General features: G+C 31.3%; 5 protein-coding genes and 1 non-coding gene across 6 annotated transcripts; 5 read left to right on the top strand and 1 right to left on the bottom strand.

Moving 5' to 3' along the window:
- Positions 1–13,780: 13,780 nt before the first annotated feature.
- Positions 13,781–16,011, top strand: LOC131610230 (probable xyloglucan endotransglucosylase/hydrolase protein 32). Its single transcript, XM_058882123.1, has 3 exons — positions 13,781–14,180; positions 14,348–14,565; positions 15,288–16,011. The coding sequence occupies exons 1-3, from the start codon at positions 13,884–13,886 to the stop codon at positions 15,652–15,654; spliced, it is 882 nt and encodes a 293-aa protein (XP_058738106.1). The 5' UTR covers positions 13,781–13,883; the 3' UTR covers positions 15,655–16,011.
- Positions 16,012–16,359: 348 nt separating this feature from the next.
- Positions 16,360–22,091, bottom strand: LOC131610229 (uncharacterized). Its single transcript, XM_058882122.1, has 13 exons — positions 21,460–22,091; positions 21,262–21,337; positions 21,059–21,148; positions 20,935–20,979; positions 20,703–20,783; positions 20,227–20,323; positions 20,039–20,097; positions 19,261–19,371; positions 19,018–19,157; positions 18,900–18,939; positions 17,677–17,739; positions 17,412–17,602; positions 16,360–17,039 (listed from the first exon to the last, which is right to left on the bottom strand). The coding sequence occupies exons 1-13, from the start codon at positions 21,936–21,938 to the stop codon at positions 16,547–16,549; spliced, it is 1,965 nt and encodes a 654-aa protein (XP_058738105.1). The 5' UTR covers positions 21,939–22,091; the 3' UTR covers positions 16,360–16,546.
- Positions 22,092–28,411: 6,320 nt separating this feature from the next.
- On the top strand, positions 28,412–30,250 carry LOC131610227 (dual specificity phosphatase Cdc25). The gene is made up of 2 exons (XM_058882121.1): positions 28,412–28,696; positions 29,834–30,250. The coding sequence occupies exons 1-2, from the start codon at positions 28,475–28,477 to the stop codon at positions 30,005–30,007; spliced, it is 396 nt and encodes a 131-aa protein (XP_058738104.1). The 5' UTR covers positions 28,412–28,474; the 3' UTR covers positions 30,008–30,250.
- A 6,410-nt stretch (positions 30,251–36,660) lies between these two features.
- TRNAI-AAU (transfer RNA isoleucine (anticodon AAU)) lies at positions 36,661–36,734 on the top strand. Its single transcript has one exon. It is a non-coding gene; the product is annotated as a tRNA-Ile (tRNA).
- Positions 36,735–36,740: 6 nt separating this feature from the next.
- LOC131612560 (uncharacterized) lies at positions 36,741–39,568 on the top strand. The gene is made up of 4 exons (XM_058884330.1): positions 36,741–36,875; positions 36,960–37,037; positions 37,273–37,368; positions 39,283–39,568. Exons 1-4 carry the CDS (start codon positions 36,873–36,875, stop codon positions 39,349–39,351), a joined length of 246 nt encoding a protein of 81 aa, XP_058740313.1. The 5' UTR covers positions 36,741–36,872; the 3' UTR covers positions 39,352–39,568.
- Positions 39,569–42,599: 3,031 nt separating this feature from the next.
- LOC131612559 (ACT domain-containing protein ACR10-like) lies at positions 42,600–45,023 on the top strand. Its single transcript, XM_058884329.1, has 6 exons — positions 42,600–42,847; positions 42,945–43,163; positions 43,316–43,421; positions 43,521–43,887; positions 44,156–44,440; positions 44,526–45,023. The coding sequence occupies exons 1-6, from the start codon at positions 42,691–42,693 to the stop codon at positions 44,661–44,663; spliced, it is 1,272 nt and encodes a 423-aa protein (XP_058740312.1). The 5' UTR covers positions 42,600–42,690; the 3' UTR covers positions 44,664–45,023.
- The last annotated feature ends 27,066 nt before the right edge of the window (positions 45,024–72,089 follow it).

Genomic DNA, 72,089 nt, shown 5'->3' with positions numbered 1-72,089 from the left:
CTTCCCCGCAGTTGAAACAAGTTACAGTGTTCCCTTTGCACTCAATAGCAATGTGACCTGCCTTTCCACATCTATAGCACTTCTTTTCCTCACTTTTGCACTCGTGAATGCGATGTCCAGGTTCTCCACACTTGAAGCACTTAATAGGGGCACTAGAGTCTCCCCCACTAGGTTTCTTCCAGCCTCCAGCTTTCTGGTTACCCTTACCATATGGCTTACCACGATCCATATGCTTTTTCCCTTTCCTGTCGACTAACTCGCGAGAGTGTGACGACTTCAGCTTAATATTGTCCTCTTCAAAGATTCGGCTGCAGTCAACCAAATCGACAAACCTGCGAATCCTCTGGTATCTGATACCCTGTTTAATCTCATCGCGGAGACCATTTTCAAACTTAACACACTTTGAGAACTCGCTAGCCTCATCATTATTGTAGTGGACATAATACTTTGCCAGTTCAACAAACTTGGACGCATACTCTGGCACGGTCATGTTACCTTGTGTCAGCTCCAAAAATTCAATCTCTTTCCTGCCTCTAACATCCTCAGGAAAGTACCTCCGCAAGAATTCTCTCTTGAACACAGCCCAAGTGATTGCAACACCTGCAGCTTGCAGTTCGTCCCTACTAGCCATCCACCAATCATCAGCTTCTTCAGACAGCATATGAGTACCATATCTCACCTTCAGATTTTCGTCACAATCAATCACCCGGAAGATCCTTTCAATTTCCTTTAGCCACTTCTGGGCGCCTTCGGGATCGTGAGTGCCTTTGAACAACGGAGGGTTGTTCCTCTGAAAACTGTTCAGCTGCCTGTCAGCACCAATACCAGCTCCATTGGCATTCCCCCCCAACACACCAGCAATCATACCGAGAGCCTCAGCAATCGCGTCGTCGTTTCTTCCTCCTCTTCCGGCCATTGCTCTGCTAAGTATAAAACAATATTTATTAGAACAAGAAGTATCGACAGTGTCAATCTTACACTAATCGCATACGAGGGATCAACCGACACTAAGACTCTGACTCAAACGACCGACTATGCTCTGATACCACTATTGTAACACCCTTCTAATACCCCGCATAAATATTAAACAATAATCAGAGTAAAACATGAAAAGGGCATTACAACTTCCATATAATTAAAATAATACTCATGTCATGCCATAAAAGGAACGTTAAACCCAAATATCATTCAGATCGTCATGTCAACACAGCGGAATTATATTTAACATCTGAACAATGCAACATCCAAAGTCATAGACTTATAACACCACCATAAATAAAATACTGAATAAAAGCGTTCCACAAATAACTCTAAACAACGTCCCCAGTGTTACACGACCAGAGCATGACACAGACCCAACTGACTCTAACGAACTACTTGACGAGCTAATCCTCACCAAGTACAGGAGCTACTCCTCAATCTGAAAAATAACAACAGTAAGGGTGAGTCTCATTCACATTTAACTAATGTTATAAGATATAGATAATAAAATATCATTTCACATGCCATTCACCCAATCACAGTTACGATCAGATTCAAATCATACAATCAGTAAGCAAACAACCAATCAATACATATTATAACATTGGACAATCTTCCATTCATGTTATAATAGCACAAACAGCCTAATGCAATGCAACTACATGCATGTGGTACCAAAATCTGGGATAACCCAACTCACCGACCCACCATCGTCAAGGATACGGTAACACCCACTCACTAATTCCACACAATGGGAATTAGCTACCACTGACCCACCATCGTCAAGGACCAGCCACAAAATGATTATGAATGCATGCATCAACCATAACATGCTCATCACCCACATAAATCGACCAAATGTCATAATCATCAATAAAACACATATTTCACGCCAACAATACATGTATAATAAACACCGGTTACAACCACGACATCATACAGGTAAAACATTCATTAGTGTACCTATAAGCATAAACCACCACAACCAATAAAATCGAGTAATTTTAAATAATTTCGAGTCACAACTCAAAACATCATTTTATTACGTAAATTATATGATTAGCTTCACCATGCTCGAAACGGCACAAAAATCCGGTTTACGGTTTAAAAGTTACACATTTTTAAACTCTCAAAATGGTCTGTCACCAACAGCACGCGGCGCCAACCTTGGTTCGCGGCGCGAACTGAGCGAGTCAAAAATTCCCAACATTCTGCCAAGCACTTCGCGGCGCAAACATGTGTTTGCGGCGTAAAATGAGCAAAGAAGTACGCCTTCGCGGCGCGGCCATATGCTCGCGGCGCGTACTGAGCACAACAAAACTTCCTGGCTTTCTGCCAAGCAGTTCGCGGCGCCAACTCCTGGACGCGGCGCGAACTGGCGATTTTCAGAACTCCGAATCTCAGAAAACAGCCTGCGATTTTGCCCTTCCTTCACCGAATCACTACCAAACCGATTCCATTCCAACCAGATTTTACGTACAGCAAACAAGCACATATTATAACACATTTATAATACATTCAACCACCCAATTAACACCATACATGATCAATACAATCAATATAAATCAATTCTCCCCAAAAACCTAACAATTCTACAACCTAAGCATAACCCAATTGATACGAATAACACGATCAAATTCTATCATACTACCTATAATCCCATAATAGATGATAAACGGAAGAGTCCCCCCTTACCTGAAGGTTGATTCTTCGTTCTTCCTCGCGTCGCACTTCTCCGCTCCTCTTCTCTTTTCACGTTCAGACTTCTTTTCCCAAAATGCTGTAACCCTCTCTATTCCACAACTCCTTCTATTTTATTAAAATTGAAATAAAATTATTTTAATTAGTAATAGGGCCTACCAATGCACCCCCTCTTTACTAACCATAACTCAAGCCCAATTGCTTAATTCCTCATAATCTTCCCTAATTCCAAATAATTCCCCATAATTCAATTAAATTAATTAAATTAAATTATGAAAATAAATGGAGTGTTACAATTCTCAAGTCCAAAACACACCTCAATACACCACAATTCTCTCTCACATCTCCATAACCTCAAAAAATTCCATTTTTCACTTCATAAATTCAATTTTTCAAAACTCTCAATTTCTTTAAGTTCTCTTCAATCTTTCCATTCGTACACCATCCACACATTATATATAAGTTTTGTATGCATTAGTTATGATCTGAAACACTTCATTCTCTCTATCCAAGTGTCACTTTTTTCCACTTACTAGTGGATTTTGTTGGAACAATCCACAAGGTTTCAAGATAATATGAATTCACCATCTCCACTTACATAGTGAGTTTTCTCGATTTCAAATACATCATTTAAGCATCATTTTTTATAATTCTTGATTCTATTATGTTTGTCATGATGTAAAGAATAATAACCCTCACTCAGTTACCATTTGCATTATGAACATCAAGAAGCAGTATTGTAGTAGTTGGATGTGAGGACTTAAGGCTTTGGTTTGGTTCAAGGGGCATAGGTTCAATACCCATGGCACCCTTTTTTTCATTAAATTTGTTTTACTTCCCATTTTTATTTCTTATTTGATCTTATTATATTTCTTTTATATTTATTTTTGTTGGATAATTTCTTTCCTCTCCTAATATAAAATGTCAAAAATATATTATTTTATTATTTATTTATTTATTTTAAAAAAATGTTTCTTTTATTTAAAAAACTATAAAAAAATATGTTTTTACTTAATCTAATTTACATAGTTTTGAGTACTTATTTTTGTTGCTATCTTGTGTATTTACTTTGATACTAATAATATAATATTTTGATCTTTTCTTCATGCCATGAATGATTTGAGATTTTTTTTTATTTGAATTTATAATGTTTAATTCATATAAGAACCATTTTTATCAAAAACCTAACTTTCACCAAAACCCTAATGCCTTTGTGAATGAGGACTTTATGCTTCTTTCTCTATGTTGAGATGATTGTTGTGATATCATGATGCTTATTCATGCTTGCTTGTGTCACCAGTTCAAATGAATGGGGTAGTATTGACTAAAAATTGTCAAGGTACTCACCTCTTTCTTATCTTTACCTCAGCTTTGTATTTTTGAACTTAACACCCAAAAATATTTTGCCACTTTGACCTTTTTTTTTCTTTTAAGAGAAACTACAAATGCTCTGAATTCCTTATTGCATTAAAGGGGTATGTAGGCATAAGATGCGATGTCTTCTCGAGCACACATTTTTTTAAAAAAAAAATCTCACCATCCCACTCTATTTTCACAAACAACAATTATAACAATAAAACAATAATATATATTTTCAAATAGATTCCTATAGAGTACTACAGATGTGAGGGGTGCTAATACCTTCTTTTTGCATAACCAACTCCCGAACCTAAGATCTCTGTCTTGTTTTATTAGTTTTTATTTAAAAACTTCTTTGGGTTTTATTTCTCTATTCTTTCCATTTTCTTTGAAAACAATAAAGCGCGGTGGCAACTTTCACTGAAGTACGAGTTGGGTCAATCCAGTGGCCTCAGTCTCAATTTTTCACCGCTACACTCTCATATAGGATAGAGTTTCTAAGGTCCATATTTGTCTAGAACTACTATAAGTATAAGGCTTTTGTCTTGTGTTTTATACCAAAACACATTACACCCGAATGAACATCAATTGACACTTCACAAATGTCTACTTTAACCACGCAAAACACACAATTGAATTTAAGATCAATGAGTACACCCCTCTTACAAATCTAAAATACATACTGCGACAATCAAAAAATTATGAAGCTCGAGTACCATTCACCGTCGATTGACAATGAAGGGAGGATTGAGTTCAACAACTTTGAGCTGAAGACAAGCGCAAATTTAAGGGCTATGTGGAATACTTTTTTCCGTTTCGAAACAAAAGTTCCAATCGAGGTGGATGAGACGATTTCGAGATCAATCAAAGATATTATGAAGATGTTGGAAAGTCCACCTGAATATTGAAAAGTAATATTCGATTTATGTTAACGACTATCTATGTAATGTTTCATTTTTTATGTTATTAATGCTAATTTTATTTTTTATTCTGCATTGCGTCTTTCTGACTCTGTGTTTATTTTTATTTCTACATGATTCAGAAATACATCTCTGTAATATTTACGAAGATACATTTCCATAATTAAAATAGACATAAATTTGGGGTATGACTCAAAATTAACATAAATTATATGTGTTTGGGGTGGGTCTCCGAATTCTAGAAGTATTTTGAATTTTCTACGAAGAAGTGTGGCCCAACTTATTTTGAACTTCTCTACTCTTTTGAATGATATATTGGGCCAAACAAAAAGTGGTTTTTGTAACTAAAGAGGAACTTCTCAATAAAGACTCATCTGCAAAACCTACAAAAGATAAATATTATATTCGGCGTAAGCAAGAAATTATACATGTTCATACATGTTTTCTTTTTCTTTTTCACAAATATTTTCTGAACTATTGGTATATCTATTGGAGTACAAGATTATGTACAGTGTCATTAACTTCCTTTGCTTGTGACCCTAACGTTCATCTCTGTATATATCAGAAAACTAACCAATTCAAAACTTGTGAATTTTTTTTATCTGTCGGCCAAGGTGACCCTACTAGCTTCCCTCAGTGTGACCGACAAAATAGTATGTAGTTTGTCTATACGTATCTAGGTCAAGAAAAGAAGCTCTTGCAAGCTGTAAATATATAACTTGTAAACAAATTTTCAAACCTCTATCAACAATACTACAATTATATTATAATGTAGGATATTAATATTATCAACAAAAAAAGACATTAAATGCTTCTTGTTTCATGTGATTTTGTGAGTGCATGTACTTTCACACCTTAGAGAATTCTTAATCTATGAATTAATTGTTACATTTATTCGTCACCGATACATAAAATTCATATTGCATGGCAAAGTTAATTCCAACCTTTTATTTGCATAAACAGACAAAAGTGATGCTCGCAAAAAATAAATATTTGTGGGGATATTATAAATAAAATGATTGTGATAATGATTTGATCAATGAACCAAAAATAAATAAAAGGTGACGTTGATCGAACAACTTATATATTTGTATCTTTATTTTATCATCTCTAATTTATTTATTTTTGGCTTTTTCCTCTCTATTGCCATTATGATCTATCAAAGAGAAAAAGAAAAAAAAGAAAAAAGAGAGAGGAAAAAACAAAATGAGATCAATAAATGCAAATTCCACTATTTGGTTTCCATACCGTTACCAAAATACTCCCTCCGTTTTTTATTATAAGTCGTTTTGAAAAAAAAATTGTATTTTAATATAAGTCGCTTTACAATTCCAATGAATAATTAATGCTATTTTTTCTATTATATCCTTAAATATTTATTATTCTCTCTTCTTTTAATTATTTAAATTTATCTTCCACATGTCATTAATGAAGGATAATTTTGTAAAAACTTTCATAATTTTTCATTTTCATACAACCATTATTATTTTTCTTTAATCTATGTGAAAAGTTTAAAACGACTTATAATTAAAAAACGGAAGTAGTACGACTTATAATTAAAAAATGGAAGTAGTATAACCATACATTTTGTTTTCACATTGGATAGTGTGAGAGTTAACTTTACATCCTGTCTAGGGATGGCAACGGGTGCCCGCGGGTGCAGGTTTTATACTACCCAAACCCGAACCCGAAATTACCACCCGAACCCGAACCCAAACCCAAAAGCTATTCGGGTGAAAAAATAACACCCACGCCCACACTCGTTGGGTTCGGGTTTTTTCACCCAACCCAAACCCGCAATAAAATACATAAAATATATTTTTCCTACAATTTTCTTACAACTTTCCACAAAAATATATATATATATATATATATATATATATATATATATATATATATATATATATATATATATATATAATATTATATAATATATATATATATATATATATATATATAATATATTATATAATATATAATATATATATATATATATAATATATTATATAATATATAATATATATATATATATATATATATATATATATATATATATATATATATATATATATATATATATTATATAATATAATATATATTATATAATATATATATATATATATATATATATATATATATATATATATATATATATATATATATATATATATATATATTATATAATATAATATATATTATATAATATATATATATATATATATATATATATATATATATATATATATATATATATATATATATATATATTCGAGTGTGATTTCGGGTTTCGGGCGCGGGTTTCATACTACCCGAACCCGAACCCAGTCAACTCGGGTTTTCACCCGTTGACTCGGGTTCGGATGCGGGCGGGGCCCGCGGGTTTGGGTCTGTTTGCCATCCCTAATCCTGTCAAACTCATTTTAGTAAAATACTGTTAAGAAGACAAATTCGATTTTTTCTTCAAACGTTAAACTAACCCTAAATGCTTAATTTTTATTCTAAAGGATTTTTACCAAAAACGTGGCATGGTGAAGGAATCTATTTGAGAAAAAAAGAAAAGTTGGAGTAGTAAAATCTAGCACCTTCCCCATGTCAGTTATCATCATCACATTCACAATGCCGACAAAGGATTGTGATTATTTGATGTTTTTTGTTTACTAAAATTAAATGATTCAAATTAAAATATTATTATTATTATTATTATTATTATTATTATTATTATTGTTATTATTATTATATAAATTACATATATTTTTTATTTAAAAAATTGAATTATCCCATCTTATAATAAAAGAAGAAAAAAGATGAATGAATCTAATAGAATACAACCGCTTAAATAGTACAAGAAATATAAAAAACAACACTAAAAAATTAAATTAAAAAGAAAAGTAAACAAATAAATAAATATAAATAAATATCACAAAAAACAACAAAAGCCACCCCGAGTCTCTTACTTCAAATAGATCCCATAGAAAGAGTATTTTTCACTCTCATTTTTTTATGTTATGTATAAATACGCTACTCATTTAAAAATTAAATATTTTATTATTTATAGAACTAAATATTAAATATGTATTATACTTTCATCTATTTTTATATAATAAATCTTTTGCAGTTATCAATTAATTTCAAATCATGTTTATGTCCTAAAAATTAAAATAATTATTATTTATAGAATTAAATGTGCACTATACTTTCATCTATTTTTATATAATAAATATTTTGAAGTTATCAATTAATTTTAAACCACAATCTTCTATAATAAGTTTAGAATATGCGGTTCAATATGTACTACCTCCGTCTCATAATAAGTGTTTTATTTAGGTTTTACGCGGTTCTTAAGAAAATGATTAGGTGTGTTGGTTTTGATGATAAAATTAGTATCATTTTCTAAAATATCCTTATTTTTATAGATAGTGGAATAGTTGAAAAACGTGAAAGTTAGTCATAAATAGGGATATAGTAGTGAAAAAAATAATAAATGTTGTATTGGAATTCTAAAGAGACATTTATTTTGAGACAAAGAAAAAGTACAAATGAGACACTTATTATGAGACGGAGGGAGTATTAGTTAGATTATACTAGTCTAAGTATTTGATGTTAATTTTTTTTATATTTTCTTCCAATATTTAATGTGATTGATAATACTATTAAAATGATCTCATCATAAAAGTAAGTCCAATATTATTCATAGCAATTTTTATAAATTTATTAATCTGAGCCATTGGTTCAATACTTCAATAATTATACTATTGAGTTATAGAAGAAATTGTATTATAATAATAATAATAATAATAATAATAATAACAATAATAATAATAATAATAATAATAATAATAATAATAATAATAATAATAATAATAATAATAATAATAATAATAATAATAATAATAATAATAATAATAATAATAATAATAATAATAATAATAATAATAATAATAATAATAATAATAATAATAATAATAATAATAATAATAATAATAATAATAATAATAATAATAATAATAATAATAATAATAATAATAATAATAATAATAATAATAATAATAATAATAATAATAATAATAATAATAATAATAATAATAATAATAATAATAATAATAATAATAATAATAATAATAATAATAATAATAATAATAATAATAATAATAATAATAATAATAATAATAATAATAATAATAATAATAATAATAATAATAATAATAATAATAATAATAATAATAATAATAATAATAATAATAATAATAATAATAATAATAATAATAATAATAATAATAATAATAATAATAATAATAATAATAATAATAATAATAATAATAATAATAATAATAATAATAATAATAATAATAATAATAATAATAATAATAATAATAATAATAATAATAATAATAATAATAATAATAATAATAATAATAATAATAATAATAATAATAATAATAATAATAATAATAATAATAATAATAATAATAATAATAATAATAATAATAATAATAATAATAATAATAATAATAATAATAATAATAATAATAATAATAATAATAATAATAATAATAATAATAATAATAATAATAATAATAATAATAATAATAATAATAATAATAATAATAATAATAATAATAATAATAATAATAATAATAATAATAATAATAATAATAATAATAATAATAATAATAATAATAATAATAATAATAATAATAATAATAATAATAATAATAATAATAATAATAATAATAATAATAATAATAATAATAATAATAATAATAATAATAATAATAATAATAATAATAATAATAATAATAATAATAATAATAATAATAATAATAATAATAATAATAATAATAATAATAATAATAATAATAATAATAATAATAATAATAATAATAATAATAATAATAATAATAATAATAATAATAATAATAATAATAATAATAATAATAATAATAATAATAATAATAATAATAATAATAATAATAATAATAATAATAATAATAATAATATGTGGATTGATTTCATTGATAGATGAATGTATTAATTGATTTCAAATAATTCGTACCATCATCACGAAGGATTATTCTACTTGTCAAATCAATCATACATATGCCCTACTGAATTTCAAATCAAGCTTTGAGGGTCCATTAATGGATAGATAGTTTCTGACCAACCCCACGTCCCCACCCCACCCTTCATTGATGAACTTCACAAGTTTAAACACACCGTTGCTCTTGTTTCATTCATCACAATTGACTATATTAGAATCTATCTGTCCTATTTTATTAACTTTATTTTTGTTTTATTATTCATTCTATTTTTCTGTTCATATATTGTTTTCATCATTTTGGCCTTTACTTTCATTTCTATCCTCTTCTTTTTTAAAAAAAAATCATACTATTATTCTTCCACTAAATGGGGTTAATCTATTGCTTTCATTGATGAGACAAAAATACATGTAGCCTTAAATTTAAGATAGAAATTTAACAAGGACATGGCTATGATCTAGTTGGACTTAGAAAGATATGAAACACAAATTAAGATCCACATTTAAGGCATTTTCATCTACCTCTTCTGCCCATATTTTTTTTACCTTTACAACCAAGCCAACAGGTATTTTGGTCATAAAGAGATGGGAAAGAATTAAAAGTTGTTGGAATGGGAAAAGAAAAATGACAATAGCTTAAAGGTTTTAATTTAATACACCTTAGGTGATTACAAAAAAAAAAAAAATCAAGACAAAGATGTGGTTCAAGAATGAAGGTGTGTCGTGCAAACATTTAGTGAGATCATATGAGTAAGAGATAAATGCAACTCTTAGAATAAGAGCACTAGAAACTAGGCATGTTCCTATTGATGCAATTCAGGGACAAGCAAAACTCTCATAAGAATTTAATTTAACTGCCCTTTCACCTTTTTGCACCCATCTAAAAAATAATAATAATTTCTCTATCTATCACAAAAAGTTAAATAATATATCTTCAATCAATCACATGATATTATTTAATTTTAATATATTTAATTATTTATTAAATGGTAGAATTGTTTATTTTTTTAATGAATTTTAAATGAAGATAATCTTACCTAACTTTTAAGTTAAATAGATAAGAATTCACCTTAAACAAAGACTCTGACATCCACCAAAAAGACTATGCTACAACGGTTGTTTAGGTAAAGATATAAATAACAAAGAGTGTATCATAACTCACAATTATGATGAATAAAAGGTTCATTCTAGACATGAAACAAAACACAAATTCGTCCAATTAATAATTTAAAATATTTGATTTTGATAATTTAAAATATTAATTATTTGATTTGTACTTTATTATTTAAAATATATATTTAAAAAATTAGTATTATTTTAAATTATTATTTCTAATGTTTGTTAGAGTTCAGATTATATTATTAGTTAAGGGAAATGAACTATTTCAATTTTTAAAAAAACTATTATGACGGGGATGAGACGCAATAAGGATATCCAAAGTCGTTTGGGGGAATGGTTAGGTTCAATTATTTATTGTTGTTTGGGTTCAGGGAGAAAAACGGATATTTAATTGAGATATAAATTTGGGTACGAGGAAGATAAAACTTGTCATCATCCCACCCTGTTGTCATGCTTATTAACTTATTCACAAGTTAGTTAGAAGTAGTTTGACGTAGTTACATTTCTGTTTTTAGTTTGTTAGTACTTAGCTTTCTTGTATCATAAGTAACTAATGTAGTACTCGTCCTTTTGTATATAAAAAAATTCAACTCTTGATCAATGTAAGAAGAATTCACTCATTTCCATCTTTTTCTTCATGCTCAAGATTATGAGTTTGCATGAACTTCTATATCATAATGGTATCATTCGTATTCGGTCATTGATTCTTCTTCTTCCTCCTTTTTTGCATCTATAAATTCTCTTTCGATCCAATACTATCATGCCACCATGTATTGCTCCTGTTGCAAATTGGATCACCAACGGTGATATTGATTTCGTCTATTTGGTTCATCCAAGTGAAAGTCTTAATTTTGTTAGCATCACACCTCCACTAAATGGTACCAACTATATTTCATGGTCATGATCGATGCAACGTGCTCTTGGAGCTAAAAACAAAATAGATTTCATTGATAGTTCCATTTTGGTCCTTGATCTTGTTGATCTCACTCGATGTGCATTAATGGAAATGTTGTAATTGCTTAGTTCACTCTTAGATTTTGAATTCAGTTAATACTCAAATAGCTCAAACAATAGTGTTCTTGGAGAATGTTATTGAAGTTTGGAATAATTTCAAAGAAAGTTTTGCCAAAGTTGGTCGTATATGTGTCTCTAATCTTCGTGTTGAAATCAACAATCTCAAACAAGGATCTAAATTTTTTCTTGATTATTTTACTAAAATGTATGGACTCTTAAGAAGAGCTCAACTCTTACAGGCCGATTCCGACAATATACATGCATTCATCGATGCAGATGTGAGACAAAAGGGTCTGCACGTGATTTTCGTCTTAAGATTAGATAATTCAATTTCAGACAAATTTGAATAATAAGTTTTTAATTGTTAAGACTCAAGTTTTGTTATTGAATTTTTCACCTTCTATAAAAAAATTCTACTATATGGTTATTCAAGCAAAAAGTAACAACGTGGCTTTACTTTTTAAACTTGAAAATAATATTGTTCTTAAAGAAGAAAATGCATCGATTAATGCTTATGATTCAAGAAAACCACCCAATTGTGGTAGATCCTCTACTCCATTCATTGGCTTCAACAATTATAAGAAAGACTATAGGTTGTGTACTTATTATAATACGGTGTTGATACTTCTCAATATAATATGTATTTTCGATATAATTATTAAGAGTGTATCATTTTCCTACTCGATTTTTTTTATCGAGAAGAGAACCAAGAGTGTATCATTTGCCTACTCTCTCTTTTTAGTTTAGACAAAATCTTAGACTTTTTTATTCAACAATGGCACGTCTCTGATATGTCACATACAAAATCTCTCTATTTTTTGATAAAAAAAGTTATTGTTATATAAATATCAATAAATTATTTACATTAATACATGAATATAAATAAATATTACTACTAAAAATTAAACCTCAAAATCATGGATTCAACTAACAAATATAAGTTGAGATATCCACCGAAAAGTTTTCCATATTTAATTACTTATTTTCTTTTGATTCACTCATTTCATATTCTCTTAGTCAATGTAATTATTTGAATTATTTCCCCTAATCCATTTACCAATTATCAATTATTGCAAATGATTTTAAGCAAAGTATGGTTTTTGTTAGATATTATCTTCATTATTTAAGATATTTTAAAATAAATAACAAAAATTAAGAAAGTTGGTTGAATTATTAAATTTGTTAATTATTTATATAATTTTATAAATTTATTTTAAAAAGAAATAATTATTAATATTTGTGTAATAGTAGTGCAGAATACGAACAAAAAAATATGCACCACAATTGTAGATATATAGATAAATAATTTATTTATTTAATTTAAAATATAAAATTTATAAAATAAATCAAAAAAACTAAAAAAAAAAGTCTTATATTTTGAAATATAACAAAATTTAACTAATTTCTAATTTCAATTTTTACATACATATTCTAAATAAATCATATCCTATATTTTTGATTTATTTCAATATTCAATATATACATATAGAATAATAGAATACATATTATTCCATACCTAAGTCCATGTCTACACAAAATTATTGATACGGTACTTTGTTTAATTCACATCCCTCCAAAACTTCATTTCACCACTAATTCTCAAATGGGGACCCATTATAACATTTTTCTTATATTTATATCATACTCACTGCCATACACTTCTTCCATATGCCCCATACTTTGATCATCACTTTCCCTCCACAGCAAAAATCATTCTCCTTTCTGCTCAAACTTTATCACACACCTTTTTCCTCATGGCTCTCTTTCTCTTTGCTATTTTAATCTTAATGCCATCTTATACCAATGCTTATTGGCCACCTTCACCTGGTTACTGGCCAAGTTCAAAGTTCCAGTCTATGAGCTTTTATAAAGGTTTTAGAAATCTTTGGGGACCTCAGCACCAAAGACTAGAACAAAATGGATTGACAATTTGGCTTGATAGAAACTCGGGAAGTGGATTCAAATCGGTTCGGCCGTTCCGATCCGGGTATTTCGGTGCTTCCATTAAGCTTCAACCTGGTTATACTGCAGGAGTCATAACTGCTTTCTATGTAAGACATGACAATTTTTATCTATATGTTTGGATTGACAACGAAATCGGTGAAATCACAGTGTATGTGATTCTGTCGAAGTCGTTATTCATTCAAACATGCAATAATGGTTTAGATTGTTGATTATAATTAGTACTAATGATGATTAATTGTTGGATTATTGGCAGCTATCAAACAATGAAGCACATCCGGGTTACCATGATGAAGTGGACATTGAGTTTCTAGGGACAACATTTGGAAAGCCTTATACTTTGCAAACGAATGTTTATATAAGAGGGAGTGGTGATGGGAAAATTATAGGTAGAGAAGTCAAGTTTCATCTTTGGTTTGATCCTACCAAAGGTTTTCATCACTATGCTATACTTTGGAGTCCTAAGGAAATAATGTAAGTCACTCTATAATTCAACTATATTTCTAAGCTTATCAGAATGTGAAATTAAATACATAGACTATGAGTCCGGTAATATTGATTGTGATTACTACGGTGTGAATTAACTAAAATTTGCTCTTTATCACAAAAACGGTGAATAACGGTATCACTATCAGCACATTTTAATGGTGTGAATTAACTAAAATTTGATCTTTATCATAAAACGGTGAATAACGGTATCACCATCGGCACATTTTGATACTGTTTTGTTGCGGCTGTTTTTGTGTTAAAGTACTATTTTTTAATATTAAATACATAGATTATAGATTATGAGTGATAGTCTAAACAAAGAATTCACAATTAAGCTAGGCTTATTTGTAGGTGACATTGCATGATTGGTCTTAATCAATTTTGCATCAAAGTTTAGGCAAAACTGATTAGTCTTTTGGAAAATGAAAGTTTTTTTGTTGTTTAAGGGAGTGGAAAATGAAAGGCTAACAATATAAATTTCTCTGAAATAAAAGAAAAAGGCAAATAGGAATGTGACAGAATTAATAAAAAACCATATAGAAAAACAAAACCAAGGTCACATGAATGGCACAAAAATCATAACATTGACACTAACACCCAGCTAATAGAAAGTGAAAAAGTAACATTAATTTATTCAAGATTGGTTAAACTATAGGTAACATAACATTGGTAGAAATGATTTATACTGACAATGAGTAACGTGTCAGATTCCTAGTGGATGATGTGCCTATAAGGAGGTACCCTCGGAAGAGTGACACAACATTTCCAATAAGACCAATGTGGCTTTATGGTTCAATTTGGGATGCTTCATCATGGGCAACAGAAGATGGAAAATACAAAGCTGATTACAAGTATCAACCATTTGTGGCACACTATACAAACTTCAAAGCTAGTGGTTGCACAGCTTATGCACCTCGGTGGTGTCGGCCGGTTTCGGCTTCGCCGTATGGTTCTGGTGGATTGAACTCACAGCAGAATAATGCAATGAGATGGGTGCAAAGGTATCATATGGTTTATAATTATTGTCAAGACTCAAAAAGAGATCATAGATTAACACCTGAATGTTGGGGTTGAAGATTATATTTTTTGCAATTTTTGGGGGTGTCCCAAAAAAACAAAAATACTGTTGTCTTGTGATCTTTTTTGTTTGCTTGTTTGGGAAAAGTTTTCTTTTTTACTTTGTGGGGGTGATTTGAGGTGGGGGCCCTCTCTATTGTGTGGTTTTTTTTGGCTCTGTTACATTTATTTTATTTGGTGTATACTGCATCAAATGGGAAAAAAATAGAAGGGAGGAGAGAGAAAGGAATAATGTTAGTGAATGTCCAAGAAAAGCAAAGTGGACAATTATGTATGGGTTGGTAAATGTGGCACTGTTGAGTGCAAATATTATAAGCATACTCTAAATTTTATAACGTTATTGTCCTTTTACAACGTTATTGTCGTTTCAATTCAACGATGAAAATGAGAGCACCATCATAAATAAGCAAGGTTCTGACATGAAACTTGATTATCAATGTCGTCTCTTGAAAAATGTCTGTTGCAAAGTGGACAATTATGTCTTTTCAAATTGAAGTGGAGTGGTTAGAATGTAACATACAAATCAATTTGAGTTGTCGATTTTGAAAAATATGACCCAAAGACTCGGATCAATCTTCATTGATTTATCCTGATCAGTACATTCGTTGTCCTTAATGATAGATTTATCCCCTAGTCAGAAATATAAATATGATCATTTCAGGCCTAATATATAAAATATAGGAATAATTACAATAAAAAAAATTAGGAAAATTATAAATATCAATATCACGGCTCTAGTATATAAAGTATAGTACTAATAATTACAAAAAGAAATACCCTTGCAAAATAATAAATATCTCAACTACTTTAGGGACAGCTAGAATTCTGAGAAACAAAACTAGACAAAAAAAAAACCAACATCTATGAATCAAAGTATAGAACTACTGTCTCACTGGAGATTGGTACGGAATAGCTGCAATGAGTTCTCAGTTAAACAACCAAGCATTCCATGGCTAGGTGAGTACCTAATATCGCGGACCTGAGCAGGCATTTTGAATTGTTGAATAGTTCTAAAAGATGGCAACTCTTGCAAGACCAAATCGCATGTAGCTTCATCTACGGATGCAAATAATCTATTTTGATTCTGAGTGTCTATAATTACACTTTTTGGTAGTCGAATATCACTGACATTGGCATTCGAGGAACCCATCTTTTGGTAATTATCCCTGTCAGTTCTGTTTAACAATACATGAGAACCCTGTACTCCTTGTCCAGTAACATAAGTAGGAGGGGGCCATGATTGAGAAGGAGGCACCTCCACAGCGGAGTTGAACTTTGGACGGTATGAAACAACAATGTCATCACTGCTCAGGCAATAGGCAAGGGATATACAAACTCCTTGATCATAATCATCGGGATTATAAGGCTCGGGAAAAACAAACCTTCACATAGAAAAAAATGGAGTATTAAGAGAGGTAAATAAATATATCATAAACTTTATCCCAATAATTGCTTCCAAAATCAAAACTGGCCTTATAGAACAAAATTATAATTGAAAAAAAAATCCATCATATGTTATCTCATCATACTTATTTCCAATAAAGCAAAATGTGAATTTCCAAAATGCAAAAGAAACTGTCTAAAAGATTTGGAGATTATAATTTTGAAAAAGGATGCTAAACTACCATGCAAACTTCAGGAACAAAATAAAATACAAAATAAAACTGTACATCAAAATTGAAAATTCACAATAATTACTGGATATAGACTAAACCAAGCATAAAGGTAATATCCATAAAGTTCAAACAGCCTACCGTTCTTCAGAATCAATGTTCCATTGACAAGGCCCGATGGCAGAGGCGGATAGGATGCTTCTGGCACCAGAAGGAAGACTCGATGTTTGTGCAAGAGACTGCAAACTGTGAACAGGGTTGCTAGTTAACCCAGCTAAATATTTTAAGGGTCCTGCAGTTTGTCTCGTGTCAAACACCAGAACAGAACCATTCTGCGGGAAAGGTATACAACGATTAGCACTTAAAGTTCTGAGATCCAATAAATACAACAACAAAAAATGCTGACCTGTAGTCCAGCATATACGTAATGTGTATTGTTACGATCCCATGAGCAGGACCAAGCAGGAACCTGGAATATGATTATCGCAAAGTTATAAACCCCACATGAAAACTGACTGGTGAAGATTGAAAGGTTTAATAAACATCAGTAGCGCATGTTTGGTATCACGATAGATTTGCCTAAACCACAATGAACCATCATAACTTAGCAAAAGCTACACTTAGCTTCTACAAAATCATGGTGACTCGTCGTGATTCTAGAAAACTAAAAGTGATACCAAACAGGCACTTAGTACAACAGGAGAAAAAAGATATAAACATTTAGTATTATATAGAAGTAAATCTATTTCAATAATTAGGTGGGAGCATTTTCTGTCATTTTGTAGGGTTAACAAAAATCCAAGCTTCTAAAGCAAGGGCTTTCAGCCTCCTAAAAAATTTATTTTTCATGGATTAAAAAGCCTCAAGAAAAATTCAATAGTATTTTTTCATGTATTATTAAAAGGCCTCAGAAAATTAAAAACATTCGAGCACAACAAATAAAATAAAAAGTCTCACAAGTATAAAAAGATATACTAACTGACATGCTTAATTAAATACTTTGTATCTCAACAAGCAAGAATTAAAAGTAAAATCTAAATAAAATTACAATAAAAAATATTATTATCAACATTAAAAGGCCGCTATTTTTTTGTTAATGACTATATTTAGAGTTTGCTTTAGGCTTCAATAAATGTTGGGCCAACCCCGAGAGAAATACTATAATTTTAAGGATAGCTACTTATGCAAGTAACAACAGCATCCACTGCAAAATAAAATAACTCTAATTTATAAGTGCCCATTACTTACACAAGTTAATGGATACTCATAGTGGCTAACTCTTATTTTTCAAAATGGCACCTTCTTGGCAGTTCATTTTGGATTTCTTTTACTTAATTTAAGGATACTCATACTCAGCTTTTACTCTCACCTCTTCTTCTCACCATTTTAATCTTTAATAATAAAAATAAATCAATGTGCCCGATTTTATTAGGAGAATTTTAGATGATGATGTAAATGGAATTACTTTCCCTAGATTAGTGTTGTTACTTGTTGTAGTTTATTTTGTTTTTGGGCTATGTGTACTAGTATATTGCAATATTATTCTAAGAAACCACAAAGCATAGAAGTTATAAACTATTACAAACAGATTTATTATAACTAAATCATAATAATTGATCAAACTTCTACCTGTAGATTATAATTGAGAACAGTGGTGCCACTGTCAAAGCTGAAACAACATGAAATACATTAACGAACAAATTTTACATCGTAAAACCAAATGAATCAGTACTTAATGCAACTATACCTGAGCACTGATAATTTCTTCCCTAATGAAGCATAGAGGGCCTGTCTATTATCAAAAGGAGAAATGTGCAGGTCTCTAACACCATTTGCAGATGAAGGCAGTACAATATCTTGCATCTCAAATGGAGATATTAAGCTCATCTAAAAAGCCAGGTTTCCATAAACACCGAAGTGAAATCAATCATTGAATAAAGAGACGTAAAAGCCAACATACAGATGAATATTTCAAATTCAAGAATCTTACTTTAGATAGCAAGTGCACATCACCTATTGCTTTTGGCTTATGTGCGATTAATACAATTTGATTGTAAGTGTCCATATCAAATATGCGAGCACCTTCCAGTTGAAATGCTTTCTAAGAACAGCAAAACAACTTAGTAAATAAAATTCGTTACCAAATAAACAGACTAGAACATATAATGATACTTAAAAAACAGACTAGACCATATAACAAAACATTTATATTATATTCAAAGAATTTGAAGAAAACATTCTACATGTGGAGAACATGGACACATCTACTTTGTTAATCCTGGATTACATTGCGTAGCATCAACCCCCTAAAATGCTATAACGGTATAGCGGATAGCAGGATAACCGCTATTATATAGACTAAGTGCGCTAAGTAACTATAAATACTCAAAATACACAATCAAAGAGATCATACTTTATAGTCAAAGAACCAATTATTTGTGAGCAAAAACATAACACTACTCTTCCAAGGGTTCAGATTGAAATTTATACCCTTTAAAAAAGAATTTAAGGAATTTATCCCCAAAATTCTAATAGCAGCTGCAGTTAACGGCTGCTACAACCGCTATAGTTGACAGCAGCTCGCAACCAATAGCGTTACCCCGAGCCCTACCACCGCTACAACCGCCATTGTTGACACCAGCTCGCAAACCAATAGCGTTAGACCGAGCCCTACCACCGCTACAATATTCCACTATAATGATTCTATAGCATGCTATTGACAACATAGCCCATAAAGTAGATAATAAGATAAAGAGAAAATGGCACACCTGAAATACAAAATTGCAAAATGATCCTTTTCCATGGGACATTGTGTTATAGTTTCGCTCTGCAAGATACATCGAGTAAACAATACAATGTGCTCAATGAAATAAACTGCAGTTACTTTTGGTTGACAGGAGGCATTTATTGTTATAGACAAAGAAAGGCATTTACTGAATTTTCAAACAATTATTACCAGATTCATATCCCCATTGAGAGTTCCCACTGGCATCCATTAATCCTGATTGTCTACTCTGCATATCTAGTACCAGCTGCTCCAAATAAGTATTTCTCTACATAACCAAACTTAGAAATTAAAACTATTTAAAAACACACATACAGAGAGACCCATAACTCATACGGCAGCATGAAATCATTAGAAATTAATAAATGAGTTATTAAAGCACCATGACAGCATAGTAACAAAGTAATTGGAAAAGTGAAGATTAAATTGTTGGCATTGTCTAAAATACTCTAATGGATCGGGTAGTGGAGCAAAGATGTCAGTAAAAACATGACACGGTCCTGCCAGATACTCCATATAGAAATATGGACAGTACCAGAAATAGATCTAATATGGAAAAGGGTTCTAATTTTTTAAAAACCACACTTTTTTGCAAACTAAGCAGCAGGTATCCATCCATCGTCATCATCATAAAGCAAAAAGTATACCTCCCTGAGATTCTTAACATCAAAATCCAATGCAGCTTCTCTCTTCTTCCATCCTACTTCTTTCTTGCGCCAATCACCATCCTAAGAACAGAAGTTTCAAATTTTCTTAAACAAAGACTAATGAAAACATAACCTCCTATATTCTAATCTAGGATAATCCCAGCCCATATAATGGAATAAAAAAACCACCATACATCAGAAAAAATCCATAAAGACATAAAAGACATCCTACCTTACTCTGAAGAGAAGCACATTTGGTCTCAAGTAACTGAATTCTCTGCCAACAGAAAAGAAGAATCAGACAAACAAGCTTCTTGAAATTTAAAACTTTCTTTTGATCTTAAAATTAAGATAACCTTCTGAGATTCTTCATCAACAGCAACTACTCTGGAAGCATAGAGTTTCCTCACATCCTTCATCGAACATTTCATATTACATTGAGGACACTGGAAGGAGAGAACACAAAATGTGAAAGTTAAACACCCTATTCCTTCTTCTTTTGCTAGTATATCAAATTAATAAAACAGGTTGCAACCAAACAAACACATTAGCCAATTACCTTCCCCGAATTGCTTCGCTGTTTAAGCCATTTTTTGATGCAAGACATGCCATAAATGTGTCCACAAGGAAGACAACTAAACACATTCATCCCAAAAAAACAACAATCAACCACAATTCAAACAATGTGCATATCCAATGATTTAATTATTTAAAAAAAATAATAATAAAATGTGAAATTAGGGTTTAGCATTGGCACCAGACGTGATGATCGCCATCATCGGTCCAAGCATCCATACAAATAGGGCAAATGAGGCCGTCAACCTCAGTGCGGTTCCAGTCAGTCTCTTGACTGTCGTCGGCGCTTTCGATTGGGGGTAAAGAAGACGAAGCCTCTCCTCCTTCAGTTCTGCGGCGTTTGTTTCTTTCGTCTTCAACTGAATTATGTCCTTCGTCGTCGAGAACAACTATTACTTCTTCTGATGTAGGATTCCGGAGACCGTGAGAAACCCTAGCCGACGGCACAGCGGGAACATACTCTTCATCATCTTCGTCTTCTTCTTCCTCCTCCTCTTCCTCTTCCTCTTCCTCGTCGCCGGAGTGTCCGTTAAATACTAAATTGACGAATCGAGGATCTGCTCCGGCATCCATGAGGTCTTCTCTGGTCGGAATTTCGGACTCGTCGGAGTTGCCCAAATCGATATGAAAGTAGGGCAAATTGTTGAAAGGGAAACTCATTAGTATGAGTTCGATGCAGAAAAAATAGGAAAAGAAGTAAGTAGACCTAAACAGTGTAACGACATTGCGACGGAGAAGGGTGGAGGCGTTTAAATGTTGCGAGGGGAAACCAAAGGCGCGGAAAAGGCCCACTAAACTCTTATAAATTTATTTTTGTTACTATATCATATACTTCCATGGCATATTCCATAATTTTAGAATATGTTTTTAAAGAGTTTATAACGTAATAAATATGTATATTTTATGCGTAAATACTTATTAAATTACTATTTGTGTGTTGATATATTAAATTGAACTTTTTATATTTTAAGATAAATTGATGATATTAATAAATAATCATTTAGAAATAATAAAAAATAAATAAATAAATAAATTTAGTATATTATTTTTATGGTGAATTCTAGCATGAAGCATCAAGTAAGTCCCTCACTTGTGAGTCATACAAAATACATATAAATTGATGATATTAATAAATAATCATTTAGAAATAATAAAAAATAAATAAATAAATAAATTTAGTATATTATTTTTATGGTGAATTCTAGCATGAAGCATCAAGTAAGTCCCTCACTTGTGAGTCATACAATTTATATTTTAAGATAAATTGATGATATTAATAAATAATCATTTAGAAATAATAAAAAATAAATAAATAAATAAATTTAGTATATTATTTTTATGGTGAATTCTAGCATGAAGCATCAAGTAAGTCCCTCACTTGTGAGTCATACAATTTATATTTTAAGATAAATTGATAATATTAATAAGTAATCTATTTAGAGATAATAAACATTAAATATATAAAGAAATTTAATATATAATTTTTATAAATTAATATCATTTTTTAATTTCAATAATAAATTAGATTTAATTATAATGAGAACAATTTCACTAAATTAGCAAAAAAAAAATGCAATTACATCAATTAACTTGTTTTAGCCTTGTTTTTAAAATTATTTGATTGTGTTTTATTCTAAAATAAAAAATAGAGAGATGTGAAAGTTGCAACGAAGTGAAGCTTCTGATGTAGTGGAGTAGGGATGTACTTGTATGATTAACACTCTAACGCTCAAGTCAGTATATGAAAGAATAAAGAGTATTCAGATTAATTGTGTTTGAAATTTGTTACCTAATTCAGCGTCATTTGCTATATGTAGGGGAGAGAAATAACGATCTCGTTATTTTTCAAGCGTGGAATGGAAGGACTGTTGATATGAATCATGTGTAAATCTCCTAGAGCAATGTATATGACAATCCTACGGTAAGGAGAAGATTCTAGAGACATAATCGGGTAGTCGGTTAGGAAGTTTTGACCTGGAACATGGTATCTTAAGGTGGTTGATCCATAATGAACATGGTCGACCTAGATCAGTTGTCCTCTAAGTCGTCATGCTTAAAGTAGCAAGGCGAGGGTTCGGAGAATTTCACCCTCGGCGATCGATCACCTTTACTTCGTGTTTTTACTATTGAGAATGACGAACGTCTATTCGATAATGTCATTATTAATATTTTTAGGAAATGAAACACTTGAGTGTTACATGCGTTAGATACGATCTTTGATAAGACATCTATCTTTTTGTATCATCAAAATATAAGTATAAGAAGAAATAAAGTCGTTCTCACTTGGGTCTCTCTTTTTATTTTATTTTTTTCTTCTTCTTGGGCAGTTATCTTTCCCTCTTTTGACATTTTTTTCTTTTTGTATTCAAGAAGATTAATGCAACATGGCTAAAAAACTGCAGAAGAATGTAAAAGGAAACAAGATTCAACATCTCCATGTGAAGGTTCCATATATTCATCCACTATGTCTGCTTTTGCCTAAGAGGGAAACTTGGATAAAGCTTTCTTTGAAGTGGGGGAACCGTCGCATTGGGGTTCCACCACCCATATTGGGGAGGATATAATATGTAGTGAGTATGGTGACTACAATATCCCTCTTTATGAATATCTCTTTTCATCCCTAGGGGTTCGCTTGCCCTTTACACCTTTCGAGGTTGGCATTTTTAATCAATAAATGATGGCTCATTCATAACTCTATCCTTTGAGTTCAACGTATGTAAAGGCTTCCAATATTGGTGTGAGTATCTGAATAGGAAACCTTCCACCACTTTGTTTTTTCATCTTTGTCGCTACCACTGCAATACTTCAGCTTGGCCAAAAGAATGAGAGTTGATTTCCTTGGTGCCGGCGATATGGGTTTTTGAAGACTTTTCTTAGTTATCATCTTTTGCTGACCGATTCTTCATGGTTACTCCTCTTCACCCCCTTGCTCGTGCAACCATTTACAAGGATGAGCCAGAAGTAGGGGTAAATGTAAGTCATTGTTCCCTCGTTGCGGGTCGACAAACCATTTCCTCCTGTAGAATGACACTTATATTTATAAAGAGGGAGATTTCTCTGATGAGGACTCGTATTAAAAGAAGAGACTGGTTGGCTTTGTCGATAACTTAGGTTATCTTTGAAGCATATTTCACTCAGTTGAGGCTGATAGGAAACGTTTAAAGCATTTGATCGACGTTCCATTGCTGATTAGGGCACGCTTTCACGAGGATCGTCGAATTTCCTTTGGTGAGTTTAAAGCTTCATTAATTCTTTTGATATTAATTTTCCCTTTTTGGTGCTTGTTCGGATAACCATCGTGTTTCCGTGTAGATGTAATGAAGGATGAAGTAAGGATATGACTCTTGAAATACGGGATACAACCACTCACCGTTGCAGTTGACTTTTCGCTTCTCCCGGAATTCCCTCGGGATGTTACCCTTTTGCTCGCCTTTCCGGGTTTGCAACTAGATCCTGAGACGGGTCACAGTCCTTCTCGTGAGTGCCAAGATTCAGTCTTTAACGATGATTGGGTGTTTTTTGCTAATCTTTATGGACAGGCTCTAGGGGAGGAGTTGAATAGTCTAGCGCAGTCTTCTAAACTAGCTTCCATTTCCCTAACTCTTGGTGGGTTTGGTTGCTGGGAAGCTCTTTGGATGGACCAGGCGTGTGAAGAGAAGCATCAGTTGGAGAGCAGTGTTAATATTTTGACTCTTCAATGCACAACGTATTTAAGGGAGTGTCATAAGGCTTCCATCTCTTTGAAAGAGGTAAGCAAAGCTCTGGCTCCGTTCAATTTCTCTAGCATTGCAGGCGGTTACGTAATACACCTGTAAAGGATGATGGAGAGGAAGACCGAGGCTTTTAATTCTGCCCATAAGGAGTTAAGTTTTTGTGTAGTCAAAATTCTTCTCTTACTTAAAAGTTGAAAGAATGTACGTCTGTGAGCCTTGGGGCGATTATAGAGTCTTTTGAGAACATGCTACAATATGTGGATTATTTTCACTATCCATTGGTTATTTCGAGGTAACAAATCTGGCCAGGTCAAATACTCCAAGATGGAAGGGTCATATATATTCCTGAGTAGGCACTTTATCCCACCCACCCCCTCATTTTGTTCGGCAAGAAAAGCGTTACGACATGGGAAAATAGTTGTATGTAATTATTATTTTTGTTGTTTGAGTAATGTTCGTCTTATTACATGTATAAGGTGTGTTATTTTACTATAAATATTATACTCCATCCGTTTCAAAATGAGTGTCGTTTAAGATTTTTGCACAAAAATTAAGAAATATAATAATTTTGTCATAAAACATTATATTTTTACTAAATGAACCTTATAAATATATTGGAAGTAGTTTACAAAGTAATAATTGAATGATAGAATTGGAAAAATAGCAATCATTACTACATTGAAAAGTGAGAATGATATTTATTTTGAAACAAATTTTATTTGCTAAAATGATATTCATTGTGAAACAGATGGAGTATTACTTTCTGTCGTCTCCTTCGTGCTATTTGTGAGTTGAGGGAACGTTAGGGTTTGATTTTGTCCCTGCAATTCATAAAGTATCTTGACAAGATGGGCGTTAAGTAATGGTTTGCTTAAATTGTAAGTAACCTTAAGTACTTCGCGAGGCCATGTTTGACTTCTTTATATACGAACATGATGCACTAAGATGTACGCGTTTAATTGGTTAGATGTTGGTCAGGCTAAATGTGTCCATGCGTAAAGTGTAGGTTTCCCTATCTCCTTTTAATTTTTTTCGTATATAATTTCATGTTTTAGATTTTTATTGTTGTCTTAGAAATAGCATGTTTTTAGGTTTATTTTTTCATATCGATTTGTTGTGTAAAGTGTAGGTTTGGAAGTGATTAAGTCATTTAGATTACCTCTCTTACGATTAAAGTTGTTTGCAACTATAATGTTAAATTGATCAATAAAACTCTAGTTAGACATCTCATTTTAATTAGATTTTAAGTTTATTAATTCATGATATAAAGTAACTCTTGGTATCAATCTAACGCATATGCAATACTTTTCTTGTTGCATGTTATTGAAAATCTATGATTTTTTAGAAAACCTTTATGAAACGAATATTTAAGGAATGGTCTATTTAACATTGAAAATCTATGATTTTTTAGAAAACCTTTATGAAACGAATATTTAAGGAATGGTCTATTCAACCCCCAAACAACACCGCTCGGTCAAAAGATGACCCCCTACATCTCGGTGAACATTTTCTATCATGCATGCATTGCCGAAGACATATGTTGTCCCTAAGATATCTTGTTATGCACAAGGGAACTAGTATTTGTCTGTAGGAAATTCAAGATCCTCTTGTCTTCATCGTATCATTTCAATCTCACAACACAAAAAATAAAAATTTACGACCATGTGTATGGAAGCATGAACGACTTCGCGATTGGGAATGAATATAAAAAAAACATAGAAAGATTGCTAGAATATGAAACTTACAAGGAAGGCGAAAGAACATATGGCAATCTGAAACAGCGAAATAGAAAAAAGTAACTTGTTACAGTGCCATAATTTATAGGCAACTAGGAGCACCAAGATATACAATTGAGAATTAAGGAAATGTGAAGGTCACAATAAAGGGTCCAGATGCAACCTCGATTTTGTAACGACACTTAAGTGCACTCAAACAGAAAGTTACGATCATGAGTACGAGAGCATGAACGAGGCTCTCTCAACCACCTAACCTCATTATCAATAAATTTGCGTCTATTAAGGTTTCTGAAAGGTTTAATATAAAGTATGTCATTTAATTCATCATGAAAATTGTTTACACTTTTCGAGTCTGACATGGGAAGTCCAGGAAAGGCAAAACTACATGCAACCTCTCAAATATAGATCATAAAGGAAAAAATTTCTCCATTTATAGTCACATCCACCTCAGGGTTTATCACTTTCACAAATTCCTATGATTTAACATCATTCTCGTTCAGACCCCACAATATCATAAGACTCCCTGACTTCTACAAAGCTTACTAAGGGATGCCTTGACTCCAAATAAAACACTTCTAAAGTTTTTGGGTTTAACAATTTAGTTTAGGAAGAGACATCACTTATATCATCATTACCAAGCAAGTCTATTAAGGAAATGTTTGATTTCTTATATTGGCCATATTTAGAAAGCAAACACAAACAACTAAAATGATAAGGAAAATGATTGTTACCTTGAATGTTTGTAGGTAATGAGAAACAAAATCGTCAAAAATCTATGAAATATTTTGCAGATGGAATGAATATAAAAAATCATAGAAAGATTGCTAAAATATGAAAATTATAAGGAAGGCGAAAGAACATATGGCACTTTGAAGCAAGGAAGAGAAAAGAGTAACTGGTTACACTCCCTTAATTTATAGGTAACTAAGAGCACCAAAATATATAGTTGAGAATAAAGAAAATATTGAAGGTCACAATAAATGGTCTAGACACAACCTTGATTTTGTAATGACACTCAAATGCACTTAAGCACCTTTAGAGCGTCATTTCCTTACTTTATACGCTTAGCTCCACATGAAGGTTTTCCCCGAAGTAATAGTTCGATGATGAGACAAGTTTTTAATTTGCGTGTTACCGAAACTACCAACTCCCACTTATTTCTTCAACGAACTTTTCATATCCTTAAAGAATTTTTCCAACAACGATGGCATTTTTGAAACAAAACTCCCTTGTAGTCAATCATGACATTACCATAGCAAAATCCTATCTTCATAATTATGACTTGGGAAAGTTCTAACTGTCATTTTTATATAAGTGTGACTCCGCATCACGTGAATGTACGATTCATTGCAGACTTGCTAGGTGTTAAATTTATCTCCATAAATTATAGAATGGAATTTTTTTAATTAACTTTCAAATCATATAACTTTTTTTTATTTAGACAAATATAATTTAAGATGAGATATTTCCTTGAAACTTTACTCAACTTAATTAAAACCATACTTTATTTATTTTATGTAGAGACTGCGGTTTAACCGGGTTCAATAAACGAAATGACCATTTGATCGTACTACTAACCGGTTCGGTTTTAAAACGGGTTAGGCGGTACATCCGGTTTAATTACAAAACGAGGGATTGATCCGGCTGGGACCAGACTTTCCCCAAATAAAAGACAGTGCGAGAAGAAGAGGTATGGAATCAGAAATAGTGATCAGCAGAGAAAGAATAACAGAGAAGAGGAGAAGAGATGGCTCGTAGTATCTCCTACGTCACTGGCTCGCAGCTTGTCTCTCTCAAACGCCTTCCAACCATCGCCGTCGTCGATGTCAGAGACGACGAGAGGACTCACGACGGTCACATATCCGGTTCTCTTCATTACGCTAGCGACGGTTTCGACCAAAATATCTCCAAGCTTATTCATGATGTTAAGGGCAAAGATACCATCGTCTTTCACTGCGCTCTAAGTCAGGTCAACTCCAGTCCCTACTCTTGTGTTTTTTTCTTCAGATCCATGTGTTTATTAGGATGAATTTGACCATGACATAGTTCAGAGTTCTCTAGGTATTCGATTCTGATTTTGAAAATTCTTTAGGGTGTGTTTGGGAGATTAGAAAAGGAAGAGAACAATTGAGAGGAAAGAATTGAAGGAGGTTGGTTGGGAGGGTTTTGAATTCGAATCACGTGTGCTTTGATTTATGAATATTTCATGAGTCGAGTTATTTGTTTAATTTTATATTAAATATATGTTTATATGTTTAAAATTATATATGTAACTTTCAAAAAAATGATCAAATTGAGTGGTCATAGAGTGATCATCATGCTATCCCACTTTTGGGGTTTGCTGCTCTGCGCCGCAATCCGGGAATGACTACTCTGGTAATTAACCAAGATATTTGGAAAGTCTTGATGCGTGTAAAATGAGGATGGAGTGGAATTTAGCTCTGGGTTGTTTTATGACATTGTTTTACCCAGCTTTTCACTGCTTCCGTAGACTCAAATGACAGCTATAAAAATTTCTGTTCTGACAACCCCTTTTGCAAAAGATGATGTTTCTAATTTTTATGTTTTCCTCATCATGCCTGCAGCTGACTAACTGTAGTGTAGAAAGAAAGAAAGTAGATTGATTCAAAGATAGACTTTAAATACGAGAGGTAATACAGTGGAAAGCCACGGGTATGTGAGGAATATAGGCTGCAATGGTTTCAGTCTTTCAGACAGAACTTCTTTCTAAAGAGAAAAGAAATCAATACTACTTAGGCAAAGTGCTGCATTAAAACTTTCCATACTGTATCTGATTCCTGTTCTTAGGATGGTCTTATTATAAAATATCAATGTATACATGTTTCATTGATCAACTTCTTATATACACTTCCAGACAAATTGCTAGTGTTGTTTAGGATGTGCATAATGGTTTTTATATTTTACCATTGTTATTTCTTAAAATAATCAACTTGACATACCTTGTCAAAACAAGTTTACACTGATTATGAGTCATGACATTTGAGATGCATTTTTTTTTTGTAATGGGAACACAAATGTCTTCCTATACCCTTTTCGTATGATACCAGAATGTCTCTAAACTGAAATTTGCATGAACTATTTATAGGTTCGAGGCCCAAAATGTGCAAGGAAGCTTGTCAATTATCTTGAAGAGAACAAGGAAGATATTGGTATAAAGAACATTATGGTCTTGGAACGTGGCTTCAATGGGTGGGAAGCTTCTGGTAGACCTGTTTGCCGCTGCAACAATGTTCCTTGCAAGGAGCATGAGAATGCTTAATCTAAGACATCTTCATGGTTGAGATAGAATTAATGGGTGGGAAGCTTCTGGTAGGCCTATCTTTCCTGTACTATCTGCAAACATTTGTATACTAGAGAAAATGTATGACTATTATAATTACATCATTATATAAATCATAGGTAAGCTGAATACCTAGTTTCTATTTTCTTTAACTACTTTATGATGTAAGAAATCCTTGAATGGAGATTGACCAAAATAACAAAGATACTCTTTCATTCTAAATTTCTCTACATAACCGTACAATGTAATTTGATGATTATAGATTTTTTGGTTTAGATTTGCATGGAAGTAAACAAGAAAATGCTTCTTGAAGCACTATTTATCAAAGCGACTACATGTTACATGTAAAGCTTTGGTCAAAATCTCATTTGACCTTCTCTATGGCTCATATCGTCTGCAATGTGGGATGTGCTTCTGAAATGCTAGTTGTGTCTCATCCTCATAGTTCATTTGTAAGCTTTGGTCAAAATCTTATTTGACCCTTTACAGCAGCTAAACAAAACATGCTGAACTTGATCTCCATAGTCCATGCTCTTTAGCCATCTTTTTGATAGGTTGGGTTGAGATATCTAACCCATTTTGACCTACCGGCACTGCATAACCCATAAGAAAGGCGCACTGGAATGGAGGTGGAAGCATGTTGTCCCATTGAGTTTATAACTAGTTTTTATTTAATTATAGAAGCTTTATGTTTTTAAGCAACTTTTAACTATATATTGTGGGTCAACCTGCCAATAGTCAAACAATCAACACACTTCACATGTTTTTCTGTTTTGTTTTGGATTTTGCTGTTGGAGGGTCAACCTGCCCGTCTATTTATTTATGATTCGTTGGTAATAGAGACAAAAGTTTTATATTGACTTAATTAAGACATAATGGAATTAGTTTAGGTTGGTTTTAATTTAAAGTTTGTTTTGAGTTTGTTATTGTCTGCTTTGGTTGTTGTAACTAACTGGTACTTCGGATCAAGTTCTATAAAAGTGAGCATGTAACTCAATTTTGAGATTAAGAATGAAAACTGGAAATTAGTTTTCATTATGGTATCAATCATTAGATCTTCACCTCTGCTCCAAATGCTTTCCTCAGTGTCAGAGAAGCTTCAATGTTGCTAGCAACTATTGTCTCCTCTTACTCAATCCCCAATGACACGACGCAAGAGGTAATATCGTTTTGGAAGTTTGTTTAGCTTAAACAAATAAACTCTTTCAAAAATATAATCTATGATTTATAATTCTTATCCTAATCCTATGAAAAGCTTCTCAGACATACTTGCAACTAAAACATGTATAACAATGTTTAAAAACATAAACATGATAAGAAATTATAAAAACAGAATGAGAGTCTATTGTAGTGAAAATAATTATACCAACGGTAAGTAACAAACTTAAACCTTACAGAAAGAAATTTGCATAAAACTCTAAAATGTTTAGAAATAAAAAATATTTAAAAATTTGGTGATTTGTTTCGAGTTACAAGTCAAATATATAGACACTAAGACATAAATTCGCACTAAAGTCCTTTAATCATGAAGAGAAATGAGTGAAAAATCCAAAGGTCACCAAAAGAAATGCCAGAACGCGAAAAACCATGCTTGTTAGTTGTTACGAGGAGAACATAATTCTCCCAGTGGGTCGTAATTCCTGATTATGCCCAAGGCATAATTTCCAATATGAGCTCAAAAATAGAATCTTGATGAGAGAGAAATTATGACCGTAATTTAGAATTATAAGTTGCCCATAATTCCTTCGTCTCTTGCTTTTTTTTTTCTTGAAATTTTATCCTGAACATCGACAATTGGTCTTATACCTTCGAAGTACTTGAAACACAGACAAAAATAAAAACTCGGCAGTAAAAACGAATATAAAGAATTGAAATGCTTAAGAAAGACACTAAAAACATATTGCTAAAAAAGATGAAAAACCTACTAATCACTAAACATCGTTGAATGTCAAGCTCCATCCAGGGTTGAACTAACCATTTCTTTACAAGAATAACAAGATCCCTTTCGCACTCCTTAATTTGTTGTTACTTAATTCTATAGCTCTAATTAATCCAAGAACAATACATTTGGTCTCAAACTTTCAATTAAGCTTAAGACAACAATTTTCTTCTTTGGAAACAACAAGTTAAAGGTGTTATTCTCTAAAAAAAAATGTACAAATTAGTTGAAAATTCACAAATTTCACCGAAATCCAAGATTGAATCTGACCGTCAAGCTAAAATCATCTTCGTTGAGTATATTTATTATATATTTTAATTTATATAAAATGCATGTCTATTAATTTTAAGAAATACATCACTATTAAACTAATTCTCGTTTGAATACAAGTATCTATTTTTCTCCGTAATTCAACAATAAAATATGTTAAAATTGTTATATTATTGTTAATAATTTAAAATGTCATGATATTTTTATAATTGGTTATTTTTGATTAAAAATGTGGGTAATATTACAGATATAGGTACTTAGTTACCCATAAAGTACATATATTGGTGTCCACGAGAGTATGAACTTAGGTACAAGGATATTTTCAAACTGTGAATATGAGGACAAATACTATAAAACTCTGCCTAAAACCCATCCATTTTATTTCATAGATGTATGAAAAATATGGACACTATGTTCTCAATTATGGCATTCGTATGATGAGGAGTTTGTTCCATCTTTCTAGATTCTCAAGCTCACAACTCTGGATCTCATGTCCAAACCACTGCATCGACATCCAATAAGACGAACACAATTCTAGCAACTCAAAATCCTTTTGCATTTGCTAAGTAAATATCTTATAATTTATAGCGATTATTCAACATGGTTTGCAAATTCATGTGTTTCTCATCACTTAACCTCATTATGGTTCTAATGGAATGTTTATATGTAATGGTCAATGATCATACATTAATTTTATTGGCCCATCTCAATTTAAGTCCACAATTCTACCTATTATTGTGCTAAAACTCAAAAACATGCTTCATGTTCTCTAAGTTTGCCAAGGATAATGAAGTTTATTTTGAATTCCATTTTGATAGTTGTTATGTAAAATCCTAGTCATCTAAGGAGATTCTACTTGAAGGATTTTTTTGATGAACACAACATTTAACATTTATTGTTTCCATAATCTGCCTTTGAAATCCTAAAGCTTTAGATCTCATACATCAAACCAAATGGCATTTTCTAATGTGAATTATTTCATCGTTACACAATACATTAATGTTGTAGGTTTTGACTTTTCCAATGTTTCCACATCATTGTTTCCAATAAGAACACGATTCATTTTTTCTATTCATGTTGTTTAAAAATCACATAGACCACACTATCTCTTTTTCAATAATGTGTTAATCATTCTCTTTTTGAAGTTGTTCATATTGATTTATGGAGAGACCTTCCGCATTGTCCTTCTAGTCGGGGTTATTACTATTATATTGCTTTTGTTGATGCTTACACTCTTTATACTTGAATTTACTTTCTCAAGAGATATGCCTAAGATAGCATCTGAAGTTTCAAGACTCTGAATTCTAAAGACTCTGAAGTCTCATTTTAACCAAGTTTTGAAGACAAGCTCTAGACTCAGATCAAGCTTCATCATTTCTCATACAAAGCTTGTGATTCAAGAAGATATCTTATAGATAAAGTGGATATAGTACAAACAAACCATATTCTCCACTACGTTGCATATCAGAAAGGTATTGTACTATTTATCAGTGTCTCCACAACTTCCGCTCCATTCAATGGTAGCCATTAAAATGAAGTAATTCCAACTTTATCCTCCAACGAATCTATTCATCATCTCTATAAAGAGATCTTGGATGAATGAAAATAATTGATGACTTTGGAAAGAAAGAAAAGAATTGAGAAGAATTAAAAATAGGTTGAAATAAATTCTGAGAAAAAAGAATATCAAGAACAACAAAGAGAGAGAAACACTAGAGGTTTTATTTCAAATCATTTAAGTGTAATCTTTAGAGCTTAATTTTGTGTAATCTGCTTATTGTAGAAGCAACTCTATAAACACAATTCTTATTCTAACCTGTTGATTAAGTTTCTTGAGTGACTTAGTGTTAGTCAGATTACTAAAGAAGTCACTGATAGATTGTCTTTGAGTTGTAATTCTTTAAGAGACTAAGGTATAATATAATCAAGATTCTCAATAAGACATTGAATGTGGTCTTTGTGGTTGTAATCATCATTGATTAGTGAATTAAGACCTTATTGAGAAGGCAAAATCACCTTGGTGGGTGGACTGGACTAACCTAGTTAAAGGGGAACCAAGATAAAAATACTTGTGTTCTTTTATCATTATGGTTTTTGTGCTGTTTGTGTTTGAGTGAACAATTTTTTTTGATCTTGAAACCTAAACCCCCTTTCTTGTGTTTAATTGCACCTTCACCAACTATCCCTATGGATGTGCAGCTACAAGTGACTTAATAGAAGAAGCAATGATGATGAATGAAGCATAACCAATTAATTTTGATTAAGCCCTGAATAACAGAAATTTATGTGCAACCACGAAGGAAGAACTCAGGGTAATCGAGAAGAAGAACACCCAGGAACAAGTCGAAAGAGCTAGCAAGAAGTAAATGGATGTGAAATAGGTCTACAAGTTGAAACGAAGACCAAACGGTGAAATTTCCAAGCATAAGGCAAGACGATTGGCAAGAGGTTTTATGCAAAATCTGGTATTGACTTCTAAAAAGTTTATGCACCTGTTGCAAGGTTGGAGACAATCAGAATTATTATGTCGACTGCAATATACAAAGGATGGAAGATACATCAATTAGATGTGAAGTCAACATTTCTGAATGGACTATGGGAAGAAGAGGTCTATGTCACTCAACCACCATAATTTGAAATCAAAGGACAAGAGTCGAAGGTGTATAGATTGAGAAAGACTCTATATGGCTTAAAGCAAGTCCTAAGGGCTTGGAATAAGAGAATATATAGCTTCCTGATCGAAGCAGGTTTCACAAAGTGAAGTCAATGATGCAGACAGAGTCATTCAAATTATTTTATGCCTGTATGTAAATGATTTATTGATTACTTGTGCTTATGAAGCAGAGATAAGAAGAGTCAATTCTAAGTTGATGTAGAGGTTGAAATGTCTGACATAGGTTGCTTGTCATATTTCTTAAGGATGAAGTTCAAATACATAGGTGAATGAGTGTTCTTGCCTCAAAAGAAGTATGTCCAAGATATCTTGAAGAGATTCAAGATGAGAAACTGTAATGCAACTGCCACGCCACTAGAAACTAGAGCAAAGTTGAAGAAGAATGCAAATGATGAGCTTATAAGTGCAACACTATACAAACAAATCATTGGATCCTTGAGGTATCTATGCAATACAAGGCCAAATATTTTCTAAATATTGAGCAAATTCATGAAGAAGCCACATGAGCGTCATCTCACAACAGTTAAGAGGGTGCTGAGATACATAAAGGGTACGATTGATCATGGCGTGGTGATGCCAAGACAAAAGAAGACCAACACATGTGCAAAGGTACATGGTTACACTAATTCAAATTTCAGTGGAGATTAAGATAAGAAGAAGAATATTAAATGCTACATATTCTCAAATTATCTTAGAGTTTCTATGTAGAAATACCTAGGATAATTCAGCCTTTTATTGAGTTTGCGCAAGACAGGCGAAAACTCAAATGTAGCAAATAGTGTCTGAAATTCTTAGTGAAGAGGTTGTACATTTTTGTCCTTTTTTTCTGAATTCGAAATCCGCAATTTATAGGACAAACTGGTGTTATTTCATAAGGTTGCGACCCTTGATGAAACACACACTTTCAGCAACACTTTTACCAAATGTTGCAATGTTTTGCCTACAACAACAATTTTTTCAATTATTGCTCTATTTCACCTACAACAACTGTTTTACCAATTGTTTGCACGGTTTCGTCTACAACAATAATTTTACCAAATGTTGTACTGTTATGCCAACAAAAACAACTTCCGTGACATGTTTTTCTTGTCATTCTGAACCACAACCAATGGTTATTAATTATTGTTAATAATTTACAACATTTACAGATTAATTATTTTTGCATTTTGTACCTTTTTTTACGGGCATGATTTATACCTTCTCAGCAGCCATCTGGACGAAGTGATATAGGAATTAGTAAGACAAGGAGATCAAAAAAATTAAGCTCCTCTTAATATCAAAATAACAAGTAACATTTTCTACTAAAAAATAATAACAATTAAAGTGAAATAAGCTCATGGCCTTTTACTCACGTATTAATTTTTTAGAAGTTTTCTCATTAAACTTATCTACAAACACTTATAAGCTTATAATTTTATTTTTTATATTTAAGTAAAGAATAATTAACTTATTAGTTGTGAACTCTCTCCTATACTAGAATTCAATTCAAATTAGACTATAGTCTTAAGTGACACAAAATATACTAATAATCGATATAGAGTTTTATTAGATGTTGCTTCCATGTAAAATATATATGTGAAAGTTATTGCGTCCTCATGCTTTAATGATTAATTTTGGTAAAAAGAGTTAAAACAGTGGCAGCTATTAAAATATGTAAATAAATAAATATGAACTGAATCTATAGGTGAGTTATAGAGGTAGGGGAAAGTTTTCAATACAAATAAATAACATTGCACACTCTAAACAACTGGCCCATTAGCTCAGTTGGTTAGAGCGTCGTGCTAATAACGCGAAGGTCGCAGGTTCGAGACCTGCATGGGCCATTTATTTTTTTGAATTCAGTTTTTTTGTTATTTTTTTATTTTAATTATTTCAACCCTTCCACGAGCGTGTTGTTCATTCTCTTCGCGACTCTTGCATCAACTCCAACTCTCCAACCACAATCGATTATTCATTCAAACATGGTAATTCTTTTATTCCTCTTCTGATTTTCGATTAATCGATTAATATTGCTGATTCTGAAATCTATAATTTTTTTTTTGATTTAGGTTTGCTTGTTTTGCTTATTGCCCCTTTTCCTCGTTCCGCTCGTGAACGTATTGCCGATTCTCTTCTACTATGTTCTGGTAAGTGCTTCTTCCATTCAATTTTTCCATGTTTTTGTTATCATTCACCATAATAATCTTGTTCTTTCACCAGATTTTGAATTTGTTGCAAATTATCAATTCTAACTAACCCTATTAACCTGCAAGTTCAATGATCTTGAATTTTTTGTGTGAAGTTTGATTCATTCTTGATTTAATTTTCTCTCTTGATAGTTGTTGAGCTCGCATAATTTTTTGAATTTGGTATAATTTGCAGGGAAAAGTATATCGGCTTTTGGGATGGGAGTTTAGGAAACCGGAGATTGTCCCTCCATCATGTCCTTACAAGCCAGCAGCCAAAACGGAGAGTAAAGTAAGTGAATCCCTCGATAACTTGGATTGTAAATTCTAATCTGGTTTTCTTATTTCTAGATGTTAAAAATGCGTTCTTTTAGGGATCAATCTTAGGCTTACAACAAAACTCAAAGTTAACAATATGATACGTTTTTCGGTTTGTTCACTCACAAGTCCTGACCAAAGATAATACCACATGATTTTATCTATTCTTTTAGTCCTACTCATACCTTCCTTGATTCAGAAACAATGAAAATATTTTAGGTGAATATCAACGGTGACACCAATCCATGAAAACAATCCACATACATGTTTAACCACTTAGTCACTCTTAGGCCATGTTAATCTTCAAATTATTCAACCAACAACGGCTTCATTGAATGCATAAGTTGGAAGACATCATTTTCAAACTCTTCAATTGACTCATGAATTTACGACTCTAGGTATAGGTATTAATATCAAGTTAACTAGCTGAAAAAATAATTTTTTTCCAACATAGATAGACTCTAGCAGGTTTAAACAGACTCCCGAGTTTGGGGACGATTGCACGTGTCTACAGTATAATGGTTAATTTCCCCTTAATGACAGTGTTTTGGTCTTTTTTTGAAAACCAAAATGTAATAATTGAACAATAAGGCTTCGTTGAGTACAAAATATTAACCTTGCTGTTGTAGCACCTGATTCCACCAACGTATCTAATCTAACATACATCCCAGCATGAACCCATCTCCAGAGATGGTGACTGATAATTCTATTGAGTTTGAATCCTCATAGTTCCGAAGCATGAATGAAATTACGAATTAGATAAGATGAACAAACTCATCGTTGCATAGTTATAAATTATAATGAGCCAAACAAGCCATCAAAGTGAATGAACCTTACTTGAATGAACTGAAACCTACTTCTATCAAGCTGAATCCAGCTTCAACAAAGGGAACCCGATCCCCCATCCTCCACTCAAGTAATCTGGAGCATTGTGATTTTTTAATTTGTCCATTGATTTTGAATTTGTTATGCTCTTTTTGTTTGTTGAGCCGCAAACCCATTTTTGTGATTTGCAAATATCTTCACATCTTTTGAATTTTAATGCTGTGTTTGTGCATTTTGCTCAGTCTGGTCCAAAGACTGTTTTAATAATTCTCTGATTTGTTATGCAATTGTACGTGTATGTAATCTGTTATGCATTTGTAAATTGTATGTGTATGTAATATTGATTCGATTGTTGTCTTTCTTATCGTAACCGACCCCACTTAGTGGGAGAAGACTTGGTTGTTGTTGTTGTTGGCTTTCTTATGGTTGAGATGTCTAACTTTTTCGTCTAAAGTGGATTACTTGCATATAGAAGCAGCTCCCCTTATGCTAATCAACCTTTTTTTTGCTTAATTATTATATTAAGATTTTCTTTCTGCTGAATAAGAACAGTATTTTAGGCTTATTGTTCTAATTACCGAAAGACTTTGTCCTGGAAGAGTACTCTAGATTTTTTATCCAAGGAGACTCTATGTTACGAAATACTCTAGGATTACTGTTCTACGTAACTTGGATTCATTTAAACACAAATTTTCTGAATACATTGTTATATGTTACCCTAATAGGATGATATGCCATTCTTGGAGCGTGGTCGCATATACAAAGTGTCAGAATGATTATGTCAGGGGAAAAATATGATCCATGCCATAGTTGTTAGTTAAATCTCAATCATAAACATTTGGTTTAAGCAACAGGCTCATGTTGCTAGTAACCATACATATCCTTGTATTTGTGTTTTTTTGGAGTTTGAGTGATTCTCAATAGTTGGTTTTGTGTCATGAATGTGAAGTACAATGTTTACATTGACACATGTGCATGTGCATCATTGCATGCCTAGAAATAAATGTTGATGCTTTTAATGTTGGAAACTGCCATGAAATTTAAAATCCAAATGATTTGGCAGGTTGAAGCAGAAGCTGTCCCGGCTGTAGAACCTGTTAAAGTGGGAGGAGTAGATGTCAAGCAGGACTAACAAGGGGTCGCGACATAAAGTGTAAGAGCATGGAAATAAATATGATCCCATAAGATGGTTTATGTATATAACAGTTATTACTATTTAATTATTAAGAAATTACATTGCATGGGACTGAGATAGTTTGTAAGTTTGAGCAAGATGAAACAAAACATGTTTAAATTTGCTGACATTTGATTACAAAGAACACTTGAACTAGTTGGGATTGTTTTCTTTCCATTATTTTTGTTACTCTTATATACTAGAAGATATTACCAGAAAAAAAGACTTGTAATATAGTATTATTATATGCAAGAGTATGGTATGGTCAGTTCTGTTTCTGTATGGACTGCATTGCACTTGTTTCTTCAATCTGACAAATCAAGCAGCCCTTAGTTTCTATATTATTTAATTTTTTAACCTAGATTCTTATTCTATGATCTAGTTATACCAAATACTTATATAAAATAAAATGTAGTTCCTTTTGAATTAAATTTGAACACTCTCTTTTCATGCCTATGGAAAATAAGGGAAGTTAGATATTCATAGATGCAAAACTACTTATGGATAACATGATATAAATTGCCTAGATTCGATAAAAGGTTACTTTCATTACTTTTTTGCTTGCAATATGAAACTTCATTTAGTAATTGTCATAGTATAGATCATTTTATCAATGAATGAGTAAAAGATATTAACAAAAAAGAAAAATGAATGGATGGAATTAAGTAATAATTTTGTCAAATTAATCTCATTAATTTGTTAATGATTAACTATTATTATATAATTTGGGAGTGATGTATTTTAGCTTATTCAAACTATATAAAAATTATAAAAAAACTTATCATATATTTATAAATGATTTTTAACTTGTTTTTATTAGTTAATGTATTTCTTTATAAGTTCTCTAAAATAGTATATGAAGATAATTAGAAATAGCTTAAACAATACCATCAAAGGATTTATTTAAAAATGTAAGAAATTTGAATCTATTAAACAACTTATCAAGAGTTCCATCCACGCCTTCTATGAAAAAATTGAAAAATTGAAAATATTACACTCATAACAAAAAGTTGAAACATATCCAATTATCATGATGTACTTATGCTATAAAGTTTTTTTTTTGACATGCTATAAAGTTAAAATAAAATGTTTATTCAAACAATATTATAGTATTAATTAGATGAAAATTTTGTAAAATATTAATTAATACTATCAAATTGAAGATTGAATAATACTCCCTGCGTCTCACAATAGATGTCTTCTTTGAGATTTTCACCATTTTTAAGAAAATAATTAATTATGTTGATTTCAATGATAAAATGAATCTCATTACTAAAATAACCTTATTAATAATAGATAGTGGAATACTTAAATGAATTAAAATGGAATAAATAAGGGTAAATAATTTAAGACAAATAAAAATATAAAAGAGAACACCTGTTGTAAGACGACAGATGGAGTAATTATTTTAGTACTAATAAAAAAAGAGAATAGTACTCAATCTTCCCTAGAAGATTGTGCGGATACTCGGATTAAAGTTAATAAATGAATGGGTTATAAATATACTTATCAATGCTGATATTAATCATTGTGATATTAATCATTGTTAAGTAAATCAGTATTAAGTACACAACATTAGTTTTAATGTATAAATAAATTAATTATGTCCCAAACAAATGGATATTATAATTATTTGGTTTAATTAATATGCAGCTGTTTGGACTAATTGAGAATCTTTAAATTAAAAAATATTATTACTCCCTGCGTCCTTTTTAAGTGTCGTTTTAGCAAAAAGCTCTTCAACCAAGATAGTTAATTATTAGAGTTATTTTTCCTATTATACCCTTATTGATTTTTCTCTTTCCAAATAAATTCAATCATACACTCTCTTTTTCCAATAACTAATTGAAAAATTTGAGATGGAGTTATTGAGAAAATAAGGGTATAAATGACAAATTATAACATTAAATTATAAAACGACACTTAAATAGGAAAAAAATATTCTTCTAAAACGACACTTAAAAAGGAACTGAGGGAGTATAATCAAATCGTTAAACTAACTGTCCATAAATTTTAACTCTACTAATTTTTTTATTTTTAAATTCAGAACTTAAAGTTATTTAGATTTAGAACTTCATAGTTATAGGTATAAATGTTTAGCAATTATCATTCCATGCATAACAAAAAACCCAACTAACTTTATCATTTGTAAATAGGTACATGAACTAATTAAAACAAATGAAATTTGCTTTATTATAAATATAAATTATTACTATTATTATTAATAATAGGTACATGAACTAATTATTAATATTATTATTATTATTATTATTATTATTATAATAATTATAGTTCAAAGGATTACAAATTAACTAAATACTTTTAGTTTATAGAATTAAAAACAATTATTTTCTAAAATACAAGTAGTTTAAAAAGAGTTTAATTGCTTACTTTGAAAATTGTTACAATTGAATGCAAATTATTTTGGAACAACTTTATATTAGTGTAAATGCAACAACTATTATATATTAAAGAGAATAATACCATTCCATATTTAAATGATTGTGTGGTTTCTTATATTATAATAATAAATGAGTGGATATAATAATTTTATCAATGATTAAATTTTAATCATTTTTATAAATTCATATCAAGTACAATAAATTAAAAATAATTACACAATATTAATTTGAATATAAACCTTACAACAATAAAAATATCAGTGATTTAAAAATAGATAGATTATATAGATTACTCATAATAAATAAACAATATATTATTCATAAAAAGTAGAAGTCTAAATCAAATGGATTTTTATTCATAAAAAGTAGAAGTCTAAATCAAATGGATTTGGATTGGAGTTGGACCATGACAATTTGAATGATTTTAATTTAAACATATTAATTAACACACCAAATATAATTTGCAGCTAATTACACAGTTGCATAATGACTGATTGGAATGTCATTTTATTGCACTCACTCTAAATAGTAAATGTAATTTTAGTTTTTAATTTTCTATATTAACTATTCATTATTATCACGACTATTTATTATTACCACAACTCCATAATCTCTATTTAAAAAAAATTTTAAAATCCACTTCTAAAATAATAACATATATGTATACGTATTCTTAACTTTCTTCTCAAATTATTTCGCACTAAATAACACTACTATTTTTAGGCACATTTTTTTTTCTAGTTTTTATCGTTTTTACTTAGTTTCGTAAAGGAAAATTTCAAACTTAATCTCATCTCACACCACTATTTTTAGCACACAGTAAAAACCGTTGTTAAACATAGGTTATGACCATAACAGTAGTAACAACAAAAACAACAACGATATTGTTGTTATTATGAGTATACTACACGATGATATTGTGATTATTACACCATCAAAAAAAGAAGGTGAAGAAGCTACCATCGTAACCGTTAACTGTCCGGACAAAACCGGTCTAGGTTCTGATTTATGTCGCATCATTCTCTTCTTTGGTCTCACCATTCTCCGAGGAGGTATGGTTCAATCTTTCTTTCTTGTTTTTCATTTTCTTTCAGATTCTTGATACTCATTTGTTTTTTTTTGTTTTTGTTTTTGTTTGGTGGAATGAAGATGTTTCAACTGATGGAAAATGGTGCTATATTGTATTCTGGGTGGTGGGAAAAGAAAAAACAAGGTGGAGTTTGTTGAAGAAGAGACTAATCGCTGCTTGCCCTTCTTTTTCTTCAGCTTATGCATTCTCTTTCTATTCCACTCATTTACCGTCTCCGAAGCCTCCTGATCTTTTTCTTTTGAAATTTTGTTGCAAAGATCGGAAAGGTCTTTTACATGGTAATTTTCAGAAACCTCATCTCTGTAGCACTGACGACTCTGAAAAAGTGTGTCTGTATTTGTGTCCGTGTCTGTTAGTGTTGGTGTCTGGGTCAGGATATTATGTTTGTCTTTGTGAATTGATTTTAGTGAAAATATTGATGTTGAGACAGATGTGACAGAGGTTCTGTGTGAGCTAGAGCTCACCATACAGAAAGTGAAGGTTTCTACCACACCTGATGGAAGAGTGTTGGATCTATTTTTCATCACGGATCCAAGGTTCTATAGTTTCTAGTTATTTATTTCTCATCAATTTTTCATAGCTTCAGAAATGTGGTTTTAAACTAAGTGACTTACTGTATAATCTTATATGATCAGAGAGCTTCTGCATACAGAGAAGAGAAGGGATGATATAGTTAACAAATTAACACCTATTTTGGAGAATGTTTTCAATACAATTGACATTGAATTGGTTGATCCATCTATTTTTGAGAAGGTCTTCAATACAAATGACACTGAACCAGTTGACTCAGAAACTACTGATTTTTCTCAAGCATCTCCGCCTCTTCCAAATGTAATCACATATGTATTTGATTTGCAAAGTGGAACTTCCACATCAGATTCTGTTTCTATTGTGATGGATAATAAATTGAGTCCTGCTCACACACTTGTCCAAATTATGTGCCATGATCATAAAGGTCTTCTTTATGACATCATGAGAACTTTGAAGGAATACAATATTCAGGTATAGTAATTCAAATAATCGAACATTTTTCCTGATAATTTAAAGTGTGACATGTAGCACTGACACTTTAGATTGAATGCGTGTCTCTGACATAATTAGGAGTTTAATATGTAGCACTCACACTCCAGATTGAATGTGTAGTATCTGGTGTCTAACATAATCAGGAGTTTGATATGTAGCACCGACACTTCAGTTTGATATGTTTTGCGTATACTTAATTAGTCTTCTTATCTTATTGTGCAAGTAACCCAACTAATCATGTAAACAGATATCTTATGGGAGATTCTCAAAGAAAAGTAGAGGAAAATGTGAGATTGACTTGTTTATCAGGCAAGTTGATGGCAAAAAGATAGTTGATCCTAGCAAGCAAGAATCTTTATCGTCTCGTCTTAAGATTGAACTACTCTGCCCACTCAAAGTAGCGGTAGTGAGCAGGGGTCCTGATACAGAATTGCTGGTTTCAAACCCTGTCGAGTTGTCTGGCAGAGGAAGGCCGCTTGTTTTTCATGATATCACTCTTGCTCTCAAAATGCTTGGACTTTGTATCTTTGCGGTATTTACTCGTCTCATAGTATGATATATGTTACTTCATATAGTTTAGTTTGATGATTTAGTAGATGCTAATATTGTTTCAACAGGCTGAAGTTGGAAGACATGTGATTGGAGAGCGCGAGTGGGAAGTTTATAGAATCTTGCTTGATGAAGTGGAGGGATTACCTTTTCCAAGAAACAAGATTGAGAAAGGAGTTTGGGAAATTTTGATGGGTTGGCAGTGATCCCATGTCTAGAGAAGGTGACTGATGATTCTATAGAGTTTGAACTCTCATAGTTCCCAAGCATAAATGAGATCACTAATCAGAGAAGATGAACAAACTCATCGTTGCATGGTTACAATGAGCCAAACAAGCCGCATCGAAGTGAATGAACCCCGGACGTATGAGCTGAATCCAATTTCAACAAAGGGAACCCAATTCCACCATCCTTCACTCTTAACTAATCTGGAGCCTTGTGATTTGTTAGTTTGTTCATTGATTTTGAACTTGTTATGCTATTTTTGCTTGTTGAGGTGCGGACCTGTTTTGTGATTTGGGAATATCTCTATTGATGCTGAATTGTAATGCTGTGTTTGTGTCCAGTCTGGTCCAGAGACTGTTTTTATAATTCTCTGATTTGTTATGCATTTGTATGTGTATGTGTCGCGGCGCAAAAAGTACGTATTGCAAAAGGAAAGAGAAAGGGAAAATATCAAATAAAACCCATGAAAGAAAAGAAATGGTTGTCACAATCAAGAGCGGATTCGGGAGTTGATTATGCAAGAGGAAGATATTAACTCCCTCACATATGTTCTACGCAACGGTATTCATTTAGTTAGTCCTGGGTTCTGTCGCGGTAGAAAAATTGGAGATTAAGCTATTGACAAATTTAACTCACAAAGCAAGAGTCACACCGAACTTTATTGTTTTCAAAGAAGAAAACAGAAAATATCGATAAAACGCCAAAAAAGAAAATATCTAGGTATGGGATTGGTTATGCAAGAGGAATGTATTAGAACCTCTCATTTCTGTGAGAATGGATCCTCTCCTATTTTTCTCTTTCTGCTTCTATCCTGCTCCAAATCTAATGGCTAATAAGTAAGAAAAAAAATAATGATATAATATATAGATAGGTATAGAGTATAATCCAAGGGCTAGAATTACTGCTGAACAAGAAGCAGTAGAGGAAAAATTGGAGAGAATCCAAATTCCATTTCTGTGGTACTCCACGAGAATCTTTTGAAAATCTGCACTTTTAAGGCTAAAGGATTAAAGTTTGCAATAAGATTGATGAGATGAGACAATTTTTTTTCTTCATTTTTGTGTGCTCGGCAAGACGTCGCATCTTGTGCCTACATACTTCTTGAGTGTAATAGGAAAGTCAAAGCATTTGTAGTTCTGCTAAAAAGAAAACACTGAGGTTTGTTTGTTTGATTTTAATAGAAAAAAGACAATTAGTCGCATTCGATTGGAAAACACCATATACCAACCACAAATATGGGGGAATGTGTATTTGCATCATCTTGATATGGAGAGATTTACTTGGATTGACTCAACAAGCATGTCTCACATTCAAGTGAAAAATATCAACAACTGGAACCTCAACTTAGGGGCTTAGGATTTGCATCAATGCAAGAAATTGACTTATGTTCTTCCTTTAAGAAAATTTTTTAAAAGAAAAAGTGCATCAGGTAAGTAAGCAAAGAAAATGATTAGATGAACTCCAAATCCTCAGATGAACCAAGTATCAGATGAAATTCAAAGTCACAAGTGTATCAGATGAACAAGAAGATCACAAAACATAGATGGAGTTCCAAAGTTTAAAAGTTCAACAATTCAGAATAAGGGCCAAGTTCTCAGATGAAAGTCCAAAGTCCAGATGAATTCTAAGTTCTCAGATACAACCTCCAAGGAAAGGAAAGCCTAACCTAAGTTCAAAAGTCCAAATCCACGAGCATGAGATAGTAACATCAAGTCCACACAAATTATTAAGATTTTTAGGGTTTTGTCTTATTTAGATGTTTTTGATCTTTTGATAAGCAAAAAGAAACTAAATAAAAGGCAAGAAGCATAAATATAATGACAATTAAATGACATGAAATGGAAATGACAAGAATGATAAATGACATTAAATAAAAGTGCATAAAAGTAAAGTTAGCACTAAGTATATAATCAATGTTAGTATTAATAATCAATGAACTGATTCGGGATAATTTAGCGCCATGTTAAGCAATCATAGAGGTACTTATGTAGAAGTAGCATCTATGAGGCCGGTCAATAATAATTTATGTGTTTAAAAACAAGTTAGAGAAATGATATGAAAGATCATTCTCCACAAACTTGAAACATAAGTAAAATAAAAAACAAAAGAAGAAGAAGAAGAGAGATGGAGACACAATCAAGCATCAAAGCAAAGAAGATTGAATCATTACTTTAATCATTCTTTTTCATGATCATGAGATAAACTTATCATTCAATCCAAAGTATCATAAATGATCAAATAATCATTTAAATGATATGTTTGAAATGAAGAAAGTTCCATCAACCAAAATATCAATTCAAAGCCTAATTGAACAAGATGAATACTCAACCAACCATTATTGACCAAGTTAACCAAGGGCTTTCATCTCTTCCTGTCGACCTTTTCGAAGCTTCAACAATTAACACATAATAAATGAAAACCTTCATACTCTACTATGTATCTCCTCCCCTTAATTGAGAAAATAGCGAGTAGTGGTTGCGTTAATTATACTTCGACATACAAACACACATATTTTCCTCTCTCGTACATCAACGTATTTTTATCCACCTTAATTGTTTTTCCGATCCGGTTACCTATAAAGCTAAGAAATCGATAATCATAGTACTCTATTGGTAACCCTACCATTCAAACCCCAACAACCACTTTCACTATAGTATCGCTCATTGGCTGGAAATTCAGGCTCTATTATTTGACAATCAGATATTGATCATTGTTAGACGCTAGACTTAGGTTCTAGAGGGGGGGGGGGGGGTGAATAGATCCCTTTAAAAATTATTCTCTTTTAAAATTTATTTTCAAAGATGGCTTGCGGAAGCGCTTCGAGATCGACTCACGCCTATTCCGAACCTCGATTGGTAGAATCAGATATGCAGCTAAACCTTTAATGAATGTGAGAATTATTAAAGATGAGAAATAGCTTGAATCAATTGATTTTATAAATATTATTTTGAACAATTTAAACACTCAAGCACCTACTTCCAATGAAATATATTTGATAAATTGACTTGGTCAATTTATCAAACACTTGTTGTGCAAATGTTGTTATGCCCAAACAATTTCACAAACAGTTGGCGTGCAATTTGTTAGCAAGTTAATGTGATCTAAGTGTGGTTGATTGTGAAATTAAATTGCAATTAACAATTGTAATTCTCTATACAAAAACAATTTTGTATCACAATTTAACACTTATAATTATTATCGACTTAACAATTGTATACCAATATCAATAGCAAGTAATTGAGAAATAGGGAGAGAGGACCACAAATATTTATTTAGGCAGTTCGCCGTTCTTCCCCGCTATGACTACGCCTGGGCTCAATTCCAAACGAGAATTGAGATAGTTTTTTTCTTTGCAAAATGTTATTACAAGAGAAGTCAAAGCAATAAATAAACAAACTCAGTTTTGATGTCGATTCTTTATCTTCTCTCCCCTTTACCTTAAGCAAGATCAAGTCGCCCAACAATCTCAAATCAATCCTCCGATTACCGCTACTTTCTTGACCGAACCCACCGTTCTTTAAGGCTTTCACTCGGCTAAATTGAAATCTCAAATTGTTGTCACCCAAGAACATTGATTGATCCTCCGTCTACCATTACTCTCTTGACTGAATCCATCATTCGTCAAGGCTTTCAATCGGATGAATCAAATCCAAATCTTCTTGTTAAAAACCACCCAAATCAATCCGATCTTGGAGGACAAAGCCCCAATGGTTTTATTCAATGAATCCCCCAAAATTCTCACCCAATGAGAACCTAAAAATTCCTAACCTTGGATGTTATCACTCTCAATCTATGGTTACTCAGGGAAAAAATGATTATGTGTATTTGATGAATGAACAAGAGAAATAATGAAGATGAGAAGCAATTTTGTCTCTTTCAGGTTTCAAAGTTGTATTAAAATGGATGCATAAATGTATTTATATGTGTGTGAAAGAGGGCTAAATCTGGAAAGTTTGTGCACAAAAATGCCCAAAAAGGAGCGATGTGTCGACCTACAGGACTGTATGCGTTTACCTCTACAAGGCAGTGAAGTCTGCAGGTAAAATGCACAACATGCATTGACCTCCAGGACTGTATGCTTCGACCTCTACAAGGACGTAAGGTCTGTAGGTAAAATGCATAACATGCGTCGACCTCTGGGATCCATGCGTCGACCTACATCATGCTATGCGTCGACCTACAGCTTCTGCGCGTCGATGTCTGACTGGCAGAAGTGTCCTATAACATGCTATGCGTTGACCTAAAACTTTTGTGCGTCGACCTATGACTGGAAGAAGTGACCTACAACATGCTATGAGTCAACCTACAACTTTATGCGTCAACCTCTAGCATGCATATTCACCCAAAACCATGTTTTTGACTATTGAAACTGATCCACATGAATATTGTAACACCCTTCTAAACCTCGCACAATTTAAATAATTATATCAGATTAAAACATAAAAACAAGGGTGCCACAATTCAATTTAAACCAATTTATCATAAATCAATTGTCATGCTTCACTTAGGAACAAATCATCAATTTAACAAAATCATATTTCTACACAGTGGAACATTAATCAACGGATAAGCATAACATCATCTATGCAATATCTCACAAAATTAATCCGATAACAACAAAATAGAATATCATCATAAACTCTAAACTAGCATTCCCCCAGTGTTACAGTATCAGAGCATAACACCTGTCGCTATACTTCCACACTGACTTATGAGCTAATCCTCACCAAGTCGAAAGCCGCTATCCCTAATCTGAAATAACAACATGTAAGAGTGAGTCTCATCACAACTAACAAATATTATTGCATCATAAATAATAACACATCATAGTTATATCATTCACCCAATCGTATTATATTCAGATAATTCAACAAACACGCAACCAACACATCATCAATTCATAACACTGAACACATTCAATCATGTTATGAAATCATGCATATGAATGAACTGACACTATGCATGTGGTACCAAACATCATCAATGGGAATAACCCACCGACCGATCCAACATCATCAAGATACGGCCCTACCAGCACAAATTCCGCACAATGGGAATTATGCCCTTCACTGAATCTACACCTCATTCGGATTCAGCCCGCAAACATATGATTATGAATGAATGCAAACATATATGAAACATACTTATACCATCGTCAAGTCTATGAGTAACATCATCCAATACTCAAACCATCATCATCATCATCATCATCATCAAAGTATGTTCATATACATTAGCATCATTCAAATACAATAAATCATCATCATCATTAAGAACATACATGTATCCGCATCAATCCTCATCATCATCATTCATAAGGAGCATACATGTATTCACATCATCCAAACAAAACAATCATCATTATACAATTCTCAACAATCATCACATCACATAATCATGTTTTCAAACACATCTTATATTGTCACATTTCATCACATATGTCAAATATACATCATCCATCAAACTAACAAAGTATTCACATCTTACTCATATCCTCGCATAGAGTATTTTATAAACCTCACCATCCAATTAAACAAATCATCATACGACTCATATTTTAAACATAGCATGTATTAACACATCTCATCACATATATGTACAATACATCCTTCAACAAGCAATTAAATCATAGTTTAAAATAATTAAGTTATACCTCATTTCATCATCTAAACAGATAAATTATTTCATAAGGTGCGTCACACTCGAAACGTCACTAAAAACAGGTTTACGGTTTGAAAATTATGCATCTTTAAAAATTTTCTAAAACAGCTATCACTAACAGCACGCGGCGCAAACAAGGTTCGCGATGCGAACTGAGCGAATCAAATTTCTCTGACCTTTTTGCCAAGGAGTTCGCGGAGCCAACCCTTGGACGCGGCGCGAACTGGCAATTTCACAAAACTCCCAATCGCAGAAAACAACATACGAGTTTTATCTCAATTCCACCAAACCCTGACCAAAACGATTCCAATCGACAAGATTTTACATACAGCCACACAACACAACACACTTTTAGCATACAATTTGCATATATTATCATCATAACATCATCAAGTCATGCAAGTTTACCAAATCATACAATTTCATCAATTATAACATCTCTAAACCTAACATATAATCCAATTGACCCGGACAATATTCCTAATCAATGTTATCATCCAAAAACACAATAAGAAATGTTAACCAGGGAGTTTCCCCTTACCTTAGCCAAGAGTTCTTGATTGGTCTCTCCCTCTACTGCTCCTCTTTCACGTTCTTCGTGTTCCAAATCCTCCAGTTCTTTCATGTTCTCCCTTTTTCCAAACTCTTTTCACGTTCCCTTCCTTTCTTCCCAATTCCTTATTATTTTATAAAATAACCTTTAATTAGAATATGGCCTTGACTAACATAACACCCCCTCATTCCTTAACATCACACATGGCCCAACACCATAAACCCTTCTTTTCCAATTAAATTCCACAAATCACCAATAATTCTAATTATTAATTAAATTTCCAATTAAATTAGAAATTTAAATATACGGGTGTTACAAATATGAACAAGTTTAGAATGATTATGGAAACATTTTCATGCAAGAGTGCACCCTAGGCTAAGAGGATACCGTCCAATACATTCTACTTCTAAAGACCTAGTTTTGACATCACTCAAAATAAACTTCTTGAGGTATGCATTCACATATAGATGAGCCAAGGTCCATCCATAAGTGCAACATTATAATCATCATCATGTGAGAATATTAATAGGTAGTAATCATTCCCCAAGTCAATGATATTGATCACACCTTTTCTTACCCACATCTGCTTCAATATTGTCTCTAAAGCTTTTTATCCAATTCTTCTTCCTAGCAGCTTCACAATGACCCCTCTTAACCATGGTTTGAAGATTCTTTTTCTTCCATTTTAGATAACACAAATTCATAACACTCATACTTCCCAATAATATGATCCTATATGGTTATACCATGCAGATCTATCTCTTCTTTATCCTCTTCCCCACCTTCTTTCTCCTGACTTGTGATACCTAGCACAATTTCTTTGAAAGTTTCTTTTGTTTTCTTCACCGCTCTGAACTAAATTTCTGTAATCCTTAGAAAATGAAGAGAAAGATGAGAAGTTATGATCTCCACCTCTTATCTTCTTAGTGTTTCTAGCCTTCAAATCACCTTCTTCAGGGTTGCCTCCATTAGTTTTCGAAGTTTGCCCTAACAGAGAAATATTTCCTTTTTTATGGGTTAAATATACTACACCCCCTGCCATTAGAGCGATATTCGGGTATGCCCCCTTGAAGTTATTTTTTTACGAAGACACCCTTATAAAAGTTTTAATCAACTTTTACCACACCATTTTACTCCAGATGCTGACTGGACTTTGACCCATTGCTTAGGTGGCAATAAAATAACCATTTAATTAATTAAAAAAAAAGAAACATGCGGAGTAACCTCATGGCTCCGTTCTATTGAAAAACACCAATACGTGGCCAAAGTTTTTCGGTTGTTTCCTCATTCTAAAGCCTTCTTTTCAGTTTCACGTAACAAAATATGCAGCACGGTTAGTTCAACTCCGCCACTTCTTCATCCTCCTTCATATTCTGATTTTTCATAACTCCTACGCTTCTACTGTGTTCTTCAAGTTTCTCTATCCATATTTTTATTCTCGACTGCCGACACTTTGTGAAAGAATGAGAGTTGAGAGATGAAATGAAATTAGTATAGACTTATGATGATGGTGAGAGAATGGTTTCTTGTGATATTTGTGAGGTGTGGCAGCATACAAGATGTTGTGAACTAGTATTTTATCATGTTTTTTTTTTTTTTAATTAATTAAATGATTATTTTATTGCCACCTAAGCTAATGGGTCAAAGTCCAATCAGCATCTGGAGTAAAAGGGTGTGATAAAAGTTGATTAAAACTTTTATAAGGGTGTCTTCGTAAAAAAATAACTTCAAGGGGGCAAAACCGAATATCGTTCTAATGACAAGGGGGTGTAGTATATTAAACTTTTTATTTATTTATTATGTATTGTTGTATTAATTCCGTTTCTTCTAATTTTATAGATGTTGGTTAAGTTGAATTTTTTTATACGTACAAGATTTAGAAGTTTACAATATGGGTGTAGAAAATTTATATTCTTTTGCTTTTATTATTCTTAATTTCTTCTCTTTACCAATGTTATACCATCTTACTTTTAATTTATCAATTTTTAACATCACTTTTTCTCATTAGATAAACTTCATTTTACCAGTTTTTATTATAATTTTGTTTTTCCTGTCTTTTCTTGATTTTTGAAATATTTTTCAAGTTACAAAATATAAGGTACTCTATTTTTACATATATCAACATGTCATAGATAGACTTTCTTTTATTTTTGGATTTTATTTTATACTAGAGTTTTCATTTTTATTTTTGTTTTTGATGATATAATCATGTAATGTGTACGACTTATTATTTTTATTCTGTTTTTTTATATTTTTAATATTTTTTTATTTCATTTACTTTAAAATGAAAATACCAATAAATATTATATATAATTTGTTTACTAAATTTATAAATTAAATTTATTATTATTATTAATAATATTTCAATAACACATTCTAGTGCATTGTACGGATAAACGACTAGTTATATCATAATTTTGCAATTTTATTTATTGCTTATTGTAAAACAACAACAAACTACTAAAAACTTTTAAATTATCTTTTTTTTACTTGGAAGATGAACTATTAACAGTAGTAATAGATAATGGTCAAGATGTCTCCTCTCATTTTCTAATCTCTCCATGCTTGTTGGTGTACTCTCTTTCCCTTTCAAGTTTCTCTTATAAGATATTCTCACACTTAGACACCATGGATCCTCTCCTTCCCTCCTTTTGTCTCCTTCACCAAAATTAAGTGTAATATGATTAATGAAATTAAGAGAAAATATTAAATAGAAGAAGAGAGAGAAAACATTAGAGAGAGATAGAGATAAAAATGTGAAGGAGAGAGTTGGAGAGAAAGATTTGAAGGAGAGGATCCAACTCCCACACTTAGAAGTGGACATATTAAATGACTTATTTTTTATTTTTTTTTATAATATTATAATTTACTCACACAATTATTTGTACTAACTACAATGTCTATGATGACTTAGAAAAATATGATCATTTTCATTATCCTCTTTCAAATCATTACCAACTTTGATAATATAAAATATATTTAAAATAAAAACTGCCACCAATTAATTAGTAACCGTTACAAAAAAATTAAAACAAACATCAACATTACAAAATGAGCCGTATTTCTTTACCCTAGTTTCACTCGATGTCAAAGAATAAAAAAAAGAAAGATGGTCAAAAGAATAAACTCATGGGGACTAAAATGATAGAATGAATAAAAATCAATGAATGAAAATAATAATTAAAAAATAATAAAAAACTATTATTACTTTTGATCTTACCTGATCAGAAGGATCTTCGTGGTCTGCAATGTATTGGACTTCTGTGAACTGAGGGTGTACTTGTAAGGTACTCCGATGCTTAAGTGAGTTTGAGAGTAAGAAGAGCAAGTACAGAAAAGTTGAGTTAGAATGAATACTGAATACTTGACCCTCTAGTGTGTTGCACCCCAAAATTTGCCCATCTAATTTTTAAATTCTAATTAACTTAAGCATCGCATTCATTTGCGTCTGCATCTCTATTAGGCCATTAACACATCATACATTCATTAAACGGTGGTCTAGGCATGGAATCAGAGATCTTGAAAAACTAGGGTCTCACAACATTTGGAGAATTTTATACCAAATAGGCCTGGTTCATTAGTTTCTTCTTCTGGATATGGACTATGGACTGTGAAATTGGGATATTAGGGCACTTCCTTCTCATCAAGCCATAAAGCTACTCAAAGTTTTCTTCTAATTTATATGCACAAGATCTTCTTTGCGGTTTTATATCAAAGATTACCCCACGGTGTATGGAGACTTCATGAAAAGCACTACATTTAATCAATTGATTAGCTTGTGGTATAAGCTAGCTTCTTTAAGCTTCATGTGAGTACCTTAAATATATGACAGAGCTGCTTACAGTACATGGAAACTTCATATGGCTCTTCAACATTCAAAGGAAAGGAAATTAAATAAGTCATCTTTTCATTCAAATAAAAGGATTCATGCAGGTGTTTATTATAAGCTTTCAAATGCATTACATCTCAAGGAAATACTACAAAGAATTATTACAAAATCCAAGATCCAGTCTAACTACAAGCATATTACCAAAAAAACCATCATGGTTCAGAAAATCCAACCTCACCATTACATGTTCAAGAGTCCAAACCATTACAAAATTACACAATAACTCTTTGGGCCCGCCACAAACAGCTGCTATTCGCACACCCCCTTGGCCCATGACATCATTTTTGCTGAGCAAAACTAACAAAAAAGCTTTTTCTGGGCTCTCCCTTTTGGGCCTGTGCGCCCTACTGTTCTTCACACCATGTGATTCAGTTTTACACCCCCTGGGCCCATGTAATTTCTTATTAGAATTAGTTTTCTTTTCATAGTAAAATCCAATTAAAAATACTAATTTTCTTCCTTTTAATTTTAGACCTTAGTGCTAATTTTTGATATATAAAAAATGATCACAAAAATATTAGTTTAGGCTACCTCTTTTAATTCTTTTTTTGGTTAATTTGTAATCCAATTCCTCTCATAAAAATCAATATAAAAATAGTAGTATTTTATTTCATTTTTGTACTATATTTTTGACTTGATATTTCATGCTTATGTGTGATTTTGTACCATTGCGCCATTCTCAATTTTTGCTTCTAATGTGACTTTATTTTCATGTCTCTTTAATTCCTAACTTTAGGTAGAAACCATGATAACATTAGGATCTAGAAATTCCCTTTTAAACACTTAGGCTAGTTACTTCATTTTAGGCTAGTTTTCCGCATTTCCTTTTTCTTTTTAACTTTAAAACATTTAATAAAGGAAGAGGCGGATCACACTTTACTAATAGTGGGAGATAAATGAGTGGGATTTATTCCCTAATCTGTTTCTCGATCACTTAGTGGGAGAGAAATGAGTGAGATTCATTCCCTAATCTGTTTCTCGATCACTATATAATGGGAGAGAAATGAGTGAGATTCATTCCGTAATCTGTTTCTCTACCATTATACACTTTTATGTGATTCAACTCGCAGATTAATTCCCCTTAAAAATCATCAATCAAAAACATCCAAAATACTTAATAAAGGCTCAGACCTAAACAAAGTAAGGAAGTGATGCGAAGCCTTGTATTAAGTTTTGTTCATCATGGAATTACCCTAAAAAAATACAAATCAATCTTCTCCCTTCTCTCTTGCCTTCAGGGCATTCTTTCCCATTAATTGGACACGTTATTTCCGCTCCATTCCCAGCTTAAGACTCCAGAGGTCGAGCACCAGAGTGCGAATGTAACTTCGTCCACTAAAAATAAAAAAAACAAACAAAAACATGTGAGCCGAACTACGACGCTCTGATTCCTGAAAAGGATACGTAGGCATTAGGTCGCGGGGCCTAAGCGAGCACAACTATTTATAAACCTTTTTTTCCCCGTGTTTCTTTTTTTTTTCTTTTGCATACTTTCCCTTTGCATTAAGCTCTAGACTTATAGATAACACACCCTTTAGATAGCAACAAACATAGGTGGATACCATCGAGTACGATGGGCGTGAGGGGTGCTAGTACCTTCCCCTTGCGTAACCGACTCCCGTACCCTACCTCTGGTCGCAAGACCTTTTCTTATCCTTTCTTTATTCCAGGTTTTCTGATATTCCTTTCCCCTATGGGATAAATATATTGGTGGCGACTCTGCTGTTCATATTTTCGCGAGCGTGCAACATAGTGTAAGAGAGTATTTATAGCCCCCAACGCTGGACCAAGATTTTCTAATTGGGCTGGATCCATTGGCGGCCCTGGTGCTAGAAAACTGTCAGAATTCTACGTGGTAGGGCTGAGTCAGCTAGTGACTCAGATTCTGGGTGTACATAACGTAGGATTCAGAAGGAATTTCCCGAATCCTGCGCTAGTGGATTTGACCACGTGCTTTCTAGTGAGAACGTGGAGTTGACTTTCGTAATGGATGGCGTAGGCGTTATTAGGCCTGGAGAGCGAATGAGCCTGCTCGGTTTCAACCCAAGAATTAGATCTGCTTGTTAGAGATAAGTGTTGGGCCTGCTCGGTCCAAACCAAAACACTATTTTTAATAAAAGGAATATAATTGTAGTCCACTTTCAAAAAGTCACAAATCATGAAAAAAATATTGTGCAATTATTGTATTGTATCTATTGAACTAAATTTTAACAAAAAAAAAAGAAATAATTGTTCAGTTTTTTTTATAAGCAAATAAATGTATTAAATTGGGAAGTAGGGTAATTACTCATTTATTGATATAACTATGTGTGGATTAAGATTTAAACTAGTAAAAGAGAAAAAATGTAATGGGTATGAGTTCTAGGGGTGGCAAAACGAGTTCGGCCTGCGGATAAAACCTGTTTTGTCTGCACTTTTTCACGGGGCCGGACAAGGTTTTAGACCCACTCTCTTTAATGTGACCGTCCTGTTTTTTTGCGGGCATGAACTTTTTCATACAATTTTACTATTTTTAGGTCTAAAAGATTCAATGTCCGCGGGTCTTCTCCGCCCCGCCCTCACTTTTTTGCAGGACGAGACAAGGTTTTAGACCCGCACTCTCAAATATGTCCGCCCTGTTCCGCCCCTTTTTTCACGAACTTTTGTAGAGCGGGCTAAAACAGGGTGGGCATACCCGTTTGCCACCCCTGGGTGCGACTATGTATACATGTGAAACAAAAAGTGCAGTTGATTTTTTTTGTTAAGATTGATGAAATAAAGTAAAATTTAAAGAAAGTATTTGCACCAACTTCGATGTCATTATAACTGGTGAATTTATATGCTTTCATTTGATTATCAAATAATTACTACTATCTAAATATTTGTTGTTTTATTTAAAATCACTTATGTTGATTATAAAACACAATAATAGAAGGAATGAATGGAGAATATTACAAAATAAGGTAGCAACACGTGATCAATTGGGACAAAGAGGAATCATTGTAGGATTAGATAATTGTAAATGTGTACTGTGTACTGTGTAATGAGGTGATCGAAAGCATTTATCACTTATTTCTGTCTTGAAATTTAACAAAAAGAATTTGGCTAGCTGTTTATTGTTGGCTCGAGATAACGGTTCAGCAGGCTCTCGATAACTCAGTAGATAGTTGCTGCAATCATTTTACCAAATTTTGGGTGGTTATGAAGGGAAAGGTCTTCAAAGGCAGGGAAGGGGCGGTATGGCTAGCAACGATTTGGTGCGTATGGATTTCTCGGAATGGAATTGTCTTTAACAATGAAGTTACTGATATTGAAGTGATTGTCCATAAGATTAAGATGTTTTCATGGTGGAGGCTACAAATAGGCTCAAACCGTTTGAATTGTAACTTTTACGAGTGGTGTAATCTCCCTTGTGACTTTCTGTGAATTATTTTGTTGAGTAGGTTAGTTTAGCATTATTGTTTTCTAAACTTTCATCCTTGATGTATTTGGGTTTGAGTACCCCTAGTGCTCAAATTGGAATACACAGTTGCTTATAAAAAAAATGGAATATTGAAGTGGTTTTTGGTCATAGTACTCACACTGATTTTGTTCATAATATAATTGATTGTATAGTTTATAAAGGTTAATAACATATAAAAATTAGGAATTATATATCTCAGTTGATGTTATAGACTGTTTTGGACTTTAGAGAGTTGGATCTTGGAATCACCTTGTGTAACACTGTTTTTTTGATAGTAATATATCTAATTTGCTTACAAAAACACAATAATAGAGGTAACCAAAAAATAACAAAATAGTAAAAGCAAGTTATAACTAAAAAAACAATAATTTCGCACTGTCGCAAGAAAAATACTTGCATGAGCACAAACATAACAAGTGGCTTTACGAACAACCAATCACAAATTTTTATTAATTAAAAAACAAAAATATTCTTTTTCTCTCTCCTACTTAATCACAACCACCCCATGAATCCAATTAAAAAAGAAGTTAAATTTTAAATAAATTTAAAATTTTCTCTTTTCTTATTGGTTGTTCCTAACACTAATGATTTATGTTCGTATCCATGCAAGTTTTTCTCCTGTCGCAATTCACAACCTCCTTTCTTAAGTAATTAATTTTAAAATTAACTTACATTTCTTCTACTTTTTCTGTGCATAAACATAATTTATTTTACAATTAACTTTAAAATTTTCTTACATTACTTAACTTTTTACTTGCATTAAAAAAAATTGGCATATAGGTAAAAAAATACATATAAGTAAAGGACAACTTAAGTAAATATATTATTTTAAGCAATTATTTATCAAAATATCTATCATGTAAGAATATTGAATGTTCTGAAAAAACCTAATATGCCATTTTGTTTCCATAACACTCCATGTGGTTTGCCAAAATACTTCTTTTTGAAAGTGATATGCCACACACTCAACCTTGCCAACCTTTCCAATCGAAAGATTTCGGCAGAAACACAAATCTTCATTGGCTTGCATGTTCAACTTAGCATCAGTAAACAACAACAACTTTCATTATTCATCTTCAATGCGTTTCCTCCTCCCTTATGTCGGTTATTCCTCAGTCCTTCATACATTTTTAAAATCCTTCAAATCATTCATTCTCCGTTTGATATTCATGGCAAGACATTTTGAGAAGGTTTGCGACATCAACAACACTAAAGAACTCTGGAAAATCGCTATTAGGGTACACCACAAATGGTCGGTTATTACATGAATTTCATAACTAGGGTTTATGGTTTTCAAACTCAAGCCTTGAAAATTAGTTGTTACACAGGGGTTAATGAACATTGCGTTTTTTTTGTTGTTTCACATTTCCAAGTTCTTCTTTAACTCATTTAATTTTTTATTTTTCTAACTACAACATTGATGTTTTGTAGTTCATCTTGCTGCTATATATTTTTCAGTTCTAAAACCTTGAACATTAGTTGTTACAAAAGGGATAAGAATACTTGTGGTTTTCTGGTTGTTTCGATTTTCGCATTTCTTCTTCAGTATAGATTATTTGTTTTCTAACTCAAACCTACATTTTTAGTAGTTCGTTTTTGTAGTTCATCTTGCTGTTATATATTTTTGGGGCTTCAAACTCAAACCTTGAATATTAGTTGTTACAATAGGGTTGAGAATAGTTGTGGTTTTCTGGTTGTTTTGTTTTTCGCTTTTCTTCTTCAATACTTTTTTTTTGGTTTTCTAACTGAAACCTACATTTTTTTACGCATATAAACGATAAACCTCATTCACTTTATAAGTATGTAATACACGATTCTTTCATTTTTAATGGGCTCCATAAATGACTATCTTTTTCAAGGGAGTGATATACACATCGTTGTGCCAACTACGTATATGACAACAATGAATGAGAAGTTAGTCGTTGACCATACTTACACTCTATCTAATTTTATGGTGCCCCCTAATGATTTGGTCTTCAAAACCACCAGTCAGAGGTACTCGGTAAAGTTTACCGAAGGGACATCTGTGAATGATGTTGACAAAGATGTCACTCCATCCAAGCTAGACAACTTTACACTTTTTGCTGATATCATCACCGATCGAATTAAAAAGGATTCTAATAGTGACTGGTTATGTTTATCCCCTTATTCAATTATATTGGTTAATTCTTTATGGAATCCTTCTAATTTCTACAGCTTCTTTCCTCAAACGTCATTGGAAAGGTTGATAGTATCAAATATGCACAAACTCAGTCAGGAAGAAAAAAACTGGTCAACTTTATACTTCCTTATCTCCAAATTTCAAGTCTCTTATATTGCTGACTAATTAACATGTTAAAACTATGTGTAGAAACAACACCATCAACTGTACTCTATGGGAGTCGTATTCCACATAATTCATCAAATTCAATCAGGAGCAAAACAATGTGGCTGGCCCTACTGCTGTTTTGCTTTAGTATGCAAAAGTGAAAGAAGAAGGCATATGTACTTAATGTATATGTCAACTTTTATTTCCTATTGTCACTGTTTTATATTCTCAAACAATACAATCTTTTATACCATGTAACAAACTGTCCACTATCTGTTTCCAACACATACAAAGTAACCAAATTGAACATCAATGATGATTTTCCTTCCGTCAAACAATTTTTGGATAGTTTAAAATATCTTATTGTTAATTGTTTATTTTTTGTTCGCATCATGTATTCAGTCTTGAATGAAATGCTCAAGAAAATGATCAAAGCCATTTCATTGGTTGATAGCGTTTTAAATGTAAGTTTTTCTATTTTATTTTTTTAATTTTTTTTTTTGCAAAAAACTTATTTTTCAGGTGGAGTACGAAATTGGAACCTTGAAAGCTCGCAAAAGTGGCTAGTGGCTAGATGAACTTTTTGTGCATTGCTATATTTATTCATAGACTTGATTTATTTAAATTCGTACAATGAGAATTTTTGTTGTTTGAATATGTGTATTTGATATTTTTTGAATTTTTTTGTAGATTGAATATGCACATTTGATGTTAAGAACGTGTAGAACTACCTCTATATACATACACCATTGCTAATGGCTTTCCATTATATATAACTGAAATTGAAATGGAGTATGGGATGTTAGCGATGTGTTTTACAACTATATTTTTCTGCGTGAAATCAATTCTAAACACTACTTTTTTGTCTTTTTTTTCCATCTATCTTTGTTTAATAGTACTTTTTTGCCTTTTTGTTTAAACTGTTAAAATTTAAATATTTTAATGCATAGTATACGGAATAATCATGTTAGGTTGCATGTAGCGTAGGCTTTAATTAGTTGATCTTGTGTATTTGCAGATGATATGTATGAGGTATCTCTGACCAATAATATCGATGTAATTGGGACATGTGAACTGCAAGAGGATAAGGATATGGACTTGGTGGGGAATGATTCATATGTGCCTAATAAGCTTTTGAGTTTGTAAAAAATATTGCAATAAAAAATTGATTCAATGGCCTCATAGGTTGTTGCCACTTTGATTTTATAGTTTGTTGTTTACTTTCATATTTTTTTTAAATTTCTAAAATTTATGTGCAGGGGGTTTTGTTGGCAATTGAGAATTCTGACGCACCAGAGTATTTCACAACATTGGCAGTAAAGCTTCATCATATCAATAATATCTATCATTACTTGAAGGAAGGATGGTTTAAAATTACTATTCCAAATATATTAAGTTTAAAATTGAAAATCTACGTCGAATAAATTTTAATTTGTTTAAGTTTAATGAACATTTTTGTTTCAGTGCGGTAAGGAACATCAGTGTATTTGAAGTTCTAGTCAAAATGATATGTGCATATTTGGATTTGGATACCATTCCTATTGTTGGCTTTGATGAGTCATCTACCTGTTTAAAATTTCTTCTTGATGATGGAAGTGACCCTAACTCTCGGATTAGGTAGAATTTTTTATATAATTTTTTAAAAATATTTATTGAAATATCTTATTGTTAATTGTTTATTTTTTGTTTGCATCATGTATTCAGTCATGAACGAAATGCTCAAGAAAATGATCAAAGCCATTTCATTGGTTGAAAGCGTTTTAGATGTAAATTTATTCTATTTTATTTTTTAAAAATAATTTTTGGAAATAACTATTTTTTCAGGTGAGTACGAAATTAGAACCTTGAAAGCTCGTAAGAGTGGTTAACGGCTGGTGGAACTTTTAGTGCATTGCTATATTCGTTCACAGACTTGATTTATTTCAATTCGTACATTGAGAAATTTTTGTTGTTTGAATATGTGTATTTGATATTTGTTGATAATTTTTGTAAATTGAAAATGTACATTTGATGTTAAGACCATGTCGAACTACCTCTATATACATACACCATTACTGATGGCTTTCCATTATATATAACTGAAATTCAAAAGGATTATGGGATGTTAGAGATGTGTTTACAACTATATTTTTCTGCGTGAAATCAATTCTAAACACTACTTTTTTGTCTTTTTTCCATCTTTCTTTGTTAAATAGTACATTTTTTGCATCTTAGTTTAAACGGTTTCAATTAAAAGATTTTAATGCATAGTATACGAAATAATCATGTTAGGTTGCATGTAGTGTAGACTCTAATAGGTAAATATTATGTATTTGCAGATGATATGTATGAGGTATCTCTTACCAATAACATCGATGTGATTGAGACATGTGAACTGCAACAGGATAGAGATATAGACTTGGTGTGGAATGATTCAATAGCCTTATAGGTTGTTGCCATTATTATTTTGTAGTTTGTTGTTTACTTTCATGTTTTGTTTTAATTTCTAAAATTTATGTGCGGCAGTTTTTATTGGCAATTGAGAATTCTGAACCACCAAAATATTTCACAACGCTGGCAACAAAGACTCATGATGTCAATAATATCTATCATTACTTGATGGAAGGATGGTAAAAAAAAATATTATTCCAAATATATTAAGTTTTAAATTGAAAATCTACGTCGAATATATTTTATTTTGTTTTGTTTAAGTTTAATAAACATTTTTGTTTCAGGGCTGTGAGGAACATCAATGTAATTGAAATTCTAGTCAAAATGATATGTGCACATTTGGATACCATTCCTATTCTTGGCTTTGTAGTGTCATCTACCTGTTTGAAATTTCTTCTTGATAATGGAGGTGACCCTAACTCTCAGATTAGGTAAAAAAAATTATATAATTTTTCTTAAATGTTTATTGAAATATCTTATTGTTAAATGTTTATTTTTTGTTTGCATCATGTACTCAGTCTCGAACAAAATTCTCAAGAAAATGATCAAAGCCATTTCATTGGTTGAAAGCGTTTTAGATGTAAATTTATTCTATTTTATTTTTGAAAAATAATTTTTGGAAATAACTATTTTTTCAGGTGAGTACGAAATTAGAACCTTGAAAGCTCGTAAGAGTGGTTAACGGCTGGTGGAACTTTTAGTGCATTGCTATATTCGTTCATAGACTTGATTTATTTTAATTCGTACATTGAGAGTTTTTGTTGTTTGAATATGTTTATTTGATATTTGTTGAGAATCTTTGTAGATTGAATATGCACATTTGATGTTAAAACCATGTAGAAGTACCTCTATATACATACACCATTACTGATGGCTTTCCATTATATATAACTGAAATAGAAAAGTATTATAAGATGTTAGCGACGTGTTTTACAATAATATTTTTCTGCGTTTAATCAATTCTAAACACTATTTTTTTTCCATATTTCTTTGTTTAATAGTACATTTTTTGCCTTTTAGTTCAAACTATTTCAATTTAAACATTTTAATGCATAATATACGGAATAATCATGTTAGGTTGCATGTAGCATAGGCTCAAATTAATTTCTTGTGTATTTATAGATGATATATATGAGTTATCTCTGACCAATAACATCGATGTAATTGAGACATGTGAACTGCAAAAGGATATGGATATAGATTTGGTGGGGAATTATTCATATGTGCCTAATCAGCTTTTGAGCCTCGAAAAAAGTTGCAATAAAAAATTGATTCAATGGCCTCTCTGGTTTTTGCCATTATGATTTTGTAGTTTGTTGTTTACTTTCATATTTTGTTTTAATTTCTAAAATTTATGTGCAGGGAGTTTTGTTGGCAACTGAGAATTCTGACTACAAGAGTATTTCACAACATTGGCCATAAAGTTTCATCATATCAATAATATCTATCATTACTTGATGGAAAGATGGTAAAAAAAATTATTATTCCAAATATATTAAGTTTAAAATTGAAAATCTACGTCGAATAAATTTTGTTTTGTTTAAGTTTAAAGAACATTTTTGTTTCATGGCTATAAGGAGTATTTAAAGTTTTAGTCAAAATGATATGTGCACATTTGGATACCATTCCTATTTTTGGCTTTGAAGAGTGATCTACGTGTTTATATAATTTTTTTAAAATGTTTATAGAAATATCTTATTGTTAACTATTTATTTTTTGTTAGCAACATGTATGCAGTTTTGAATAAAATGTCCAAGAAAATGATCAAAGCCATTTCATTGGTTGAAAGCATTTTAGAGATAACTTTTTCTATTTTAGTTTGAAAAAAATGTTTTTTTTTGTTGCAAATAACTATATTATTTTCAGGTGGAGAACAACTTGGAACCATGGATGTTCGCAAAAGTGGCTAGTGTCTGATTGAACTTTTTGAGCATTGCTATATTTGTTCATAGACTTTGTTTATTTCAATTCGTACATTGAGAATTTTTGTTGTTTAAATATATGTATTTTATATTTGTTAAGAATTTTTGTAGATTGAATATGCACATTTGATGTTAAGACCGTGTAGAAGTACCTCTATATACATACACCATTACTGATGGCTTTCCATTATATATAATTGAAATTGAAAAGGATTATGGAGGTTAGCGATGTGTTTTACAACTATATTTTTCTGCGTGAAATCAATTCTAAACACTACTTTTTTTTTTCTTTTTTTCCATCTTTCTTTGTTTAATAGTACATTTTTTTTGCCTTTTAACTTAAACTGTTTCAGTTTAAATATTTTAATCCATAGTATACAGAATAATCATGTAAGGTAGCATGTAGTGTAGGCTCTAATTAGTTGATCTTGTGACATTGTAGAGGATATGTATGAGGTATCTCTGACCAATAACACCAATGTGATTGAGTCCTGTGATTTCCAAGAGGATAGGGATATAGACTTGGTGGGGAATTATATGTGCCAATTGTTGATCAACTTCTGTGCTTGGAAAAAAAGTTGCAACAAAAAATTGATTAAATGGTCTCACAGGTTGTTGCAATTATGATTTTGTAGTTTGTTGTTTATTTTCATATTTTTTTTAATTTCTAAAATTTATGTGCAGGTTGTTTTGTTGGAAACTGAGAATTCTGACTCACATGAGTAGTATTTAACAACATTGACAATAAAGCTTCATCATATCAATAAAATCTATCATTATTTGATGGAAAGATGGTAAAAAAATTACTATTCCAAATATATTTAGTTTAAAATTGCAAATCTACGTCGAATAAATTTTGTTTTGTTTAAGTTTAATGAACATTTTTGTTTCAGGACTGTAAGGAACACTGGTGTATTTGAAGTTCTATTAAAAATGATATGTACACATTTGGATACCACCCATTTTATTGGGTTTGAAGAGTCATGCACCCGTTTGAAATTTCTTCTTGATGATGGCAACGACCCTAACTCTCAGATTAGGTAGAATTTTTTATATAATTTTTTTTAAAATGTTTATTTAAATATCTTGTTGTTAATTGTTTATTTTTTGTTTGAAGCATGTATGCAGTCTTGAACAAAATGTTCAAGAAAATCATCAAAGCCATTTCATTAGTTGAAAGCGTTTTAGATGTATGTTTTTCTATTTTATTTTTAAATTTTTTTTTTTGCAAATAACTATATTTTTTCCAGGTGGAGAACAAATTGGAACCTTGGAAGCTCGCAAAGGTGGCTAGTGGCTAATTGAACTTTTTGTGCATTGCTATATTTGTTTATAGACTCGGTTTATATCAATTTGTACATTGAGAATTTTAACCATTACTGATGGCTTTCTGTCAATTCTAAACACTACTTTTTGTCATTGTTTCCATCTTTCTTTGTTTAATAATACACTTTTTTGCCTTTTAGTTTAAACTGTTTCAATTTAAATATTTTAATGCAAAGTATACTGAATAATCATGTTAGGTAGCAAGTCGCGTAGGCTCTAATTAGTTGATCTTGTGTATTTGCTGATGATATGTATGAGGTATCTCTGACCAATAACCCCAATGTGATTGGTTCCTGTGAACTGCAAGAGGATAGGGATATAAACTTGGTGTGAAATGACTGATATGTGTCTATTGCTGATCAGCTTTTGAGCATGGAAAAAAGTTGCAACAAAAAATTGATTCAATGGTTTCACAGGTTGATGCCATTATGATTTTGTAGTTTGTTGTTTACTTTCATATTTTGTTTTAGTTTCTAAAATTTATGTGCAAGGGGTTTTGTTGGCAATTCAGAATTCTGACCTAGCAGATTATTTCACGACATTGGCAATAAAGCTTCTTCATATCAATAATAGCTACGTAGAATAAATTTTTCTTTATTTAAGTTTAATGAACATTTTTGTTTCAGGGCTATCAGGAACATCGTTGTATTTGAAGTTCTCGTCAAAATGATATGCGCACATTTGGATACCACCCCTATTGTTGGCTTTGAAGAGTCATCAACCTGTTTGAAATTTCTTCTTGATGATGGCAACGACCCTAACTCTCAGATTAGGTATACTTTTTTATATAATTTTTTTAACAAATTTTTATTGAAATATCTTATTGTTAAATGTTTTTTTTTGTTTGCAGCATGTACGCAGTCTTGAACGAAATGTTCAAGAAAATGATCAAAGTCATTTCATTGGTTGAAAGCGTTTTAGATGTAAGTTTTTTTATTTTATTTTTAAAAAAATATATTTTGCAAATAACTATTTTTTTTCCAGGTGGAGAATGAAATTGAAACCTTGAAAGTTCGCAAAAGTGGCTAGAGGAAGATTGAACTTTTTATGCATTGCTATATTTGTTCGTAGACTCGGTTTATTTTAATTTGTATAATGAGAATTTTTGTGGTTTGAATATGTGTATTTGATATTTGTTAAGACTTTTTTGTAGATTGAATATCCACATTTGTTAAGACCATGTAGAAGTACCTCTATATACTTAACAATTTTTAATGGCTTTCCATTAAATATAACTGATATTGAAAAGAATTATGGGATGTTAGCGGTGTGTTTTACAACTATATTTTTCTGACTAAAATCAATTTTAAATGCTATTTTTTTGTCTTCATATCCATCTTTTTGTTTGTTTAATAGTACATTTTTATCCTTTTAGTTTAAACTATTTCAATTTAAATATTTTAATACATAGTATACGGAATAATCATGTTAGGTAGCTTGTAGCGTGGGCTCTAATTAGTTGGTCTTGTGTATTTGGAGATGATATGTATGAGGTATCTTGATCAATAACACCAATGTTATTGGGCCATGTGGACTGCAAGGGGATATGGATATAGACTTGGTGGAGAATGATTCATATGGACCTATTGCTGATAAGCTTTTGAGCTTGGAAAAAAAGTTGCAACAAAAAATTGATTCAATTGTCTCCCAGATTGTTGCCATTTTGATTTTGTAGTTTGTTGTTTACTTTCATATTTTGTTTTAATTAATAAATTTTATATGCAGGGGGATTTTTGTTGGCAATTGAGAATTCTGACCCATCCAACAGATTATTTCACAACATTGGCAATAAAGCTTCATCATATCCATAATATTAAGTTTAAAATTAATATTAAGTTTAAAATTACTTGATGGAAGGATGGTAAAAAAATTACGATTTCAAATATATTAAGTTTAAAATTGCAAATCTACGTCGAATAAATTTTGTTTTTTTTTTATGTTTAATGAACATTTTTGTTTCAGAGCGGTAAGGAACATCGTCGTATTTTAAGTTTTAGTCAAAATGAAATGTGCACATTTGGATACCACCCTAATTGTTGACTTTGAAGAGTCATCTTCCTATTTGAAATTTCTTCTTAATGATGACAATGACCCTAACTCTCGGATTAGGTAGAATTTTTTATATAATTTTTTTAAAAATGTTTATTGAAATATCTTATTGTTAATTGTTTATTTTTTGTTTGCAGCATGTATGCAATCTTGAACGAAATGTTCAAGAAAATGATCAAAGCCATTTCATTTGTCAAAAGCGTTTTAGATGTAAAATTTTCAATTTTATCATGTTTTAAATATTTTTTTGCAAATAACTATTTTTTTTACTAGTGGAGAACGAAATGGGAACTTGAAAGCGCCCAAAAGTGGCTAGTGGTTGATTGAACTTTTTATGCATTGCTATATTTGTTCATAGACTTGATTTATTTCAATTCGTACATTGAGAATTTTTGTTGTTTGAATATATGTATTTGATATTTGTTGAAATTTGTTGTAGATTGAATATGCACATTTGATGTTAAGATCACGTAGAAGTACCTCTATATACTTACACCATTACGGATGACTTTCCATTAAATATAACTGAAATTGAAAAGGATTATGAGATGTTAGCGGTGTGTTTTACAACTATATATTTTTTTTTTGTCTGAAATCAATTCTAAAAACTACTTTTTTTTGTCTTCATTTTCACATTTCTTTGTTTAATAATACAATTTTTGTCTTTTAGTTTTAACTGTTTCAATTTAAATATTTTTTGTCTTCATTTTTATCTTTCTTTGTTTAATAGTACATTTTTTTACCTTTTAGTTTTAACTATTTCAATTTAAATATTTTAATGTATTGTATACGAAATAATCATGTTAGGTAACATGTAGCGTAGGTTCCAATCAGTTGATATTGTGTATTTGTATATGATTTGTGTATTTGTATATAATATGTATGTGGTATCTCTGACCGATAACACCAATGTAATTGCATGATATGTATTTTCAACTATTAATATTTATAAATTAATAATTTTGAAAATAAAAATAAAAACTAAAACTTGTACTCTTATCCTCCTATCCATATTTATAAAATTTAGTAATAACTTACCTACATACTATTATAAAAAGTTCTCTTATCCTCCTATCCATATTTATAAAATTTAGTAATAACTTACCTACCTACTAGTATAAAAAGTTAGGTTACATTTGTGATGGATAAATAAAAATTCTCAATAAAATTTTAGTTTATAAAAATTTATGGAGAACCGGTTGTTACATTCGTGAGCTTCTAGTATAGTTTTAGTTAGAAAACTAGGATACATATTTTTATAAATATATAAAATAAAACCATCAAGAATTTAAATTATTAGAATTAATTTAAAAATGCAGACTTAAATTGAAATGAATTTAACAAATAGGTGAAGCGGGCTTTAGCGGGCGACAGACTTTGGCGGGGAGAGCTTAGGCGGGCGGTGGATTTTGGCGGGGCAAGCTTTGGTGGACGGCGCGTCCAAAATCCCAACCCAACCCGCCATTTTTAGGCGGATGTGCGGGCCGGACCGGCGGCCCGCCACCCGTTTTGCCACCCATAGGATAAAGTGCATCTCTTTCCTCCTTTCTTACATATGCAAAGCAAATAACACAGGTATTATGATCATCAACAATTCCAACCACAAATAAGAATTCAATCTGATGAATACAATCTGCTCGATCGACTCCATTAGTTAGTTGTGTTTCTAAGACTAATAGTGCCTATGAAATCTTTTAATTTGTGTATTGCTTTCTATTAGTGCATCAAGCAAAATCTCATCCCTAGATTCATATTTCTGTTAAATCACGGGCTAGATGGATTGATAGAAGAATTTAAGTTTCCTTTAGATACTAGCTCATTATTTATAAAAATCTTAAACTCATTCCAACTTGAACTAAAATATTAAATTCTCCCCATGCATCTTGTTATTTTAATTTATCAAAACTTAATAAAAACAGATCCATTATCCATGAAGACAACAACTACTAGAATGGATCAACAAAAATAAACTACTACAAGTTTGTGCACATTCAGACATAATTTCAATCCAGTGCTGATTTTAAGGAGCGGGTGAAAATTTCTAGTTCTTTCAATCATGTATTCAGTTTTGAACGAAATGCTCAAGAAAACGATCAAAGCCATTACATTGGTTGAAAGCGTTCAGATGTAAGTTTTTCTATTTTATTTTTTATAAAATATTTTTTTTGCAAATAACTATTTTTTCTGGTGACGTAATTGGAACCTTGTTAGCTCGCATAAGTGGCTAGTGGCTGGTTGAACATTTTGGGCATTGTTATATTTGTTCATAGACTAGATTTATTTCAATTAGTATATTGAGAATAGTTGGTGTTTGAATATGTGTATTTGATATTTGTTGAGAATTTTTGTAGATTGAATACGCACGTTCTTCATAATATTTATCTCTGTACTCATTGACTTCAGAGTCACTGACATCAGTATCCTCATCGGAACCGCGAGACATTACAACACCTAAAAAAAATGGCATAAACAAAAATAGAAAGGGGAAAATGAAAAATGAATACACCTTGAGAAAAGCTTAATGCAGAAATTGTTTTGACGAACTTACATAAGGAAGCGGAGAGAATATCATAAACAAAGAATTGAATATTTGGTTCTGCTGCAATAAGAAATGATTCTGACAGAATTGATTTTGGCAGTTTTATAATGATATCGAGTTGTTTGGAATTCCTTCGGTTTCAATGGTATAGTTCCAATTTTTCTATTCCCATTATTATGGGTTTTGGGAATGGTATCCTCTCCAAATTTTTCATTTTTCTCTCATGCCCTCTCTCATGGGTAATTCTAAACCATTGGATTAATCTAACGGTTAAAATACTAGAAAGAGAAAAACATATTATTTAAGGAAGAGAGAGAAATATACTTTAATTTTTATTTTTATTTTTTCTTGTATAAAATACTACTTATCAAAAAGTCCACGTCATCTTATATAATTTGTTGCCAAAAATAAGTTGTTTTTATTTTATTTTAATATTCTTTACCTAATAAATATTTTTATACATTTTATTTAATGATAATTAAATTATTTTTATATGTATTTAATCAATCAATTAAAATTAATTTTTATATTTAGTAAAAATGAGAATAATCAAAATAATAATAATTTATTATAAACATCATAGAAAAATTATGTAAATAAAAACTTTATAAAATTAATATTTTATAACAATGTCAATATAAAAAACAATTATAATAAGTCAATTATAGTTTATTATACTTTACAGATTAAAAGTTAATTTTTGAAAATGATAGGATAAATATACACGTTAAAATGTACAATTTATATATGAGAAAACTATTTGTCACTAATGTAATTAGTCAATTTTAACTTTTTTCTATCTTTTAAATAAAAATTAAAATTGTTTTAATATATGATAAAAATTATATATAAAATACGTATTTGTGGCTAAAGAAGAAAATTATTGTCTTTTTTTTCATTTTGTGAACATAAAAATAAAAAGAAATTATGATATATCAACTCCTATTTTTTCACACTTTACATTTTTAAAGATATTTTTTTTTGAAAATGAGCCATTACAAGGAGTCTTTGAAGCATACAACTTACACATTTAAATTTTGTTTATTTGTCATAAATCTTAATTAATTAATTAATTAATCAAATGTTATATTTTTTTGAATTAAAAACAAAAATATTTATTAGATTTTAATTATAATGTATTATAAAAATATACACAGAATAAATGTTGTAACTAAAGAATTAATTAAAATAATTGTTTTTTCATAATATACCATTAAAATGAGACACATTAGTTTTTTATTGTATTGAAAATAGATTTTATTTTTTATGAAAATTTTAATTTTAATTT

The sequence above is a fragment of the Vicia villosa genome, linkage group LG6 (genome assembly GCF_029867415.1).
Source record: "Vicia villosa cultivar HV-30 ecotype Madison, WI linkage group LG6, Vvil1.0, whole genome shotgun sequence".
Lineage (NCBI taxonomy): Eukaryota > Viridiplantae > Streptophyta > Magnoliopsida > Fabales > Fabaceae > Vicia > Vicia villosa.
This window is presented reverse-complemented; position numbering and strand designations above follow the sequence as displayed.

Excerpts from the sequence above, each read along its gene's own strand:
- LOC131610227 (XM_058882121.1), top strand. The coding sequence starts at position 28,475 with ATGGCTCGTAGTATCTCCTACGTCACTGGCTCGCAGCTTGTCTCTCTC. Across the intron at positions 28,697-29,833 it reads TTCACTGCGCTCTAAGTCAG|GTTCGAGGCCCAAAATGTGC; the intron begins GTCAACTCCAGT and ends AACTATTTATAG.
- LOC131610230 (XM_058882123.1), top strand. The coding sequence starts at position 13,884 with ATGGCTCTCTTTCTCTTTGCTATTTTAATCTTAATGCCATCTTATACC. Across the intron at positions 14,181-14,347 it reads GAGTCATAACTGCTTTCTAT|CTATCAAACAATGAAGCACA; the intron begins GTAAGACATGAC and ends GATTATTGGCAG. Across the intron at positions 14,566-15,287 it reads TGGAGTCCTAAGGAAATAAT|ATTCCTAGTGGATGATGTGC; the intron begins GTAAGTCACTCT and ends GTAACGTGTCAG.
- LOC131610229 (XM_058882122.1), bottom strand. The coding sequence starts at position 21,938 with ATGAGTTTCCCTTTCAACAATTTGCCCTACTTTCATATCGATTTGGGC. Across the intron at positions 18,940-19,017 it reads AAGAAATTATCAGTGCTCAG|CTTTGACAGTGGCACCACTG; the intron begins GTATAGTTGCAT and ends ATGTTGTTTCAG. Across the intron at positions 17,603-17,676 it reads ACGTATATGCTGGACTACAG|AATGGTTCTGTTCTGGTGTT; the intron begins GTCAGCATTTTT and ends CCTTTCCCGCAG.
- LOC131612560 (XM_058884330.1), top strand. Across the intron at positions 37,038-37,272 it reads TTCTCTTCTACTATGTTCTG|GGAAAAGTATATCGGCTTTT; the intron begins GTAAGTGCTTCT and ends TATAATTTGCAG. Across the intron at positions 37,369-39,282 it reads CAGCCAAAACGGAGAGTAAA|GTTGAAGCAGAAGCTGTCCC; the intron begins GTAAGTGAATCC and ends ATGATTTGGCAG.
- LOC131612559 (XM_058884329.1), top strand. The coding sequence starts at position 42,691 with ATGAGTATACTACACGATGATATTGTGATTATTACACCATCAAAAAAA. Across the intron at positions 42,848-42,944 it reads TCTCACCATTCTCCGAGGAG|ATGTTTCAACTGATGGAAAA; the intron begins GTATGGTTCAAT and ends GGTGGAATGAAG. Across the intron at positions 43,422-43,520 it reads TTTTTCATCACGGATCCAAG|AGAGCTTCTGCATACAGAGA; the intron begins GTTCTATAGTTT and ends TTATATGATCAG.